This window comes from Mauremys mutica, chromosome 8, assembly GCF_020497125.1.
Source record: "Mauremys mutica isolate MM-2020 ecotype Southern chromosome 8, ASM2049712v1, whole genome shotgun sequence".
NCBI lineage: Eukaryota > Metazoa > Chordata > Testudines > Geoemydidae > Mauremys > Mauremys mutica.
Window position 1 is genome coordinate 43,373,376 of NC_059079.1, and position 72,089 is coordinate 43,445,464.

The window sequence follows — 72,089 nt, forward strand, 5'->3', positions numbered from 1 at the left end:
GTGTCTGGAAGTATATTTTAAAAAGGGCTGGAAGGGAATTAAATCCTGTTTCCCAGCCCCAAATGTAGAGACTAAGTTGAAGGTACTGAAGGGGAATTATTTACAAGGACGTGGCCATTAAGAAATAATATACATGATAAATAAGAAATTGTACATATGTAAATTGAAGCATTTATACTTACCACTATATGTAGCTCACGTCTCAGAACTGATGCTGAGACAGACAAAGCAATGTGGTTCTCCGTCCTCCAGATTATGAGTGGGTGACTGTAAACCAGCAAAAACTCAGTGTGTACTCCAGAGCTATTTGAAAACTGGAAATTAACACAGCGGAATATGGTAATATTTGAATGTAAATTAAAGCAGGAGGCACTTTCGGAGCAGCAAATTTAGGGGGGGAGGGGGCATGCTTAAGAAAATGAAAATATAAGCATTTCAGGCTTTTATAGAATCCTGAAGCAAGCTTGTACTTTTTCCAAAAGATTTCCCCCACTGTGCTAGAGCAAATTCATTGCATTAGCTGGCTGTAGTTCTCAGCCCCTTGTAAGTAAAATCATCATCTAATTCTAGGTGAAGTGATGAAGTGCTCGATGTTAAATATCCCATCACACACAATTTAAATCAAGAGCAGACAAGTTGGCACAAAAGGCACAATTTTGTGCTACCTTGAGGATTTTGTCTTTTCTGGCACTAAAACAGAGAACCCCTGCTACAAACATAGTACCTCTTAATTAGGCTGGAGGGAGGGTTCCCTTATAATAATTCTAGTCTCAGGATATTTGATAATGTAAAATAGAAACTCAGTTACTGCTTGGATCAACTTAATACACGTTTACATGTTTACTGTTGTAATAATGCCTTGGTTTTTAAAAATCTGTCTGATAATGCTATAATGGGGCACTCTGGCATGTCAAAAAGTCTTCTAATATTTTTGTTATAGACTATCCCTTGGTATTATAAAAGGGAAATATGGCAACTCACCAATTTGCTTTTGCTCCCATGAGATGATAAAAAGCTGCTGATGCCTCATGAAAACCTTGAAAAGATTTTGAAAGAATTCAGCTTGTCATATTTTCTCTAGTCTTATCTCTCTTTTTATTACTAACAACATTTGCATGAAAACAATCTTTGTTTGGTTGCACTTTGCTTCCCACTAGAAATGAGTCTTCTAATTGTAATGTTACAGTGGATGAGTGTGGAAATGTGTTTTGTGACTAGAAGGCATACTTTTAATAGTGTAAAAGGTATTGTAGCCTTTACTTCCTGCATTCTCTACTTTTTATTATAGGCATGCAGTTAGCCAGATGCTTTTCCTTATAAGACATTCTTTTTAATTGCTTATAAATTCACCAAGCTTTAACCATTCAGGCTGAAATTTTCCTGCTGGGTGTCTGACTCAGGCTGAATTTTTCTGGAAAATTTAAGCAAAAACAGTTCAACTATTTCCTAGAACAAAATATAGGGGGAAATGGTGTCTTTACCCACATTTAAAAAAAAAAAATCTTACAACCATTTCATTGAAAAACTGTAGTACCTCCATGTTTTATAGCTGGGGCTTGACATTTGTCAAGGGTATTGCTCTGATGTCAGGGATGTGCCTTTTGTCATCCTTGTGAGAATCTGCCTGAATTTGGCCTAGTTATGAGCCTCTGAAAAATCTGTTTGCACATGCTCAGTAGAGACTTGAGAGTTTTGCAGCTAAATTCTCAAGATGATTCCATCTGTGCAGGATATGATCTAGCATGAGACTGCAGGGGCTGAAGAGGGACTGATTTTCCCCTGCAATTTGTTCTTTGGCAGCAAGGAGATGCTGTGACACATCACAAGAACTGTGAGAGCAGGGAGACGTGTTCGTCTCTACTCGGTGTTCCTGCTGCTAACATGGGCAATGAGGAGGAGGAGGCAGCCTGACTCAAATGAAGAGGAATAGGGAGCTGGGCCCCGAGGTCTGGGGGAAGGGGTGATAGAGGAGGGGAGGCTGGGCTGAGGAGCCAATTGAGGGCAGTCTGGGACAAGGAGAGGCTGGAGGTCCAAGGGCAGAAGGAGCCACACTTTGGGGGTCAGGGAGACATTATAGAAGCAGAAGTCTGAATCCACTAGAATATGCTGTCCTCGGAACCTGGAATAGAACCCAGCATTCCTGAGTCTCAACGTTCTTCAGCTGTCAGGAAATAAGCTGTGAAATCCTCTGGCAATGTGTATGTTTCATCTTCCTCTAATGGCTGGCCCACGTAGAGCATAGTAACCTACTACTGCTCTCAGTTCTTAGCTCAGGTGACAGAAGTCTGCTGTTGATCTAAAGCAATGGTCCCCAACGCGGTGCCCGTGGGCACCATGGTGCCCGCCGGGGCATTTGTGTGCCCGCCTGGTGCCCAGCAAGGAAGAGAAGCCGCAGCCCCACGCCTGCCGCGGACAGAGAACTCAGGCTGTGGGCGCAGTGTTCTCTGTTCCCGACAGGTGTGGGGCCTGCCTAGTGCCCAGCAGGGGAGAGAAGCCGCGGCCCCACACCTGACGGGGACAGAGATCTCCGGGGCTGTGGGCGCCGGTGTTCTCAGTCCCAGGCAGGTGTGGGGCCGCGGCTTAAGCTGGAGAGAAGCTGCAGCCCCATGCCTGCCAGGGACAGAAAACTCTGGGGCTGCAGGCGCCGGTGCTCTCTGTCTCCGGCAGGTGCGGAGCCCGCCTAGTGCCCAGCAGGAGAGAGAAGCCGGGGCCCCGCACCTGCTGGAGACAGAGTACTCCGGGGCTGCGGTCACTGGTGTTCTGTCCTCATGGCTTCTCTCCGGATTAATATATTATGTAATATTAAATATGATGATTTTTGTATTATTTAATGTACAAATACAAAATAAGCCTTGAAAAATTGTTGGCGCCTACCACACTCTTCTGAAAACATGAATATGCTACTGGCCACAAAAAGGTTGGGGACCACTGATCTAAAGGTTCTAAACCTGCTGAAGAATCATGGGATAGTCAGCATGGTATGATGTGATGGAATTTGTGTTTTTCAGTTTGCTTTTATATAAACAAGAACTTTGCACCTTTAACATTGCTAATATAGTTAATTTTGTATGTAAAGTTGCACTTTAAAGTTAGGAAATGCCAGAATTAAGATTGCCTCTGCAACCTTAATTTGATCCACCTGTGCAGATGCATTATGATGTAGTATTTAATTACATAATCACATACAATTTTCTTTTTGTTCTACCGGGGTCCCTGTCTTTCAGTGCACAGAATAGATGATGCTGAATGAGCAACTACTCAGTATTTTGTTTGATCATTGTTCAGTGTGTGGTCTTATGCCTTATTTATTGCACACCATTCAAATCCTGCTTTGAATACAGAGTTCTTAATTTCATCGTGGGCTTTTCTGTGGTGTTCACCACTGTAGCATCTGTGTACTTCACAACCATAAATGTATCTTTACAGCACCCTTGTGAGGTAGAGGAGTAGTATCCCTATTTTACAGGTGGGGAACTGAGGCACAGCGAGACTCAAAAGTGTAGACTAATTTTAAGATCCATTTTGATATACTTATGGCTTGATTTTTTTTAGACAATATAGTATTATATAGTACTTCATATGTTCACAGCACAGCTCTTACTGAGTTGTAGGTCCAACTTCTCAACACTTTTCAGATCCCAGAAGTTGGGTACCCAGAAAATGAGGAAACATGAGGAATATGGCTGCCTGTGAAAAGTTTAGTTCATGTGACTTCTCTCTCTAATATCCTGGGACCAACATGCCAACAACAACACTGCAAACAAAGTTCCTGGGTGATTATAGACAAGGTGGGTGAGGTAATATCTTTTATTGGACCAACTTCTGTTGGTGAAAGAGACAAGTTTTCGAGCTCCACAGAGTTCTTCTTCAAGGTGGCAAAGCCAGGGATAGAATCCAATCCCCCAATGTGACATTCAGCTGCCTAAACAGCAAAATCATCCTTTCTCTTCCTACACCCCTTACAACTTCTGCAACAAATGAGGTAGGGGTGCTACAGACAACCTGGATTAATTCCCTGAGCATTGGAAAAAATAGCATGTGATTGCATAACTAGAGACTGTCATAATGCATATGCACAAGGCAGCTGAATGAAGGTTTTACAGGCAATTTAATTCTGGCATTTTCTAACGTCCGAGTACTTTGTAATATTCTTTCACTGCAACTCTCTCTATGTAATATAATGCTTAGATAGCTAATTTTTGGTTTCTGTAGATTGAGAGTTTATTTTTTTATTACATTTACTACGTTTATTTAATTTACACAGTCCTTAGCCTGTCTTCCATAGTAAATGTTTTTCTAAGGGTACGTTAGAGGGCTGCCTACTTATATAGTAATTAGGTTTTAAATTTGATCAGCTATCAAGTATGTAATCAAATGGACAGGAATCAGGATAGAATTGGGGAAATATAACTTTGGAATATCTTTCTTTTTGTGATCCATAGAACTTTATAATTAAGTTTAGCCCCTCACTTAGTTCTAGCTATCTCAAAACACTTTGTGAACTTATGAGCTAAGTAGGGGTAGTGTAGTTACTGTTAAGGCAATTTCAGCAGCTGTTAGGTTCACACACAGCCTTTGACATTAAAGCATGTTTTACAGAGAGCTGTATTAGCATTCTGGTGCTTTTGAAAAGTTCCCTGAGACCTTTAATTTCTGTGTAGACCATCACCAGCAATTGGCAAAAGGATCCTCATTTTGATGTCTCCTCTAAGGCCTGGTCGGGGCATCCCTCCACCAGCCCAAACCCAGCACCAACTCAGCCCCGACCTGGACCTGCTGTGGCTGGGGCTGCCCTCAGTGCTTTTAGTGTCAGAGAGGATGTTCCCAGATGTTGCTTCAAAATTTGCCATCGATGAGTTGATGCAGAGAAAAATACATAGATGCTCTGAATTACATTAAAAAATTCAGCAGCCTCACTAGAAGCTTGATGCTGCATCACTGACCACGAAGTTCAATGAATGAGAACTGCATGGGACAAAAAAAGCTTGAGGGTTTAACTCTTGGATCTGTCTGCACTCCTCTGTTCTTTCCTCTCCTGTTGGCACCATTATCGTAGCCCTGTCCTCTCATGTCAGCTATCGCAATTCCCGTATCTTCCAGCTTTTTAAGAAGCACATTTGTCATACAACTCCTGTAGTGTCATCAGTGTCAATACATTCTAGAAAATGCTCTCTGACAGTCACTATTGCAGGGACATTTTTCACTAGGTTCTGTTGTTACAAAACGCACCATTAAAGTCATTTGTTCTGTATGGCTGATGTCAGGTGTGCAGTCCAGAATCAGATCTGCCACAATCTTCTGTTTGACTTTTGTTGCCAATAACTGTATGATCTCATTTTGAATTGTTTTTCCAAGGTAGTGGTGTGTGTACATTTCTTGCGTGGTGACTCTTAGATGCTTCTGGAGTACAGCATAAAACTCGGCCATCAGCTCCACAATTTTAAGGAAGTTTCCATTGTTTGGCACATACAGCTGATCTGAAGTGCCACACAGTGCTAGGTTTTGGGTAGCAAGCATTCTCACAATGTCAATGAGCCTTCAGAACATTTTGCCAATAAAAAGACTCTGATGCAATCTTCTCTGGATGCTGATCATCTATGGTGGCCTTTAACCTTAGTCTCATGTCAAGCTCTTTCCACTTATGGAATGCTCTCTGGTGATTTGCTTCCTTCTCATGGCATGCCAGATTTCTAGCCGGATTTTTCCAGTCCGTTGTTCCTGCAGAGCTCAATGTGGCTGGAACATTAGACTAGAAGAGTTTGCAACAAAAACAATATGCAGCATTCTGGGTTTTTGAGTACATAAGCCATGGCCTCTCCACTTTGTCACCATTGGGGATTTCACACCAGTAATGTGTTGGATGGAAACTTCTATTTTCATTGTCTTTGGGGAACATGAAGTTTTTCACTTGCTGTGGCCCATGCAGTACAAGGAAGTCCCTCAGGCTACTGCTCAGGTGGGTCCACAGTCCTGGATCATCTAGACTTAAGGAACTAAACTCAGCAGCAGCTGTTTCTTGCGCCTCCATCACACTCTTCTCTGATCTACACTTTTCTTCAGGAATGTGCATGGTTACATCCATCTGAGATGGAGGTATGGATGCTGCAGTAGCTGCCAGGTCATCTGCACTCTGACTAACTGGAACATCGGGCATCTCCTCACCACTCATCCTCACTGGGGCTGGAAGGCTCACTGTGAACATTTGTGTCTGTATCTCAGGAGAGCTCCTTCCTGCTTAAATAGAAAAGCTTCCTTTGCTTGCTTGCTTTTTCTGAATGCTGCCCCAGAGGGGTGTTTTCTTCTTTCACTCATGAGTGCTGTTCTGTGCCAGCTCTAGTGGCTCTCAACACTCAGTTGAAGGGGACAAATAAGCAGGCTGGTAGCAGGGCCTGAGTGAGGGAAGATATCAGCGTCTTAAGGGCCTAACTGGCTCCTACTACTTCAGTTGACTGCCTGTTCTCAAGTGGGTTCAGGGAAGCAGCAGGAACCAGGAAGCTCTCAGAGAATCTGGTGTTAATCAGTCCAGGCTCTTGGGGGGTGCTAGAGAGGTACATAAGAGGCTCCTCCTCCTCTCTCTCCCTGAAGCAACTGCTGCTTTCTGTTGTTCCCTTTTCTCCTGCCTGCCTGTTATGTCTCTTGTGCCCTCCTTCCTCCTGCACAGCACTCCACTATCTCTGTGCATCTAGAGCAGAGAGAATACATATGCACCAACAGCAGACACAATTTTCTACACTCTGGGTCCTAGTGCTGCCCCGCCACAGTCTGGCACCTGAAGCAGCCGCCTCAGTTCTCATGGTAAGGCCAGCCCTGGACCTCTATCATTACAGTAGGACTGGCAAAAACAAAGAGCAATTTCTTATTTCACAACCAAAAAAAGGGCACAAGCACAACTCAGAATGTTTTTTGAAACGCTAGATTAAAATGTTAAAAAGTGTATTGTAGTCATCTTACAAATGTAGAAGTGATCTACTAGACTTGCGTCTGTAAATACAGATGTTTCTCAATTAATGGTAATACCCTGACCTTCCCAGTATGAAAGGAGACAAATGATTGCTAAACTTTCAAAAGTTTTTTTTTCTTTATATACAATACGTAAAACCCGTGGCCTTGGGATGAGCAAGTTTTTCCTCTGTCATTTCATTTAATGGGATTTCTTTCCCCTTTCTAACTTTTCTTTTATTATAATGGAAAGTAGCACATATCAATAAAGTAAGTAGAAAGTATAAAATATGTACAGTCAAGGACGGACATAAGAACGGCCATGCTGAGTCAGACTACTGGTCCATCTAGACCAGGGGCGGGCAAACTTTTTGGCCTGAGGGCCACATTGGGTTTCCAAAATTGTATGGAGGGCCGGGTAGGGGAGGCTGTGCCTCCCCAAACAGCCAGGCATGGCCTGGCCCCCTATGTGACTCCCCCTGCTTCTCGCCCCCTGACAGCCCCCTCAGGGACTCCTGCCCCATCCAACACCCCCTGTTCACTGACAGCCCCCCTGGAAGCCCTGTCCTCTGACTGCCTCCAGAACCCCAGCCCCTGACTGCCCTCCCACCGCCCCATCCAATCTCTCCTCATATTCCTGATTTCCCCCCCCCCCCCCGGACACCTGCCCCATCCAACCACCCCTTCTCCCTGTCCCCTGAGCACCCCTGGAACCCTTGCCCTTGACTGCCCCCTGCCACCCCATCCAACCCACCCCTCCTTCCTGACTGCCCCCCTCAGACTTCTATCCCCCTCTTCCCTGCCCTCTGGCTGCCCTGCCTCCTAGCCACAACCTCCCCCCCCCGAACTCTCCTGTCCCCTTACCGCGCTGCCTGGAGCACTGGTGGCTGGCGGCGCTATAGCCGTGCTGCTCAGAGCAGCAGGGTAGGCAGCTGCGCTGCCTGGCGGGAGCCAGCCACTCCATCGTGCAGCACAGAGCACTGGGTCAGGCCAGGCTCTGCAGCTGCACTGCCCCAGGATCTCGCAGCCCCGCCACCCAGAGCATTGCGCTGGTGGCACAGTGAGCTGAGGCTGTGGGGGAGGGGCTGGGGGTTAGCCTCCCAGGCCAGGAGCTCAGGGGCCAGGCAGGAGGGTCCTGCGGGCTGGATGTGGCCCACGGGCCATAGTTTGCCCACCTCTGATGTAGCCCATTATCCTGTCTTCCAGCAGTGGCCAGTGCCCGATGCTTCAGAGAGAATGATCGGAACAAGGCAATTATCAAGTGATCTGACCCAGTTTCTAGCAGTCAAAGACAGATGCGCACAGTAAATCCAGATTTTTCAAAAGTGGCCAGTGATATTTTGGGTGCCCAACCTGAGATACGTTTTAAGGGTACTGATTTTTCAGGGGGGCTGAGCAACGTTTTAAGTATCTCAAGTTGCATACCCAAAAAGTGAAACCCCTGGAATTACTAGTCATGTCTGAAAATCTGGGCTCCAGCAATTGATATCACAGATCTTAAAATTGAACGTTTCCCATTTACTGTTGTGTAGAACAATAGCTTGGTGGTATGCACTGCCTTGCAATGGAAAAGAGGCTTCTATCTTTAAAGTTAGTTTCATACTACCTGTTGCTGAGGGCAAAGATACAGTAAGGGGCAAAAATTTTAAGGTGAACAAAGACGGTGACTTCATAAAACTCAGATCTCACAGTAGAAGGCACAGAGTCTCTGCCGGTCTAAACCAATAACCTGATGAAATGCCCTGGTGGCCCCCCTGCCAGGTAACATCTTGTTGCCTCATCCACTTTGTACTGTAGTTTTCAAACCACAGTCCTTTCACACTCTTTCATAATGGAGAAGAATCTGTCAGTCTTAAATAATGGCTCTTCCTGCTAGTTAAGACTTAGTTTGCTGCAGCTTTATTTATTTAGAGCGTGTCTTTCTTGTGGAGAGGAAAAGCATAGAATTGCAAGATGAGTTGTGGAAATTAGTGCAGTGAGGATTGTTGACAATGAATAAAGATTTGGTCTACAGCTGCGGAGAGGAAATAAATAGCAAGTGGACCAAATAGAGGATGTAACCAACCAGCTGTATCTATCTTATTAAAGCACTTTATTTTGATTTTCTCTGCTTGATATTGTTGTAATATTCCTTATTTCATGTAACCAGTGTCTATAGTTGTTAAGAAGGATGGTGGTTCATGAAAGAACTGGCATAGAAGATGATCAGGCACCATCAGTGGTTTAAAAAACAAACAAACAAACCAACAAAAAACTTCCTTCCAGCTGCAGTTGCCTCTTTCTCCTGGATGAGGATCTGACCACAGTGATCCACCTGGGTGTTGCCTCCAGAGCGGATTTATTGTAACTTTCTTTGTTGTAGCCTGAAGGTGAATGCCATGCAGAGGCATCCGTTTGTGTGGAATTATAGTTCATTTGCCTTCTCAGTGGGATGAGTCATGGTGAGCACATCATCCCTGTGCTCTGATTCCTCCCCTGGCTCTCAGGCAGTTTGTATTTTCAGTTCAGGGGGTTCTTTGGTTGGTCCTGCCCCCAGTAATGGACCAGCCATGCCATCATCTTGCCCAGGCTTGTGCAAAACTATGTCCTCCTGCAAGTGATCCCACTCCTATCCATTTAGGAGAGCAGGGCATTACCTTGTTCATGGTGCATGCTATTCCCATAAGCCCTCAGGCTGTGGGTAGATGGATCACACACTTGAGCTGACTTTTTAAAAAAATTATGCCGCATCAGAAAAAAGGTACCTGCTACCAATAAAAGCCCCCCCCCCCCCAAAAACAAACAAACAAACAAAAAATCCCAGCAGTAAGTGGAGGTTAAATTTAAATTCAGAACAAGCTCATGATGTTACAAAGCCATGAAACCAAGAAAGATGAAGAACAGCAGCTAGTGTTAAATATTCTGAGTAACTAACATACATGCCAGGAAAACAGTGCAGCAGTAACTCATGGGCATATCTAATACACAGTGAGAAGTGACCTGGAAATAACTGGCAACAAACATTCTCCCTTCTGTAAAACATGGCAGGTCAGAAGTTATGTGGAATGGTAGCAATACACTAAATTATTAAGTTTTGGAAGAATTTGCGGCTAGGATCTGTAAATGAGAAAACTGTTGAGTTAGCCAGCCACCAAGATGTGGTCACGTGTTTGCACTTTATGTAAAATTTGACATCAGGGTCTTTTCTTTATTATGGCCTTGGCAACGGCAAACCAAATGCATTAGGGGATGGAGAGGGGAAAACAAATTTGTGAGGACAAGATGCATTAAGGGAAAGAAGGATATTTTATAATGAACAAAGGCTTTCAAGTGTATTAATAGTGAAATCCCACACCAGGCAGACAGCCCTGGTGACAGAAGTGCGATGAAATCCAATAGTACAAAGTGCAAGATCATGCACTGAGAATCTAATAATAAGCTGGGGGCTCATCAGTTGGAAGTGACAGAGGTGAGACCTGGTTGGGTCAATTACAGGATGACTGTGATCCACCAGTGTGATTCAGCTGTGAAAAATGCAAGTGCGATCTTAGGATGTATCTGGTGAGGCATTTCCAGTATAGATGGAAAAGTATTAATGCAAATGTACAAGGCACTGGGAAGACCTCGTTTGGACTCCTGTGTACAATTCTGGTCACCTGTGTCCCAGACAGATGAATTGAAATTCAAACTGGAACAGGTGCAGAGAAGAGCTACTAGGATGATCAGAAGAACAGAGATCTGTCTTCTGAGGGGAGACTGGAAGAGCTTGGCTTGTTTAGCCTAGCAAAAAGAAGGCTGAGAGGGGATATGATTGTTTTCTCTTAATACATTTGGGTGGGGGGGATGTCAATAAACACCAGGGAGGCTGAAGAGTTATTTAAGATACAGGACAATGCTGCCCCAAGAACAAATGGATATAAACTGACTATGACAAAATTCAGGAGATTCCACCACCTCCCTAGGTAACCCATTCCAGTGCTTCACCACTCTCTGAGTGAAAAAGTTTTTCCTAATATCCAACCTAAACCGCCCCCACTGCAACTTGAGACCATTACTCCTTGTTCTGTCATCAGGTACCACTGAGAACAGTCTAGATCCATCCTCTTTGGAACCTCCTTTCAGGTGGTTGAAAGCAGCTATCAAATCCCCCCTCATTCTTCTCTTCTGCAGACTAAACAATCCCAGTTCCCTCAGCCTCTCCTCATAAGTCGTGATATTTTTCAAGATATTTTTCTCTTGTCTTGTTCTCGTAAATAACAGAACAGTTTTGACTGAAATTTTCCAAAAACATTCAGCCTGAGGCAGCCATCTGACATGGAAAAAATTAACACAAATGTTAAAGTTTGGCACAGTGATAAGCAACTGAAAATAGGGTCTTATAATGGGGAAATGACAGGCAATCCTACAATAGGTGCGGCTGACAGCCTGGCCTACATACACAGTACATTACCTAATGTAGTACTAGATAGGTTTGTTGGGTTTTTTCAGTTCTCTTTGAAGCATCTGGAATTCCACTGCCAGAGGCAAGTGATGTGCCTAAAAGGACCATTCATTTTATCTGGTGTGGCAAGTGCTATATTCCTTTAGATGAGCTATTACTACAAATTATCTATTTACAATATAATAATCCCTCAGACATCTGCTCTTAGTGAAGGTTGTTACTAAATAGAATGAGATTCAGCATAAAATAATTGTATAGTTGCAATAATATATGTCATGAGTACGACTAGCCTTGGAAATTTCTGGTGAGACTATATCTCAGTGCTATAGATCGGTTGCCATATATAAAGATGGGAGAGTTTTTAGCAGCAAGCTTCATTCTAGGAGCCATTTGACTCTTCTAGGTTCATTTAATTTCTATAAAATAAAGGGCTAAAATCTGTTTTTTGCCCACTTGTGATGGGTGGGAAAGGTCATCTTCCCCCTTAGCATTAAATGGACAAGGGAAGCCAGAATTTAGTGCTAACTGTAGTTTTACTCTCTCTTTTAAATCTGCATTGATGTTCTTATTCAACAGGGCTCAGATTGGGCTGGTACTAGAGAAAAAAATTTAGATTTCTTATTAGGAGTCAGATTCTCTGTTGGTGTAAATTTGTGTAACTACATTGATTTAAATGGAATCACATCATGTCCAATATAAATGCTTACTTTGTACTCCAGCAGCTTAGTGAATTTCATAAAGAACAAAGGAAGTTGTTCTAAATTTTCACATGCCTCTGTAAATGGAGACCTCACCAGAGGTTTCTTATACATTTGTGGATCACATGGCACAGCCTCTGTCTCTACAAAAGCCATCCATTTCTTTTCATGGGGAGACCTGTAGGGCCTTTTCCTGCAAATCCTACTTTGCACATGCATAAGTGTTTGCAGGAAAGTGTAGGAGCAGGATTTTATATAGCACTATAAGAATTAATGTATGATTTGATTTCATCCTGCTAGCCACCCTTTTTGAATAGCAGAAAGAAATGACCCTCTGGGACTATGAGATTCTGTTTTCCCGTATGTATTACAAATTAGGCACTCTAGTTAAATATACATTTCTTTGTTTTAAGGTTTAGAAAGTAAAAAACAGGATCTTGTATTGTATCTATGTTAAGGAGATTAGAGGAATGTTGAGGGCCGGAAGCCTCAGTGTGAATTGTTTTAGTTATAAGATTTAGCAAGGCTTGATTTACGATGTATTATGCTGAATATACAATACTGCTGTCTGTATACCGTTGAAGGTTTCTGTAAGAGGTTGTTTGTGTGAATGAGGAATGCATGCATCAGGAAAAGATAAGGTGTGAAAGCCATCACAAATGTCCAGATGGACAAGAAGAAGTGAGAGACTTGGAAAGACCAGGAGACAATCAGAAAACATCCATTGTATCCCATGTTAAACATGTTAGCAGCATTGACGACCTCAGAGGTGAGGCAGGCACCCCCGAAGGCGAGACAACAAAAAGGAGATAACGGTGGGAAGTCGGACAATAACCATCAAATGATAACACCACTTAAAGACTAATGATTACAGGATGACATTGCAAAATGCATGGGCTCAAATGGGAATTTACAACTATAAAGCTGGGATGTTTTTGCCATGGAACTCTGGGTTCAGTCTTGCAAGGCCTTGGAGCATCGGATCGCGACCGACAGAACGCAGCTCAACACTCGTGCTCAATCTAACTGGCCATTAGATTGACTCGAGCTACAACTGACTGGTAACTATAAACATAACTGCAGGACTATATATATATAATTGTGTGTGTGTGACTGAAAAGCATATGCTAACTGTTGTATTTTCAATAAATGCTGCATATTTACCTACCTCTATAAAGATCCCGTGTGCTTTGTATAAGCATAACAAAAGGGCCTTGTACTGAAAGGGTTTGTACTGCTAAAATTCTGAAATGTCTGTAGTTAATATAGTGATGGAAGAGTAGTGAATAAATAAATACTACTCTTTTCAAAATCAAACTATCCCTATTGTTTTCAGTGAATGTTTTGTTGTCTAAAAGTTTAATTGCCTTTATTAGAACACAAAGGTTTTTAATTGTTTTAAGTATGATCAAATTTAAAATAATATATGTAAAATGGATATAAAAACCAAATATCCTTACCTGTCTTGTAATTTAAGGTGTTATTTATTAAACTGAAAGATTTAATGTGCTTTGCACTCTTAATTCTATTAGCTAACTTTGCACAATACATTGCACTTTGGCTTAATACAGTTGATTAATAAGTTTCACTTTCTTTTAATATTCAGTTTCACTTTCTGATTGTCATGCACTAGCACACTGCTAGGGTATTTGGGGTTGCAAATGTGAATATTTAAATTCAAACAAACTGTTTACACTGAAATTAAGAAAAGAAACATTTTAAATAATTTTGGGGCCTAAAGCATCTGAAAGAATCTCTTTAATCCTAAAATTATAAATGGTAGTAATGAATTGTTTTCCTATCTGTTTTTTGTAATTTGCAATATTTTTCACCAAAAGATTGTTTCTTGTTAGATACTGAACTCTCTTGGCCATTAGTATTCTTTTCTTTGTATGAAAGTATCACATCCTCTCTCTGACTGATTGTGCAGTCATAGCTGAGGTGAAGATCCAACTTTAAACATTGCAAGATAAATCATTTCCACATTCTTGCTTAAGAGGCTATTTTAGTGTAGAGTAGTGTAGGAAAGCACATTTTCTGTTGAGAGCTAATGCCACTGTCTCCTTGACCCAAGGTCTTAACAATTTTTGAGCAAGGTAGGTATGGTGATTAGTCTAGGAAATTGTTTTGTAAACAAAACAAAATTGTTCTGTAGAAATTTCTCTACCTTGCAGGGTTGTTGAGTGACAAAAGCTTTGACTAGGTGTAGTGTTTTATGCATGGTATTAACAAACTTGTGTTCTTGTCCTTTCTTATTTATAGAAATACTGGCTCAATATTCAGGCTTCACACAAAGGATCTGGCAAAAGGAAACCTGTTTTGTGCACAACTGCTTTACTACCACTGTAGCCACTAGGGCCTTATTCACTACGGAAAAAGGATATATTGTTAATCCTGTGTTGCAATCCTAGTGGAGACAAGGCCATTTTGGTTTTAAGATGTTATCTGGTTGAGGTAAGCCCTAGGGATTCACCTCTTATGACCACCAAAATATTTACCTGAGCCAGTGAACATGGGTTAAAACGTTAACAGTGTCCTCTAGGATCATAAAATGGGATTAGCTAAAATGAGTTAGTTTAGCATGGGCTAAAGCTATGTGTTTTCCCAGTTGAAGACACAGCATCATGGGCCTCATATGGTAGACTTGAGCCCTTTGGATATGTGCAGTACATCCCTTGCCTCTCCCTAGCTTGCCCCATAATGCTCCCAAATACTTCTCCACATTGTCACTATTCTACTCCAGAGCATATGAGGTTTGCTGAATGCCCCTGAGAGGCCTCTCCTTGGTCTTCTCACTCATGCAGCAGGGCCATGACAGTTCCACTGTATTTAGAGTCTTCTAGTGGGTCCACAGAGAAGTGACAGCATTTCCCCTTATTACTGTTTTTTATTTAAAAAAAAAGCATAAGGAGGCCTTGAACACCTGAAAATCCCCTTAAAAACACAAGGAATTAATGTATATTTTAAAAGAGAAAAATTATACATACCGTATGTACTCATTCGTAAGCCGAATATTTTTGGTAAAAAAGTGATGCATCAAAGAGCAGGGGTCGTCTTATAAACGAGTCTACACCAAAATTTGATGATTTTAAACTCTATGGCAGGGGTTGGCAATCTATGGCATGCGTGCCAAAGGCGGCACGTGAGCTGATTTACTGTGGCACACTGCTGCCCGCCTGGTGTCCCCATCGCTGTCCCTGCTCAGCCTGCTGCAGGCCTGGATGGACGGAACCCCGGGCTGGCAGTGGGCTGAGTGGGGCTGGCAGCCAAGAACCCGGCTGGCAGGGGCCGGCAGATGGAACCTTGGGCCAGCAGATGGAACCCCGGGCCGGCAGCGGGCTGAGCGGCTCCCACCTCCTATCTGCCCCCCACTCCCGGACTCCTGCCCCATCCAACCCCCCCTGTTCCCTGACAGCCCTCCCCGGGACCCCTGCCCCATCCACACTCCCCCGCTCCCTGTGCCCTGACTGCCCCCAGATCTCCACCGCCCCATCCAACCCCTCCTCTCATTCATGATGGCCCCCCTGGGACCCCTACCCCATCCAACCACCCCTTCTCCCTGTCCTCTGACTGGCCCCAGAACCCCTGACTGCCCCCTGCCACCTCATCCAACCCCTGACCCCGACTGCCCCCGGGATGAGGGGCGGCTCCAGGCCCCAGCACGCCAAGCGCGTGCTTGGGGCAGCATGCCGCTGGGGGCGCTCTGCCGGTCGCCGGGAGGGCGGCAGGCGGCACCGGCGGACCTCCCGCAGGCGTGCCTGCAGAGGGTCCGCTGCTCCCACGGCTTCGGTGGACCATCCGCAGGCACGCCTGTGGGAGGTCCACCGGAGCAGTGGGACCGGTGACCGGCAGAGCGCCCCCCGCGGCGTGCCGCCGTGCTTGGGGCGGCGAAATGGCTAGAGCCACCCCTGGCCGGGACCTCTGCTCCTATTCAACTCTGTTTCCCCCCTGACCACCACACCAAACTCCTCTGCCCTCTATCCAACCCCCCTGCTCCCTAACCCCTTACCGCGCTTCCTGGAGCACTGGTGGCTGGCGGTGCTACAGCTGCGCCGCCCGGCCAGAGTCGAGCCATATCACTGCCGCCACTGTGCGGCACAGAGACCGGGTCAGGCTGGGCTCTGCAGCTGTGCTGCCCCAGGAGCTCACAACCCCGCGGCCCAGAGCATTGCGCCGGTGGCGGAGTGAGCAAGCTGAGGCTGCAGGGGAGGGCCCAGGCGTTAGCCTCCCGGGCCAGGAGCTCGGGGGCCGGGCAGGACGGTCCCATGGGCCGGTTGTGGCCCACGGGCTGTAGTTTGCCCACCTCTGATCTATGATGAAAATTCCATTAGTAACAGTTCAGACAACATACTGATGGGTTTTGAAACTGTCTAGTTTAGCTGGTTGAAAAATGGGGAGAAAAATTCCACCAAAAATATTGATTTGTTTCTCTCTTTCTCATAGAAACTCGAAAATTTTCAGCCAACTTTATTTATAACCTAGTTTGAGTCAATTCCTGTATGTTTTATAATACAATTATATGTTATTCAGGAAAGATTAACCCAGTGAAGTCCTGCTGTTACTTGGCTCTACAGTTGGGATGACCACACAACAAGATAAAGTATCAAGTTTTATTCATTCTATGTTGGATGTTAGCTTGTTAATGTTAACTTGCCTTTTGTTGTTCAGTGGTGTATGTTATCACTGCTTTTAGGGCTTATTGACATTTCCCCCCCCTCTGAAGTAGCTATATTCCCACTAACCTTATTGTAGATGTATTGCAGCATATGCTAGTTGAGTAAACTTTTCTGATGCAAGACAAACATATCTGTGTAGCAAGAAGCGGGTTCTCTGGGATTCTGAACTCTTGGGAGAAGACTAAAAAGGATATTCAGGATAAAGAGATTCTTGTCTGATTATTGGCTTGCTTTTGGATGTATGTATCACTCATTTTAATAACTGTAAGTTAATTCTAAAGACTAAGGTTGCCATTTAGGCACAATCCTGGGACGTGGGGAGTGTGGAGCTACACTACTGTAGGGGAAGAATCAGAGGCATCCTGCCTCAGTGAAACAGAATGCCTCCCAGTGTGCAGCCAGAGTGCGCACACTGCTGCATCCCTTTATGGTGTGCAGTAGCTTCTCTCTCTCCTCCCCCATGAGGCTGCCTGGCTCTGCTGACCAGAATGCAGGGAGGATGAAAGGAGGTCTCTGCCTACTCTGTGCCCCATCTCACCTCTGGGAAAGTACTGGGGGAGCAGTCCCTTCAAATCCTGGAATGCAGGCCCTGCAGTTTTGCTTAGCCCTTGGAGTTATGCAGGGAGTGTTGAGAAGCATCTTATTCCCTCCCGCTCCGTGTTGTGCACCCATTTTTAAGAGTTAGGAAGAATTCAGCCCTAAGTGAATTCCACCTTCTTACCTCAAGCATCAGCTTTAAGGAATGCTGGTTAGAAACACCATCTTGCTGCTGGCTCCTTAAGGGACTGTCAGAGTTTCGGACATAAAGACAATTAAAATGAGGCAATGAACAAACGTAACGTACAAAGAGCACACCTACAGGAAAACCTGTTAATAAAGATAGGTAAGAAATAACATGGGGATGAGTGCGTATGCCACTTGGACTCAAGTATTCCTAAGTAAAAGAGTTACAATTGAACTGGAGGGCTGGAAAATTAGTTCCATATGTTGGAAGAAGCTGCTGTACCTCTAAGTATAATGGAGCCTAGTTACTGTTGTTATAGTTATTTTAGTACTGTTAATAGTAATAATATATGCAGCAATGACAATGATTAGCAAGCCCAGCAACATTTATCAGCTGTGGGAACTGAAGGACAAACAAACTGTGGAATAACCATAAAGTATTGTTCGTGAATCCTTATCTCTTACTTCCTTCAAGCTGTCTGTCAATCAGTTACCTGTACAACCTGATCTTTGATGCCTACAGTTATGAGATTTATTTTCAAAGCAACACCCTGGGCACACAGCCACATAAGATTCCACCAGTGTTAATAAAGATAAATACCCACGCATTGGTTTAAAAAAATTCCCCATTAACTTTCCAGAATCATCAAAGTGAACCAAATTCCTTATGTGGCTGTTGGACTAGTATGCTGTACAGCAGCAGAAAACATGAGGGCATTGTGATACATTGCCCTAAAGTAAAAGCAGGTATTGCACATATCATATGCACAATATAATTGAGTATTACTTCGGGCGGAGGATCTGTAGCAAAATCACCCAAGGCTTTTTTTTCTTTTTGCATGAATTGCAGTTCAATGTTAGGTGAGGAAAAAATAATGAATTATTACTTGGAAATATGTTCAGTGACAACTGCATATTTAATTGTTTCATGTTTCTATTCCTCCTTTCTTTCCCTGAATGGCAATTCTTTACAAAACATCTATTAATACTAAATGAAACAAATTCAGAATATCAGATACTGGCCTTGATGAGCACAGAGCACTAAATGCCGTGACTGATATGTACATAACTGGAAAATGTTTTTCAATTTTATATGACAATATAACAGTCTGATTGCATTTGACAAGAAATGAAGGTTTACAAATTCTACAAACTAATAAGTAAAGATCTGACATTACTTGTATTACCTATTTATTTCTAAATCAGAAAAGCTACTTTTTATAGTTGATAGACAAAGCAAGACTGTCTAATACTTAAAATATTTGTTTGTGTACTAAGGTACTTATTAATTAGATTTTTTTGAAAAGCACGTGATCAAATACAATGCACTACAGTACTTTTCTAATGAATTATATTAGTGAAAACAAAATTTATGTGGTTGGCTCATGCCCTTAAAAGATTTAAGCTTTGATTTCTACAAGTGATTCATAGCAATTAAATATTTTTTCACACTGGACATACAGTACTATTGACTCACATCAGACAAATATAGCCAAATTCAGTGTTAGTGAAAATTAGGTTATTAAACTGAAAGTAAATGTGTAAGCCAAAGGTGTGCTTTTTGTTTTGTTTTTTGTATGAAGAGATCACTGAGGATAGTATAGTGCAGTGGCTCCTAATCTGTGAGCTGTGGCGCATTTACTGCCAAGTAATATGATGCTGTAACCTTATTGTTTCTTTAGGTATCCAGATGCTTCTTTGCACAGGGGTCTGGTACTATTTTTGCCAGTATTTCAGTTAAACATGCTGAAAGTAATTCTAAGTGAAATGATGGTAAAAACAGGTCCAGTTGCAGGAGGAGTTTACATTAAGGCTTTCAACGTTGCTGGACAGGGTCTCAAATGGACAGGAGTCAGTACCAGTGGGGATATTTTTGTAAATATTCTCAGTGGAGAGAAGACTTAATAGGGGAACAACAAAACTAACTATTCACAAAGTGCTGTTGAATGCACAAAGAAAAACTGAAAAAATAGAGAATGACTTTTTCCTAACACTTTATGCTAGAGTAATTTTAGGTGTTAACTTGCAACTCGAGTAGGTACCGAATTTTCAGAGACAAGTGTGATATTTAAAAAAGTGGACGGTGTTGTTTACCCAGTGCTTAAAAAAAGGGTATTTCTTTGAACTAAACTGGAAACATTAAAATCTGACTTAGGATACGTCTACACTGCAGACAGACATCTGCGGCTGGACAAGCCAGCTAACTCGGGCTTGTGGGGCCTGGCCTGAGGGGCTGTTTAACTGTGATATAGATGTTTGGGCAAGCTCTGGGCCCCTCCCACCTCATAGGGTCCTTTTAATTGCAGTGCAGACCTAGAACTCAGCAGTCTTTAGCAGCAGTGGTTACTTAGCCCTCAGGAGCACAGATGGTTCTAGTAATAATTAGTGGTAGCAAAATATAAAATGTTTTCTGTCAAACTTCTATCTTACTATGACACAAGGTTTTGGTCTATTTAAAGATTGTGTGGGATTTACAAAAGGCAAACCTCCTCCAAAATAGGAAGTAACCTTTTGTATTTATTTCAAAGAACAAAATATAGACACTTTGCTAATTGGAATATTATGATAGGTATTTTGCATCTTTAAGAACCCCTGAGACTGCTTGTCCACGTCCTTATTCAGTTTAAAAAAAATTCTGTGCAGTATTAGCTACAGTTTCCTGGCAGAATTTTATTACAGATTCAGGTGGCATGCAAATCTAGAAGTTGAGATTTTTCCCTCGGCCTTCTCCCTGTTTAACTTTTTGCCTCCTTACCATGCTTTTGCTATCTGCTCCACCCCATCTGCCTCTTTCTTTCCCTGAAACCTTCCCTGTTAATAGCCTCAGCTCTGCTTAGATTCTTTTGCTGGTCCAACAGATCACTCATGTGATGACTTTTAGTGTGTGTACAGTGTAAGGGACATCTTTTCTCCTGTTTTTACCTGTAGGTCTAGGCATCTCATTCCATTTATTTTGGGAGAGTGCAGGCTTTTCTCTTTGCTGGCTTTAGTCATTAAGAGCTATGTATCGTTTTTAAACATTGCAGATAAGCTCTGAGACTTTTGTAATTAGACATCTTAATAAATAAAATAATAAATAACCACTAGCATTGCTAAACCTTACTGCCAGCTGCTGACACAGCTGTCTCATTTTGCCTGCAACATAGAAATCTTATATTCTGTAAAGCTTTCACTATTGGAGGTGACTTGGATTACATTGCATGCCAAAGGGGGAAACGTTATGGAGCATAGCATCTCTTCACTGCTGGTAGGTTTTTAAAGCAAAATCAACTGTAGTGGACTACAGCAGCTGGCATTGGTGACTATTAATATTTTATTAGAGGTAAGAAACGTTAGAGGAGGATCTGGGGAGGAGATGGTAATTGGTGAGGGGAATATCTTCTCTGAAGTGATCTGGAGACATAGTTGAATGACTAAAGTAGATATTTGTTTAATAGGTCATGGAGCCAGTGTGACCCCCACCTTAATTAAGGGAAAAATGCAGATAGTTTACCAGAAATGAAATAAATGTGCTTGGATGGACTGAAGGTGAAGAGGGGCATTCAGCTTCTCAGAGTTATTTTGCCTGGCTCTTGATTGTTGGGCTGCCCCAGAACGTATCATTCAATGGAGGTAAGTGATATCAGAAATGGGACAAGTGGAGCTGGCTTCTTATTTCGGTAGGCAGTTTTGAAACATTTTGAAAACACACCCTCTCCAGCGCTGCAAATTGCGGCGCTGCAAAGCGCCAGTGTGGTCAAAGCCCCAGCGCTGGGAGTGCGGCTCCCAGCGCTGTACGTTATTCCCCACAGGGAGGTGGAGTACGGACAGCGCTGGGAGAGCTCTCTCCCAGCGCTGGCACTTTGACTACACTTAGCGCTTCAAAGTGCTGCCGCGGCAGCGCTTTGAAGTGCAAGTGTAGCCATAGCCTATAGACTAATACATCTCAGTACTGATGGATCAGCTCCATTGGAATTGTGATATCACAGAGTTCTGGTCTGTCAGCACATTTGGGAGCTGAATGGAATGATTGTTTAAAATAAAGGTTACAGTGAAATTAGTTGTGTGTTGAATGCTCCTATGCACCTTACTATTGGGGAAATCAACATGTAGTTTGAACCTCTAGCTGCAGTTCACCACTGAAGTCCAAATACTGTATAGACATTTGTTTAGATTTTGATTTAGATGTATTTAAGGACTGAGGGCTTGTGTACACACTGGGTTAACTTGGGTGTGATTTTAAACTAATTTAATTACACCAGTGAAAATGGCTGTGTTGCTATTCGTATTTCAGCTTTAATGAGTTTGTCAGGTAGAAAGAGGGTTTTAAGCCAAACTGAAAAAAAGCAATTCAAACAGAAATAAGGGTGCCCACACGGGGGTTTCCACTGGTTTAACTGACACGGTTTAATTAAATCAGTGCAGGTTTGTGTCTAGACAAGGCCTTAGGATAAGGTTACAAACAGGATGTTGGAAAATGGCTGCTGAGTATAAGAAAATTAGCCCCTTTTTAATTTCAGGATTTTTCTGAAGAACCTTTTTCTGAGGGCTTATTTGCTTTTCCCATTGTGACAACAGACTTTACAATGCAAACCTTGTTTAAGCTTCAGTGTTGCTTTTGTTTAACTAGCTCTGCTGAAAAGCCAAACAATAGTTACAGCAAAAGTGTAAACTATTCACTCAGGCTGGACCGATTCTGATCTAATTTACACCACTGTAAATCAGGAGTAATATTATGGGTTTCGGTGGAATTTCTCTTGATTTACACAGCAGTATGTAAGATCAGACTCTGGACTCTTCCATGCCTCTGGGAAGTGTTAAGTGAAGAGATTTAGTGAACAAGCACTCCTATTCGAATACAAAAAAGAACCCCCCCACACACTCTGAAGAGTTTAGTGAGAACACTCTCCTTGAAGTAACAGGGAGTTTTTCCTGATTGGGACATTCTCCCTCCACTTTTTTCCATGTATAGTCTCTATTTGTGTCAGGTGTGTTTTCCAAGAGATTGGAAACAATTCAGTCACATTCTTTCTTTCGCAATTCTGTATGGATTGCAAGAGAGAACACAAACCCTTTTATCTCTACAAGCTTCTGCATCAACCACATAGGAGTTTGTGCATTAGAGATTACCTCTGAAAGTTACCTCTGGTGATTCAGCAGATAATTCTGCAATGACCAGTCTCATTAGCGATCAGCAACGTTGAAGAAAAAATAGGCTTGTGTCTTCCACTTTGCTGCCTGCTGTTGCATCATTTGAATTGCTTCAGGAATGATTAGGTGTACTTACTAATGAAGCAACATTACTAGAGCCACCTTTGTGTCATTTTTCACTTATCTTCATTCAGAAGCATACCTGCAAGAGAGGTTAAAAATTGGTCCATTCTTTGAAGTTAATCATCTGCAGAATTTTGCAGATTTTGAATGAGAATCTCAAGGGAATTTCCCAAAGTGTTCAACAGATAACAGTTGTCCCTACAGTAAGACACAAATGTGTTTAATAATTTAATACAAAATCAAATATATATTAGGTGAAAGATGTCCCCAGAAATGTCTTGGGGAAAAGGGAGAAATTCCCCCCTCCCAAGAGGAATATAGGGGCTTGTCTACATTTAAAACTCTACAGAGCTGCAGCTACAGCATTTCAGTGAAGACGCTACCGATGCTGACAGGAGGGGTTCCCTTGGTAGCTAGGTTAATAGGAAAGTTCTCTTGTCTATACTGGGGGTTAGTTCAGTTTAATGGTGTTGCTCAAGGGTGTGGATTTTTCACACTCCTGAGCGATGTCGTCAGACCAACCTAATTTTCTAGTGTAGACCAGGCCTGAATAGTAATATATTGCTAACGTGAGTCTTATTAGCTCCAGTCATTTCTTCAAAGTGCTTTCCCCTGCCAGCCAGCTTGACTTCTGATTGAAACTTGTGCCAGCTACTTTTCATCCAGGTCCTCACTTTATTTGGACACACTGTCATCAGGGAGACTGCGCCATCCCCATTTGTTAAAGAGCCATATGGCTTGGTGATACAGTGTTACATATTGGTGATGCCGAATGCATTATCATCACATAACCTCTCACTGTGCTAAATAAACAAAGGTGAAAAGATTGAGCCCCAAGGGACATAATAAGTGACAGTCTTCATGGAAGATCCAGGGAAATTCCTGCAATAGAGTTTATTATTTAGTGGAATTGTAGTTCTTTGTTTCAGATTATCATCATCATCCCTATAGTCACACACATTACATCTGATGCAATTCTTACTATGTCAGACTAATTTAGATCATAGGGTCATCAGTTCAAGGATTTCTTGAGGTTTTTTGGGTCATCTGATTGCTTCAGTGATTTCCTCCGTATGAGCAATGACCTAATGGTATCTGTAGGACAAACGAATCATTAGATCCAAATAAGGTAAAAATGTAGTTTGTTTTTCTAATACAACTATCACAGTAATCATTACTCATTTTTACTATTAACATGTTACAACAGCAGAATAAAAAAACAAAACTTGCAACTTTTAGGGGGCGTGGTGATGGTTTGTGAGGATTCCAGGCTTTGTAAGTAAACTGAAATAATTAATGAAATGTTACAAGTTTTATAAAAAAGAATAGATTGCTACAAATTCTGCCCCTTTTTACCAGTATTTATAATTATTTCTGGAAAACATGTAGGGAATTATATCCATAATTATTTGCTAAAATATATGGATGATAGGGTATTTTGTAGGAGGAATTGGGTGAACAGCTGAGTAAGTATCAGAGCCTTACACTTTCCTGCTCATTGGTAGGAGAGAGGAAACCAAGCCACAAGCCTTGGCTACACTTGTGAGTTGGAGTGCATTAAATCAGCCCTGGGCACCCTAACTCTTGAGGTGTCCACACTGGAGTGCCCGGACTCTGTGGCTGGAGTGCTCCTGGTAATCCACCTTCACGAGAAGCATAAAGCTTGCTGCACCCCGACAAACAGCAAAAGGCATCCTCTTCCATCCTCTTTGGTCAAAAGGATGATGGATGCTATGCAAGGCCACAGCAAAGGGGGAGTACAAGGTGTGTAAATTTGGGGAGTCCTTTAGATCTACCCTGAGGGCCAGGAGGGAAAAAAGAGGAGGTCTTAGGCATTTGAAGACTGAACCCAGAATGTGGTCTTAAAACTCAATTTGTGTTCTGTCTGTGCATGTTTGGATTTGATTGAATGTTAGAAAATGGTCTGCATTGCTTTCACCTTCAGAAAATGTTTGTAGATGCCAGTATTCAAGAATCTCCTCTAATAGTGTTTTTTTATCTTTGTCATGTTGCTATCAGTTATTACATATCTAAAATACCTGGAGAGACAAGGTGAGTGAGGTAATACCTTTTACTGGATCAACTTTTGTTGGTGAGAGAGACAGGAAGAAGAGGTGTGTGTGTGTGTGTAAGCTCAAAAACTTGTCTCTCTCAGCAACTGAAGTTAGTCCAATAAAAGATATTACCTCACTTACCTGGTCTCTCTAATAACCTGGGATTGACGTGGCTATGACAACACTGCATATAAATAATCTGGAATCATTTAACCATTTTAGCTGCTAAAACGTTAATGTAAACATCTGTGTTTCATATAATAATATGAATAATTTTGTCGGCTGTCTTTCTGCTTTCTCCATTGTTTACCTATAACAGCATGCTTAACTTTATAAGATATAGAAAATGCTTGCATTATACCATTATTTACTGAGTTGCACTGATTACCCTTTAGCTGTAGGTTTAAATGATTGTTTATTGATAGCAGTACCCACTATGTACTAGGTGATTTCCAAACACTAAAAAGATTGTATCAGCTCCAAGGAGCTTACAATCTACGGATGTTATAACTATAGCTCCATTATTATAGGAAGGGCTGGTAGTACCATCTACTATTAAGGTTGCCCAACACTTCCCATTATAAGATCCTGTTTTCAGTTAATTATAATTTGTCAAACTACAATCACTTAGGTTGAAATTCTCCATGCTAGGCGTTTACTTCAGGTTGACTATTTCTGGAAAAGCTCAGGCAAAATGGTTTAGCCATTTTCGAGACTAAATCTAGGGAAATATGCACTGTTTTGCCTACATTAAAAAATCCGGACCTTTTATCTAAGAAGCTCTAGCACCTCCATGCTTTCGATAGAGACTTGACTTTTAGCAGGCCTTTTTTCTTTTACCATCCCTGTGAAAATCTGCCCAAATATGGCCAAGTTAGAAGCCTTTGAAAAAATCAGTTTGCATATGTTCAGAAGGGACTTATTAGATTCTAACAGCTGAATTCCCCAAAGATTCCATCTGCACTGACATGCTGCAGTCTAGGACTGAGCAGGACTTCTAGGACTGAGCAGGACTTTCCCTACAGCTGAAGTACTGGATTGCTGCAGGCCATGCTAGGTATAGGTTTGGGCAACCATCTGAGCTAAGAGCAGGGAGACTGTCTCTCCTGTGCTCTCAGTGACCTCTTTGCTGGGCCCAGGCATCAGTGGAGGAAGCTACCTGATTTGAATGTGGAGGGAATAAGTATGAGAGCTGTGAGGAGAGTAGATTGGGACAGGAAGCTTTGGGGATGGTGGAAACTGAGACTGGAGGCTGGCGGAGAGAGAGACCAGGATTGAGAGCTGGAGCGAGACAGTCTGGTTGTGGAAGAGGACTTGGACTTGGAAGTAGGGAGGGACTGGCCACGAGTATGATTATTTATTGATATTGGTAATGATTCTGGGAAATGTGCAGGTCATAGTGGATGGCTTTACTGCAATGAGTTTCCCTAACTGTGGTGGGGCAATAGATGGAACACATATCCCTATCTTGGCACCGGACCACCTTGCCAACCAGTACATAAACCGCAAGGGGTACTTCTCAATGGTGCTGCAAGCACTGGTGGATCACAAGGAACGTTTCACTGACATCATCATGGGATGGCCGGGAAAGGTGCATGATGCTCGCATCTTTAGGAACTCCAGGCTGTTTGAGCAGCTGCAAGAAGGGACTTACTTCCCAGACCAGATAATTACTGTTGGGGATGTTGAAATGCCAATAGTTATCCTTGGAGACCCAGCCTACCCCTTGCTCCCATGGTTCATGAAGCCATACACAGGCAGCCTGGACAGTAGTAAGGAGCAGTTCAACTATAGGCTGAGCAAGTGCAGAATGGCGGTAGAATGTGCCTTTGGATGTTTAAAAGCTCGCTGTCACTATTTGCTGAATAGGTTAGACCTCAGCGCAACCAATATTCCCATTGTTATTACTGCTTGCTGTGTACTCCATAATCTCTGTGCGAGTAAGGGAGAGATGTTTATGGCAGGGTGGGAGGTTGAGGCAAATCGCCTGGCTGCCAATTTTGAACAGCCAGACAGTAGGGCAATTAGAAGAGCACAACTAGGCGTGCTGTGCATCAGAGAGGCTTTGAAAACCAGTTTCATGACTGCCCAGGCTACAGTGTGACAGTTGTGTGTGTTTCTCCTTGATGCAAACCTGCCCCCTTTGTTGATTTTAATTCCCTGTAAGCCAACCACCCTCCCCCCTTTGATCACAGCTGGTAAAGGAAATAAAGTCGCTATTGTTTTGAAACCATGCATTCTTTCTTTATTAATTTGAAAAAAAAAGGGGAGATAACTGATAAGGTAGCTCGGGTAGGGTAGGGTGGACTGAGGGAGGAGGGAAGGATGAGGCCACATTGCTTATTGTAGCCACATTACAAATAAAAACTGTTTGAATGACAGCCTTCTGTTGCTTGGGCCATCCTCTGGAGTGAAGCGGCTGGGTGCCCGGAGCCTCCCCCACCTCCGGCATTCTTGGGCATCTGGGTGAGGAGGATATGGAACCTGGGGAGGAGGGCAGGCAGTAGTACAGTGGATGCAGTGGTGGTCTGTGCTCTTGTTGGCTTTCCTGCAGCTCCACCAGATGCCTTAGCATGTGCATTTGCTCCCCCATTAACCTCAGCATTACATCCTGCTGCTTCTCATCGCGCTCACTTAATGCTTCCCTGGACTCTGCCACCGAATGCCTCCATGCATTCAGCTGTGCCCTATCAGTGGGGGAGGACTGCATGAGCTTCGAAAACATGTCATCGCAGGTGCGTTTTTTTCGCCTTCTAATCTGCGATAACCTCAGGGATGGAGATAAGGTGATCATAGAAAAATCTACACCTGCAGCGGGGAAAAAAGGGAGAGTAAAATTTAAGATGATACATTTCTGAAAACAAAAGGGAGACTCTTTCACAGTGAGTGAAGCAATTCACAGCAGACAGCACATGTGTTTTAGGTACAAGGTCGCACTTTACCTTTTATATTGAACGCCTGCCGGTATGGTGACACATCACACACGGCTGGGCAACAGAATTCAGTTTCCAGGCAGCCATGGTAAGCCAAAGGGTACGCGGGTTTGGCTTCTAACGCCTTCATGACATGTGGGAATGTTTTCAAACTGCAGCGCCCTCCTTTCCCATAGCAAGCAATGCCAATTGGGTTTTCCATTTAGAAGGAGGGGCTGCGGTTTCGGGTGGATGTGCAGCATACACCTTCTCCCACCCCTCCGCGTGGCTATTTGGGATGATCCCTTCACCCCTCCCTGTACAGTGTGGTTATTCTCTGGGATGATCCCTTTTAGCCAAGCGCAAACAGCCCAGCATGAACGGGGTCCTTTTACTGTTCCCTTACAAAAATTCCCCTATTTCAACCAGGTGACCATGAATGATATCACTCTCCTGAGGCTCACACACAAAGATGTAGACCGAATGTTGCTTGAATGCGACCAAAACCTAGGACCATTCACTGGCATGCTTTGTGCTGCAACGATTCAAGACTACTTGCTACTGGCTTGGCATGGTAAAGTGTCCTACCGTGGAGGATGAAATAAGGCAGCCCCCCCCAGAAACCTTCTGTAAAGGCTTTCAGAGTACCTCCAGGAGAGCTTCATGGAGATGTCCCTGGAGGATTCCCACTCCATCCCCAGACACGTTAACAGACTTTTCCAGTAGCTGTTCTGGCCACGAATATATCCCAAGTCTTCGGGGCAAATCAAACATTAAACACTATTGCTTTTAAACCCTGTAGTGTAGTTACAAATGTGCACTCACCAGAGGTGCCTTCTCTGCCTTCAGGGTCGGGGATCCCGCCCTTGGGAGGGCATTGGCTCCAGGGTGATGAAAAGGTCCTGGCCTCCAGGGAGAACGGATTCACCACTTGCCTGCTGTGCATTCTCCTCCTCCTCCTCTTCCTCATCCACAAAATGTTCCTCCGTGTTGCGTGAGACTCCCTCCTTGCAGGTGTCCATGGACAGTGGTGGGGTAGTGGTAGTGTCCCCCCCCTAGAATGCCACGCAGCTGATCACAGAAGCAGCATGTATGGGGCTCTGACCCAGAGCGACCGTTTGCTTCCTTTGTCTTTTGGTAGGCTTGCCTCAGCTCCTTGACTTTAATGCAGCACTGCTGTGTGTCCCTGTTGTAGCATCATGCCCTGTGCAATTTTGGCATATATATTAGTATTTCTTCTTTTTGATTGGCATTCTGCCTGCACAGATTCTTCTCCCTATACAGCAACCTGATCCAGTGTCTCCCATTCACTCCATGCTGGAGCTCATTTGCGATTCTGGGGGCACTGCAAGGTCACCTGTGCTGCTGAGCTCACCACACTGACCAAACAGGAAATGAAATTCAAAAGTTCCTGGGGCTTTTCCTGTGTACCTGGCTAGTGCATCTGAGTTGAAAGTGCTGTCCAGAGCGGTCGCTTTGGAGCACTCTGAGATAGCTCCCGGAGGCCAATAACATCGATTTGCGTCCGCACTACCCCAAGTTTCACCCAGCAAGATTGATTTTAGCGCTATTCCCCTCACTGAGGAGGAGTACAGAAGTCGATTTTAAGAGCCCTTTAGTTCGACGGAACGGGATTGCTTGTGTAGACGCATTCATTATAAAATCGACCTAACGCGGCTAAAATCGACCTAACCCTGTAGTGTTGACGAAGGCTATGATCTGCAGGATTTGGACCAAAGTTTTTTATGGTATGTCCAACAAATTTCTTCTTCTAATTTTGACACATGTGGTGTTCTGTCTTCCTGAACAGCAGCCTAACATCTGTGAAACTGGTGACATTTGGGATGTGAATTTAATATTCACAGAAGCATCTGCAGTCCTTAACTGATCAAAATCATAAATATCATTATTATTTTGGTGCAGTGACTGTGTTTTGCTTTCCTGCATGCTGCTTCAGTAAGTTTGTATGCAATGCTAGCTTTTTCCCCTCTGCATTTTAATTATGTTTGCTGTATTAGCATTGTCTTCAATTCACTATAACTATCTGCCTTTTGTGGGGAAAAGTCAGTCAGCCCTACTCATTATTTAAAACTGCTACTTTATGTCAGCTCCCTAAATTGTAATTCTTTCTCTGTAGGGTTTCAGGAATAGCATATATCCTAAGGTATTCCATTAGTTTGCATGTTAGCTCATTGTATGACTAGATTAATGCAAAGAATACAGCTGCTGTGGAAAGCTCAACTTCTCTGAAGATCTCTGTGGATGTTACTGTGGGGCCACAGGTCTGATTGTTAGTACAGAATGTGACTCAAACTTTAGTTATTTCACTCAAGAATCCTTCACACATATGCTATTGCTGAAGTGTTCTTCCCAGAGACATCACCTCTCAGGCTTTATTTGAATGTAAAGTAACTGTAAGTCTATTTGGAGCTAGAATGCTACTTGAAATGAAACATAAGGGGTTTTCTATGCTTCATTTTGAACTTCAGTTGTTGTCAAGAATACTTTTCAAGGTAGTGCACATAGCTGCAGGTTAGCATGTTAACATCTAAAATTGACCAATTTATATTTTCCATATGAGATTGAATTGACTATATCGAACATCTCCCAGAAGTCCTTCATCCTTAATTAATTTCTCAATCATATGCCATTGGCATATTAAACTCATTTGAAAAATACTCTGTAAAGGTCCACACAGGTAAGAATTACTTTGATCCTTCTGACTATTGTAAGTTACTGATCATTCTGGTGCCACATTTGCAGTGCTTGCTTTGTTTTTAGGTCCCAAAGGTCTACAGAGTTCTTTGAGATTGATCTCAGTATCAGTATAGTTCTACTGAGTGCCAGGGACTCACCATAAAAGCATTTTAACATCGATACAAAAACAATCATATACACTTGTTTACCCTTTTCCAAATGCTGAGCGCCCATATTCAAATAGAGATATGGTTTGGAAATCAAATATGTTGTAGCTTTTATTTAAATAACCAATAGAACTGGATAAAACTTAAAGGCAGGCAGGCAATCCTTAATGAACTTGAATCTTATTCACTAGCATCCAGCACTGTGGGGGGAACCTGCAAGTTATGTTAGGTTTGAAATGCTCGGATAGAAGCTGCTGTAAAAGGGCAAAGTGGTAGTATTTCTATTCACCTTTTAATATCCCTTGATATTTTGTTTTGAATGACATTTGTCTTTACATCTTAGTTGCAGACAGGTCTAATGACTCTTCTTTAGATGAAGTGGCCAGAAGTGGTAGGGTCCAGTTTAAGGGACCATGTTCAGCTTTAGTCCTCTTCCTGGGATCTAGCTCAGGAAGGTTGACATGACCAAAGTTTCCCAAGGGCTGAATGGGTGTGTTTATGTGAGGGGTGTTTGGTCCTGGATGACTGCTTCGATGGTCATGGGTGGTTGGGAGGGATTGCGTAGTATTCCATATGACCACTGATCATATAGCCCAGTGTACGATTAGTTGCTGCAACATACTTATGTGCTTAAACTAGCAGTATTCTCTCATGTGTTGGTCAGTTTCACAAGGACAGAAGGAGACCATCTGAGAATGCTTACTTAGAAGATCACAAGTATTTGAACACCAAGAGGCTGGAGTTATTTTAATATTTTCAGGGAGTCTGTTACAAAGCAATTTATACAGCTGTATTCTGGGTCTGAGATCTGAATAACATACAAAACACATGCAAAGTCATGACTCTAAGAAACAATCCCAAAGTACCTTAATCCTTATATCGACAACTGCACTATTGGGTTACACAGTTTTAATCCCAGAGGAGTTGTCTCTTGACATTAAACTGTCCAAATAGTATTTATATCTGCTGCTGCCCTGCAAGATCACTTAACCCTGCACAGCAGTTTAAAAGTAGTTAATGACAGACCCTGCATGACTTGCCCCTTATGAATGATCACATAAGTTCGACCTGTGCTGTCATGGTTTATGGAGGAAGGCAGTTTGTCCATAGCCTGCTTCAGCCACAGCAGGTAATTTGAAATGAAATGAGACAGTTTCTACAAGAGGATTGATTTGGGAATCTTGCCTGTTCTTCCCTTTGACCCTTGACAAGTTGACACTACAAAGATTGTGACTTTAAAAAATGATTGGGTGCAAATACATTTAGGTAGATGATTTACTGTGTGTTAAAGCAAGGACAGTGCATTTAGAGTGAAGCTGTGAGGGAAGGTAATTGTAAACTTTAACAACTCATGTTTTATGTTTCCGTATCTTATTAATTATCTGACTAGGTGAACCTACTGATAACAGTGGATCAAGTACTTCATCTAACAGAGTCCATATAAGAGACCATGGTTACCAAAATTCAGGTACTGGTTTTTAAAAAGTCAATTAAAAATACTTAACCTTTGCATTCCAATCAAAGTAAGTCTAAAGATAACTAATATGAATCTTTATTTGAATATATAACCTTTCCATCCTACAGATGTCCTATTTTTGTTCCTCTTTTGTAAATACAATTATGCAAACATAAATATTGAAAAAGTAAGGTCTAACATATGATAGGTTAAGTCACAGGGAAATACCACAACAATCAAATGATGCCAGAAAAACAGAGAAAATCAGTTATGTATCAATAAATATTTTCTTCTGGCCCCAGAAAACACACACATCCTTTTCAGTTAAAACATTCATGTAATATCTTGTAAAGTCCACACATTTTCCTTATTTAGAGTTCATTCTTTTGACATACATTACTGAATTATTTCCAAAGCCAGGATGTGATCTCTTTAAGTGTCATTCTAAAACAAATAACTGCAAATAGGTTGTTTCCTAAAAATTATCCCATGATGTTTCAGTATAGTAGTTAGTAAGCTGACGTGCAGATAGCTTTGAAGGAAATTATTACCCAAAATTTAATGATAATTTTAAATTTTTACATATAATTAAAACACAGTCCTAGATAGCATAAATATAGCTTGGTTTAGTCACTTAGACATAATTGTAAATGTCAGTACCTTGAAAATCCTCATTCTAACTATTGTATTTGAAGCATAATTTTGAAGATGCTAGTAAAACACAACAACAATTCCTTATTGGTTTCAGTTTAAATTATTTACTATCCTTTTGACTCATATCTTCATTGAACTATGTTAAAAGTATTTTGCTGAAATGTTTCTTTATGTTGTCCATTGGGTTTAATAGACGTGCCATTTAATAAGCTCTACCTGTAAGGATAGACTGTTTGACCTTTGTGACCTGCCACTGGTAGACATAGTATAAGATTGCTTTGTGAAATAAAGCTGTCGGTAACATCAACAAAATAAAAAATGATCGTATTCCAATACTCTCTGCTGAGTACTATGACAGCACTGAAATATGGAATAAAATTGAAAGTAGATTAGTTTTGGGTCCTAAGTCATGTTTTGACAAGATATAAGAGAGGCGAACATATCTTTGAACTTTTAGTTTTAAAGTTTTTTAATGAAAATATTTATCATTTTGTAAGGTTCCTTCTTTTTTTTGTCACAACTGGGCTGTATAACCTTAAAACAATCCATTCTCTTATTGTGAGGGGTATAAATACTGTACTATCTTTTATATTAAACATCTTAAAGGATACATGCACAGTAAGGAGTTGCTTGACACTTGTAAGTAACGGACTGTCATGTTAATAAAATAGCTTATTGGGGAGGTTGAAAAATCAGTCATTAATAAGCCACATATTTTTAAAGTATGTAAAGCATGTAAATACTGTAGACAAGAAGGCTGCTTTTGCCATATTTTCTGTTCACTTTTTGAAGTGTTTTGGATCTGAAGCAATAGTGAAAATAGCTGCCTTCAGATTCAGTCTTTTCTGTGATTGTTTTTAACTTCAAATACATTGAAAAGTTATATTATTTTAATCATCTCTGATTAATGAATTCATCAGATCAAGAGCATATGAAGAGGTAACACTGATGTGATTGCGAATGAAAATTATGAAATTCATTGCCAATCTTTTCTTTGAACTTGGCACAACAGATACCGCCCTTCCTTTTCTTTATTTTACTATGTAAGTTAAAATGATGTAGCTTTCTTGCCTGTATTAAAATACATAATGAATAGAAAGTTATTGACATTAAATTAAGCAGACCTCTTTATCCAAGGCTAACTTCAATGGCATTTTTCTTTCCTCAGATATTTTTTTTAGTAACTAATTTTTTATTTTAAAGTTAAACTAAATTATTGATAGAACAGTTCCCCCCCCATAAGTGTTACAAAAGAAGGTGACAAATACCAAAGGTAAGAGAATACAGCAGAGCTGGGACGAGATAATGAGTTGCAGTAGATATACAAATTGTTTTCATAAAATTTATTTTTTAAAATCAGTTCATCCCATTGGGCTCATCATTCCTCTAACAGTTCAATTGTTAATCTAATACAGATGCATGAAAGTCACTCTTCCAGAAAACATTTAGGTACAAATTGAGCAGCAAATTTTATAAGATATCTGGGAATTCAAATCTCAAACAACCTAGAAGAACTCTATGATTTAAATGTCAAACCACTACTTCAGCAAGTGAACAAAGACCTGGAGTGCTCAGGGAAGTATGCAATTTCTTGGTTGGGAAGAATAGCCACAGAAGTTGATCCAATAAAAGATATTACCTCACCCACAATCAAAATGCAATATTCTGCCAAGGATATCTTTTTTGTTTCTAAATCTTTCTGGGATTATCCCAGATAAAACCCTAGCAGGCATACAGAGGATGGTCTTAGAATTTAGGTGGAATAAGAAAAGACCAAGACTGAGAGCAAATACTTTGTACAGACCCATTAAACAGGGTGGACTAGCTGTTCCAAATATTCTGTGGAACTACCAAACCCAGCCAGCTCAAAGCAGTAGTGGATTGGGGGCACTCTAACCCAGCCAAACACTGGGTCTTTATTGAACAAGTACACTGTAAACATCACTGGGCTACCATAAATTTAAAAAAAAAATCAGACCTTTTAAAATTTACACACATCCTTTAGCAAAGGCTACTCTATAGGTTTGGAATAGAACTAGAAATAGAACTTTTTTCCCCTCGCCAATGACACCTATTGCAAATAAGCCAGACCTTAACCCAAATCGTGAACCAGAGAGCTTCAAAGATTGTGAGAGCCATGCAATACACATGGTTGACCAGCTATTCAAGTAAAGAATTTTTTTAACTTATTTAGAGATCAAAAATAACTTTAACTAGCACACTCTCCACAGCTACCAGTACTTGCATTTTGGGCATTATATTTCTCAACTTTCTAGAAAACTTGATTTATATAGAAAACTAATTTGAATAGAAGTGATACCATCTGATCAATTGGGAAACAAAAAATTATGACTAATTGATATCAATCTTTGCAATTTTCCTGCTCCCCCCCACCCTCCCCCCCCCAAAGTCCATATGTGACATGCTGGGAAAAGGACCCAGACAGACAAATTAGCCTGGAGGAATGGAGTTTGATCTGGAAAAGAGGACCAGAAACATCAGTGTGTAGCAGTAAAATAAAATTTCTTAAAGATGCTGCTTCAATGGTACCTCATATCAGACAGGTTCAATATATATATTATACACACTGATTGAATGGGGATAAATGTTGGATAAATTGTGGTAATGGGAGATTTTATGCATATATGGGGGACTTGTCCACTCATTAGAGATTATTGGGATATAATCCGTAACCAAATACCATATATTGTTGGATATTTTATTATGTCAAATGATCCTTTGGTAATCCTGCTGGGGCTTCTTAGAGGAAATGGTCATATAGGAGGAATTGAACAATTAATCTCTCATCTGCTAGGTCATTGGTAGGCTATAGATGGTAAAAGTAAAATAACCCCACCATAGAGGAATGGTTGAAAAAGATTGGAGGTTATGGAAAAATTAATACACCAGTTATGTACCCAGCAAAATAGACAGAGGGCAGATAGATGCTTAGATATTTGGTTACCTTTTATTCAACACTCACATAAAGTACATTCACCTGGAAAAAACAAACAAACAAAAAACCCGCCCCAGTACAGTTGTCCAATTTTCTTGAATATTGACATTTTGATAGAGTATCAGGTTTGTTCAACATGTGTATTTAGAGATTTCCCTCAATTTAATAAAATCCCTAGACATGACATATTATAGGCATTGTAATGATGCTCACTCTGTAATATGGTAATACCCTGTTAAATAAAAGGTATGATTATATTCCTGTATTATGTCTCTTTAAACAAAAGCTAACTGTTGTAATGATTCTTTTACAGGCAGTCCTCAGACTTACGACACAATTGGTTCCTGAAAATTGCATCGTAAGTCGAAACGTCATAACTCGGAACTGCAATCCACTCCATTGTGGGACCAAGCATTGTAAAGTCAAAACCAATTGTTGTAAGTTGAATCAGGGTGTCAGTCCAGAAGTGTTGTAAGTGCCATTCGTCATAAGTCAAACATCGTAAAGTCGAGGAGTGCCTGTATTTCAGATATGTACACGGCAAGGATTTGTTAGCTTGTTAAACTTAGTAAATAAATAAATAGTTTTAAAAAGTGGAAGCCTAATACAGATGCATGTGGCTCCATTTCTTTCAATACTTTTATTCTGGTCAACCACATTTCCAGAGTTCGTGTTTGTTTTTGCAACCATAGTGCAGTCTGGTGACTGCAGTGATGAGAATTCTAAGCAGGTATTGGTCTTTGTTTAATTTTAGCAAATAAGGGACATATTCATAATGCTGTAGGAAATGGATGCATGTTCTATGTTTATCTCATAAAGAAAATCATTAGTTTCATGTGAAAGTGGACTTCAGTTGTACCCATAGTCATCAGCGACATTTACTTATGGGAATGGAGGGCACCTTTAGTCTTAAGTATAATTCTCTCCTGTGCTATCTGATACTGCAGGACCAAGACATAAGGTCTAGGGATTTTCTTCTAGCCCTGCACACACGTTGAGATGTCAGGACACAAAGGGGAAGTTATAGTGTCTTACTCAACAGGCCAGATTTACTTCTATTTAACAATAGCTTCTGTGGCTGTAAACAAGCATGCCATGGCCCTGTCAGCAAAAAGTTTGTCCTAAGGGAGGTTTTGGTGGCTCAAGACATTGTGTTTTGCTGAAGGAGGAAAAATAGCTGAATTATTTTAAAGCTGGGGGCCAATGTGGCCCAAAAGGTGAGGCACTGGTGAAATAATATGTTGATCCAGCCAATCCACTTGGCAGACTCTTCCATGGCTCCTCTGGAGGCCCAAGAAATATCTATGGAATAGCCCACCCAAGAGAGAGCAATGATGAAAACTTCACCTGCCCTCTCACTATGAATGCCCTCTGAAACATGGCACAGGTCTTTGGCACAAGCAGGTACAATTTACTTCCCTGTGCCATCTGGAGTGAATCTAGCCCAATGTGTCCACAGCAATACATGCCTATGCAAGCATATGGTTATTGAACAGAGTATCCCGCCTCAGAATTTACCTGATATGACAAAATCCTTTGCAAGAGAAATGTTTTATTTTCCAGGGTTAAGCCCAGACTCTTTATAGCAGGTGAGATTCAGTTCCTCCAGAAATGCCAGTCATTTACCCCATTGCTCAAAATAATGCAATCCCCCGACCCAATGTTTGTGCTGTTGATTGTAACACCGTTACATAATTTAGTCTAATAGACAGTAGTAACCTTGGCCTTGTTAAATAATCTCCTCAAACATGACTGTGAATAACTATGGTCATTACTTGCTGCTATTTGTCATTATTTGTGCTGTTCTGACACACAGATACGAGTGGTTGTTTAACTGCAGGCCAATTTGTTTCCTCCACAGCTGTGATGAGGGGTTGAAAACTTGATAGATCTAGGTGTGAGAGAGGGTTGTATTGTTTTTGTGTTATCTTCCTGTCCCCCTTCCCCTGACTCTACAGAAGCCCCTCCTACTGGAGCTGTGGAGGGAGAGGGGAGCTGGGGCAGCAGCATGAAGAGTCACTTTCTGTTGCTCATCTGGTGGTTCCCTTCCCAGGTACATCCCACCTGCATTACTGCAATACAGATATGACACCCAGGAGAGCTAGGAAGAGCTGGATCTTTATTTGCTGGTCCTCATTCACCTAGCAAAACATTATGGCTAGTGTTCATTCTGCTAAGATATGCTTGTTTTACTGTGGCCTCCTCCCTGCTTGTTTGGTTTGTGGTTCTGGTGGGATTTATTTTGTAACCTAAATAGCAATCTCTTTGGGGTAGGGACAGTCTTAAGAAGAGTTTGCATAATGTTTAGTGAAAAGGGGTTGTCAAGGCTGATTCCCCACTCTAGCACTTCGAGTGCAGAAGGTGGGGCCCCGCAAGGATTCTAACAATTAATACTGGCCACTCCAGGCTTGTATTAAACTCCTAAGGTTTCAGCTTTTCTCTGACCTTGGATTGGTAGATGCTGCCACAACCCAAGTGCAAAAACCCCTTTGAGAATCCAGGAAGGCACACTTGGGAATTCCTTCCTGTGGGGTACTCTCAAGCCCTTTCACCTCCCCTCTGAGGAAGACCCGAGAAAGAAAAACAAAGGAAATCAGCTGTTGCCACCAACTAATTAAACAACATGTGCACAAACCTCTTAGGACACAAAAATCCAATCCTGTTCTTAAAAAGGGTAAATTTTATTAAAACAACAACAACAAAAAAAGAAAATACATCTGGAAACTCAGGCTATTGCTAGATTTGAAAAGAACAAATACAAGGATTAAACATCAAGAAGAGTTCTTGAGGTCCAGCTTGAAGGTTACAAGCAAAACAAAAGCACTTGGAGTTAGCACAGAGGAGTCCACAAGCCATAAAGAAATAAAAAAGAGATAAACCTAATTGCATCTTCCTAGACATTCCCTGATCTACTTACATATCTGGGGTTTCAAATGAGTAGTTTCTAGGTATGATTCAGATGATTTTTCATACCTGGCCCCAAGCTTCTTACAGCATAGTTCCAGCCCTGTCTCTGCTTCTTCCCAAGAACAACAGACAGACAAACAAAGGGGAAGTTTTTTTCAAATTTTAAAAAGTTCTAGTCTTCCCATTGGCTCTTTTGGTCAGGTGCCCACTCCCTTCCTTTTACCTATGCATCGCAGGGAGACTTTTAAACCCTTTACAGGTAAAGCAAGTAGAGAACAGCTACTAAGAGGGATTTTATATCTAACTGGCTGGGTCCATAAAAGGGAGCTACCCCCGACCCTTTCATTTACCACAGGGGCCATGATGCTTGACTGGGACCACTGGATATTGCCATATTACAAACAAATAATAATATCGGTAATATCAGATGACAGAGGTCAGAATCCATTGACTCCAGCAGCTACTGTTACAAGGCTAGTGACTGGAAATTCTGCGAGATGAAACTCATGGAGTTTTCAGAGCCTTGTGTCCCCCTCTCATTGGTTTTTCTGTCCCCCCTGATTTCTAACAAACAAGGGAGGTTTCACACACTATGGGAGAGATTTTCTAAAAGTGCTTAAGATATTTAGATGCACATACCCCATTGAAAGTTAATAGGACTTCTGTTCCTAAATCTTTTAGGTGCCTTTGAAAATCTCCTCCTTCACCATCTACTTTAATTCAATGTTTTTTAACATCAAATTTCAGGATGCCAGATGAGGGAGAGGGCCCCAGATTTTCCAGAAGAGATGAGAATAACTGTGACTCACAAGTGGAGAAGGGTTGGAAGAGTAAGCTGTGTGAAACCCGATCTTGAGCAAAGTTGTTAAGACAGAATGAAGAGAAGAGATGGGTGGGGTTAGGAACAAGAAAAGGAATGGACAACTGCATGGCTCAAGGGATTTTTGAATAGGCTATAAGCCTTTCACCTCTAGGTTGTTGGTAGTGATTGAAAGTTACCAGATGATGATTGTTTTGGAGGCATGTTTGAAATGAATGTTGGCGTCAATCCAGTTCTCGGTCAGTACAAATCCCAGAAACCAGGCCAGTTGTCCTAGACTTAGCAGAAAGGCTAGAGACTTAATAGACGTGGCAAATGTACCATTCATTCACATCTTGACACTGAGCTTCTCGTTCAGGGGATAGGTATGTTGGTAGGAAGGTATGGAGAAGCTTGAACTGTCGCTGCATGTACTTTATCTTTTCTAAGAATAAAATGAGCTCAGTATCATATCACCTTATATCAGCGCTAAAGTCATATGCATGCACAACATGGAACAGCCATGCAAAACAGATAGATGAACTCTGAACTATTTCATGGGCCATCCACTGCTTACAGGCAGTTACATTATTTCTATAGGATGGGAGTGAGTCCTAACGAGCAATGAGCAAACGCATCCTGCCTAATTTCAAACTCATGTGTATATTGTGAATTTGAAAGTTCAGCTCAGTCTTGAGTGTTTGATTCATATTTCACTTAGGAGAGGCTGATAAAAATAGCATAGATTAGAGTGCGTGGCTGGGAGATGCAATATATGTCAGCCACTCAGTTGTGCTGGCTTAGCTTTTTGGATGTTCTTCCATCCTTAATACATAGTACAGACTTTCTGTTAGCTAGGAAGACATTATTTTTAAAAAGGGAACCTCCTCTGAAAAAAGCGCTTGAAAAACAAACACACCCTCTCCTCCTGAACTTAACATGGTTTTCTGAATGCAAAAATAGTTTGATGGGTTTCTATGAGAGTGACTTCCCCAAAATATGCCAGCCCCTAGTCCCAACACATTTATATTGTTAGGAATAATTCTTTTTTCTTTTTTCTATTAAAAATCATTTCCCCAGGAAGGTCTGGTATATCTTCTTGTAAGAACTGAAACAAGGGAACGTATAGCCTTGTTCATATCCATTTTGCCAGCAAGCCACTGATGTAAAACCCCCCTGCCTTTCAGCCATAATTGCACTCATTATGTTCTGGCTTTCAGAAATGGTAGTGTAGTGCTTTTGTTACTCTGGAGGTAGTCTACCACTATCCCATGTCTAGGTCAGATATTGGTGAACTCTGATTTCTCAGCACTCAGAAGACTTTATAGCTCTATCTATTTACTTAATTCAAAATCTTTCCTTTACATCATGTGAACTAAAATAATTGATATATAGTATAGACAAGTAACATAAAAGCATCATTGACTTATTGAAATGTTATTATTATTAATAATAATTTATCTTTGGTAGCATCCAGAGCCCACAATCAGGAGTGGGACCCATCATCATGCTTACAAAATAAAACTAATTTCCAATACGGATTATTTTAATGGGGAAAAATATTGCTGCCTTTTCTGTGGTGCTGTTTATATAGAAGACCAAAAGGTGGCAGCACTCTCTCCATTGTCATTGTCCTAACTGTTTATATCCACTTTTGTACATGTACATTTTAAAAAAAAGAGAGATAAAATGAAGAACATATCATTAGTAACAATGATTTTTTTAAAGGAAATAGATAAAATGGAGAACATATTATTAGTCACACTGAATTTTATTCCACTTAACATAACACAAGGACTATAGTGGTGTTTTTAATTAGCTATGCTGTGAATTGTGCAAATGAAAAGACAAGAATCGTTTCAGATTCTGTGTGTATTATGCACAGAATCTAGACACACAAATGTAATGATTAGCTGAATGAGTGAATGTCTGGCAGTATAAAATAAAATAGAATATTTTTTCCCTAGATGTAAGATGGGTTGCTTATTATAGAAGTTTAAATCGGCTACTTTAACCCAGAATTTTACTTTGGACAGATAAACACTGTAACTTCTGTTAACCAGAGACAGAGATGAGTCTGAGATTTTTCATTGGCTGTCTGCCATTCTCTGGAGGGCTGTTGATTAATAACTTGAAGGGAAAAAAGAAACTATTTTATAGTGATGGTTCGTCTTCGGTTATTTTGAAATGATTTTTGTGTGAGGATATGACACATTTGAGAAAATGTTCTATATTTTGAATGGTCCGGATCACTTTAGAGGATGGCCTTTTTAATAACTGTTATTGCTACATATCACTTTTACGACCACAGTAAAATCAACTGAAATACAACTTACTTATGTAGTATAGGGTTTATTTGATTCTATATCTTTATCTGTATATTTTTCCTTTCTGGGAAAATCTTTGTGTTTCTGTCTGAATGCTGAGGATCTGTTCCTTTCCCCTCCATATTAGCCCTCTTCTTCTCCTCTATTCTTGAGGTCCTCTATATTATGAACACCATCTTTCTGGAGGAAGAAGCTTAGACATGATTCAATTCAAAGCCCCGCCCCTCCATCACCAGTTCTTAATTTTCCATTGGCAATGTATAATACAGCAAATCTACTGCAGAGTGTATGTAACTCCATCCTAGCTAACTCCACAGTTTGCTCCAGTGTTTAATTTGCAACTCAGATGGACTGTGCTAGTGTTAAGAGAAGTTTGTTAGGAAGTTGGAAAGTAACTGCTCTTGTGGGTTCCTAATAAAAAGTCTTCACAGCTCTCTTGTTTTCTAAGAGTTAGGAGAAAGGGATTATACTTGGCGATGAGAACCATAGGACATTCGTCAGCAGCGAGAAGGAAGCTGTCCCATCCGGACTGAATGACTGATTTTTCACTGTGGTTTGAGCCCCAATTGACTTGGAGAGGGAGACGATGATGAATGAACCTGGGTATCCTCAATGGCAGTGCAGAGCACCACTGCTGAGCTGCCAGGTTGCTCACTTATAAAGTACTATATATTATTTATTAATTTAGGTTACATCAATGTATGAGAAGTAGCTTATACTATAATACATCTGACCTACAGACACTGTAGTATAGGTCAGTGGTTCTCAACCAGGGGTCTGGGGCCCGCTGGGGGGCCCGCGAGCAGGTTTCAGGGGGTCCGCCAGGCAGGGCCAGCATTAGACTCACTGGGGCCCATGGCAGAAAGCCGAAGCCCCTGAAGCCGAGAGCCGTGAGCCCTGCCACCCAGGGCTGAAGCCGAAGCCTGAGCAATGTAGCTTCGCAGGGGCCCCTGTAGCATGGGGCCCCAGGCAATTACCCTGCTTGCTACCTGCTAATGCTGGCCCTGGTTTTTACATGCAAAAAACAGTGGAGTTTTTAAGCATGGTGAAGGGGGCTCAGACCGAAAAAGGTTGAGAACCCCGGCATAGGTCACTTCTAGAAGTCACTCTCTTATGGCTTTTCTCCTCCCCCTGCCTTAATTGAAAGATAGTGTTTGGAGGCGATGACAAAAGGCATCTATCTGGCCAGTACTAGATATGCTTGCACAGCTCTGTGTATGCTCCCATAATGTACAAAGCAGCAATTGTGTGTCAGCTCTAAAACGAAGTTTACGATGTTTTTGAAGACTCTGTTAGTGCCTGTCAATGTTAATCTAGAAATGGCAATTGCAGTACAGCATGTTGAGAAGTTAGTTTATAGATCTGGTGGAGCTTGCCAAGAGGACTGTATCCCAGAAGTGGTGATATCCTGGATGAGAGGAATCAAAAGCGAGGGAGGGTTTTTTGATTGATTAAAGAGCTGCAATATTGCACTGTGTCATCACTATGAAAGTGGCCATGGAACTGCTGCCTAATGTCACTATTAAGCCAACAGGGAAGTATATCTTTTTAAAATACAAATACATATGGAATAGTTAATCTGGTGACACATGTCTCTATAGACTTGCTAAATCTCACTATTCTCACAGCGATTTCTTCAGGATGAATTTTAAAAGGATTTTAAGTATCTCATTTAATGATGAAGAGTTTCCAATGTGTTTCAATGAAACACTTATTCCTAATTTATTTTTTTAACCGCATGCTTTTTTTCAAATTATTACAGTTCTGTTTGCCACTTTTGTATTATTTAGCAGTAAGTGAAAACCCAAGAAATGTGTTGGAATCCTCAATCTGAGCATGTACGGTATCTGTCTAGGCCCATATATGGCCTCCTCATCAGAGTATATGAACACCTGATGATAATGAATGGACCCTGTGAGGTTAGAGAAGTATTATCCTCATTTCACAGAAGAGAAACTGAGGTGCAGGGCAGATTGTCACATATGTAAGATCATACAGGGAGTCTGTGGCTGAGCCTGGAATTGTACGTAGGTGTCCTGAGTCTAAGTCCAGTGCCCAGTAGACCATCCTTACTCCCCGTACAGTGCAGACATGAAGGATCAGTTTTTGAAAGGAACTCCAAATATGCATGCACAAAATTTGCATGCAAGCCTTTGGATATTTCCACTTGCAAGTTATGCGAATAAGAAAAGATTTGTATGGAAACAGGTACTGGTATACAGACAGCCCAAGCTGTGCGAGCAGGTGAAGAACTATTGCATGCAAACAAGTGTATGCACAAAAATATGTGTTGCATTTTTAAAGTATCTTTGGAATTTGTTTCCGAGAATTTAATCTTTTGAAAGGAATGTGTCAGGTGATGCATAGAACTGGTGTGGAGACTCAGTAGGACCATGTTACCCTTTACTGACTCTACAGAAACATCTGTAGTATCAGATGCCACTATTTCATGCTGAAATGCAACTAAGTGTTGCAAGAGCTGTTTGTTCCTGCAATTGTTCATCTTGTCCATACTTAACCCTGACTTTTATAGAATGGTGCAGTGTGGCCACACCTAATATTCCATTGTAACTCTTTCAAGTGTGATGAATGTTCTTCTGAAACGAGCAAGTTATTGCAGTATCTTACCAGGCTATTTGCAAATATTCTGCTATTCAGATCCTATTAAAACTCCTGATTTCTTGCAAGAATTGTTTCCATTGTTGGGCTGTCCTTTGTGTGATGTATGCATACAGGGAACTCAGTTGCAGAGTGCACCAGGGAGATAAAATGGCCACAGTGTTCTGTGGGATGGAGCTAGAAGGACCACTTGCAATAGTGCAGCTGCAATGCTTGTTGTTACTGTGCACACATGGTGGTGTTGCACTATTTTGTGTTGAGTGAGGGCAAGTGGAGGCATTGTGAAGATTTGTAACAAGATGGGCTTACAGTGGTGCTGGTGATGTTTGTGCACTGTTGAGAGCTTTTTTGTGCATACGTGAAATATTCACAAGCTTTTAAGGTGCTGACAACTGCTTATATCTCTGGTGTAGATGGACCTCCGAAGAAATGGTTCTTTCACTTATGGGAATGAAAATGTTCATGTCATCCCTCTTCTGTAAATTCTAATCCTGTGTCCCTAGACACTGAAGTGATTACCTGCTTTTACCTCAACCTATCCTTTCCCCAGGACTCCTTCCTATGATCTGCCCCTCCTGCGGGTATTCTGTGAAGCCATTGTAACCAACCTCCAACTTTGTTTGTGGCCTCTGTACTGCAATCACACAGATGTCCCCTGACCTGGGATTCCTTCCTCATATGCCTTTTCTCCAGTGTCCGAAGCTACTCTCAGGAGGGAGACCCACTAGTTCTATTTGGGAGTTGGAGAGACCACAAGCTATTCCCTCCTAAACCTCTCTGTGTTTTGAGTAGGAGCATATATACAGCCAGTCCCTTTTCCGCTAGTGTCCATGGTTCTTCTGGCCCAGCACCCCTCTGTCCTGAATAGAACACAGTATTGTCACCCCCAAAATGTTCAAAACTCAGCCACCCCAAAAAATCATGATGTTGACTTAAAGATCATGAGATTTAAAAAGAAACATTTTGGGTTCTTTTAATTTTCCCTCTGGTTTTTGAGTCTTCTGCGTACACTTGGGCCTTGTTTTCAAGATTTTCTCCACAATCATGAGAGCTAGAAACTTACTTTAGTTTTAAAATAAAAACTGAGGGCTTGTCTACACATGGAATTATTCTGGAATCTTTGAAAATGGATTAAACTAAACAGGAACAAGTCCTTCTTATTTCAGAATAAGAGTATCCACACATGGAGTTACTCTGGAATAGTTCTTGTGATTTATATTCACACCCTGCCTTAATCAGAATTAATTTTCAGATGTAGACAAGCCCTGAGTTTCTCCTATAATTACATGACTCCAAGAGTGGGGACTTTAAGTAAAACATCATAGATCACAAGATTCACAATAATATTGTGAGAACTGGCCACACTGGAAGGGCACAGCTGGATTTGTAACCTGCCTTAAAGGGCCATTACAGCCAGTGACAGTAAGCAGGAGTTTGAAAATATGAAAAATATCAACTACTTGAATTGCTAAAGATTTTCTAAAGTCATACCCCCAACTCTGACACAGAAACAAAACATAATTCTTCTGTCTGCCCCTTGAGCCAGGTAGAGCTGAAATGCCACATTACAATTTTAACCCATTACCACTTTTTGCTTCAGCAGGCTTTGTCTGAGTCACTAACAGTCCCAAACTGCTTGCAAACTCAGAGGCAATGGCCACCAGGTAACCTAGCAAATTATCTTTGCCCCCACAAAAACATAGTGGTTAGCAGAGGGAAATGATAAACACTTGACACAGGTTTGACATTCTATCCAGTAGAATAGACTAGGGCTACAGCAGATGGACAGGGGTACATGCACTCCATTACAAATATATTATCTCAAGAAAAGCAGGCAAGCTTGAACTGCTTAAAAGTATGTTTCATATCATTATATTTTTTAGCCTCTCGTGGTAGGATGTGGGGTTGTAAGATGGGAGCAGATGCTTTGAATATATTGCCTGAAACAAGAAATGGGATGTTTGCTTCAAAGTAATATTTTATTAGAAAGTTCCTTCACCCATGTATGTATGTATCCTGTCTATAAAATATCTAAAGAAACCCATGGAAAGACACAGTTACATATTCAGTTCTGTAGGTTTACAAAAGCTACAGAAAGAGTAGAGTGTCTATACATTTTCATGGTATTTTCCAAAAGTGTGGGTGTTCTAACTTTTAAATAATATTTTTCTGATTCAGTATTTTGTACTGGAATTATTTTTCTGCCTTACTTATACAGAATTGTACATATATCTGAAAGTATTTTATTAAGCAAATTTACAGATAAAATTTTTTGCCTTTGGAAAGGAAAAAACCCAACCCTTTGCTAGTATCTGAGAGATGGGAGTGGTAGATAATTGGGAAGAACAGGCTGCTCACTTCCTTCTTCCCTGTATCAGCAGGCTAAATTACAATTCACCTTCTGTGCTTGGGGCCCAATCCTGCTCTTATTGAAGTCAGTGGCAAAACTCCCAACAACTTCAACAAGAACAGGATTGGGCCCTAGGATGCATCAGGGCATTGTTATTCTCTTTGGCAGAATAAAATGAGATTGTGTGTAAGTTATACATTTTGTAAATGATGTGACTTCACTAGAGACAAGAGAAACCTGTAGGAATTTCCTTCCCAAATGTATGGAATTTTGTTCTCCTTGGGTATAGAGAATTAGCCTTTCTATAGAATTTTTGCATTTGAACGTTCCTTTTCATGTCCAGTCTAGCCCTACTCTGATATTTTGACAGCAAATATTCTAAGACGCAAAGAGACCATTCAACAGTATCTATTGCCACTGGACCAAGTTGTATAGAAAACCCACTGTACCACACACTGCACTGTGGGAGTTACACTTCATAGCAGACTTAGTATATCCCACCTTTCTCCTAAACCATTGTTATGGGCTGTCCTTTCTAATCACTGGGCCATCAGGGTGTCACAGACATACTCAGTTGCTCTGAATACACAGTAGTGGGTTAGTTGGAACAAGGAGCTTTCTTCCTCAGTCCATCTCCCTTTTTTCCCCCCATTCTTTTGCTTTTGATTTTTAGGGGTTCCCTCCCCCCTCACTCAATTATAAGATAGCTGCCCTCTGACACAGTTAATTCATAGTTATTCCTGGCAGCATAGACAGGACCTAACTAACTGTGTAGCCTATCCATGCTACAGCTTTGGTTATAAAAATCCTCTATTATGCTTTCATATCCATATGCAGTTGCAGGGTTTCTTGAGCTAGGGTGAGCAGCAATATGGCTGGGCATTTGTGAATAGCCTCTGCTCAATCATGTGTGCTGATAGTGTCAAACAGGAAAGCCACTCCAGTTTTTTTCTGTGATGAGGATACAGCGTATTTGTCTCAAGAGACCTTTCTTTTGCTAGTTAGGGTCATGCTAATTTGACATCTTGCTCAGGTTAGCTTGCCTGCTGAAAATGGTTTTAAGAAGTGTTACTCAGCACACCAGACGCACAAAAGATGCAGAATGTTTAGGCTACATTCCAGTTCACCTGTACTGTGGGTGTGCAGTCTGGCAACAGCTCCATGCCCTAGTTAGGCTCCTAACTTGCAGAGCAATGCTGCACACTGAGGGGAAGGGGCTGCTCACTGGGGCCATCTAGCCCTGCCCCCTTTCCTCAGAGGCAAAGTCCCTCCCAGGCTCTACCTTCCTTGTGACATATGACAGCGGGGGGTGCACTGGGGTGATGGTGAGGAGGTGGTGCCTCCTTTGATATCCTTGGCCTCCCTGGCTGACTGACAAGTTGGAAAATGGCGACAAAGGCCAGTGGTTTTCTCTCCCCCTTTCCACCCAGCAGCAGAGCTGGCTGAACGCAGTTGTCGACTAGGAGGGTGGCCTGTCAGCACCAAACATCCACCCTACCCTGGGAAAAGGAAAAGTGGGTTGCCAGCACAGGCTTCCATTGTTTACCAGCCTTTCAAGTGCTGTTCTTGGGAGACGCATACTGAGACCTGCCCCTGATGCCCTCTCCATTCTCTGGGCAAGGCATTCTGTGGGAGCTACTGCTGCCCCTAAAATAGCATTCTGGGCTACTGGGCGAGGTAGAAAGAGGTTGGGATTGCATGAGCACTCTGCCCTGTCCTGGTTATAGAATGACTGATCAGTCCCTCTTCCCTTCCTGCACTCTCTGGCCATCCTTAAGATCAGTTAGGACAGCGCAGGCCTCCTCTGCTTCAAGTAGGGTACCGCATGCCCCTTATCCCCTGAAATGTAATCGGTGAATTCTCACTAAGTATAATAGCTTGAATAGCTTGGTGATACTGTGTGAGGGACAAATGAAGTGTCTGCTGCACTGAACAGAATACTGTAGAATCCCTGACAGTGCTACCCAAGCTGGGAATTATAATTGAGGTCCTGTAGTAGCAAGTTTCTGGATCTTGTCATGCCAGGGAAATAGACTGATTCTATAGGCCCAAAGGGAGCAAAACCTGGGGGAAGATGTTCCAGATGGCTGAACATGGTTCATTTGGCTCACTTTGTTGGAATTACACTGAGCAAATGACTGAACACTAATAATAGGCTTCAGTGGCAGCTTTGTGGCTGCTGGAACAAAGGAGCTGAAGAGAGTATAAGGTAGGACAAGACAATCGAAACCAGGACTACTTAACCACTTAGAGCCTCCAGGAGTAATCATGCAGTTTGCTGCATCTGGGGTATATTGCTTCCACATTTGTCAAAGGCTTGTGATTTAAATAAGTAAATATAGTTTATTTGTTTGTGGGATGCTTTTTAAAGAATGAAATGGAGATGATGCATATGCAGAATTCAAGTAATCGCTGGATCAGTAAGGTGCATTCTTTACCTCATGTCACTGGAATTAGAGATGGATCAGGAGTTTTAAAATGCACTGCAGCTCCTATAGGTCCCTATTCTACAACCCTTACTCACACCGAGCAGCATTTATCTGCATGAATAGCCTAATTGTACTTATTTGCAGGGGTAATTGCTGCTCAGTTTATGTAAGGGTAGCAAAATTGATCCTTAATTTACACAGTTAGAACATATGTGAGAGATTTTCACTTTGCTGCATGTAAATAAAAATTCTTCAAAGAACTGGGTAGGCAAATTTGACTGTTCCTGTTTTTGGCAGCTTCTGTTTGCTTCTATAGTACTAGAGTAAAGAGTTCCTAAGATAACATTTCTATGATATATATGTTTATTTGTGTAGCTTGTTTAATAAGAATATATGTATTTCTCCTTTGGTAAGAAGCAAACTTTAGTCTCTGTTCTTTGCTGTGTTTTGAAACTACTTCAGGTCTTAGAGACTGTTTAAAAGGAGAAATGGAAGACTCAAGCACAGATTTATTTTATATTTTTTCAGTAATTAGGTTAGAGTTCCACTCAATATTAAAGAAATGCCAAAGCTACAAGCACACACTGGGTCACATCAGTGGTCCAATTTGGCTTCCAACAGTGGCCAGGGCCAGATGCTTCAGAGGGAATAAACAGAACAGGGCAATTATGCATTGATCTATCCACTGTTGTCCAGTCCCAGCTTCTGGCAGTCAGAAATTTAGGGACACCCAAAGCATTGGGTTTTGTCCCTGACCATTTTGTCTAGTAGCCATTGATGGACCTATCCTCCATGAACTTATCTAATTCTTTTTTGAGCCCAGTTATATTTTTGGCCTTTGTCACATCCCCTGACAATGAGTTCCACAGATTGACTGTGTGTTGTGTGAAGAAATACTTCCTTATGTTAGTTTTAAACCTGCTGCCTATTAATTTCATTGGGTGACCCCTGGTTCTTGTGTTTATGTGAAGGGGTAATAACACTTCCCTATTCACTTTCTCCACACCATTCAAGATTTTACAGACCTCTATCATATCCCCCTCTAGTCGTCTCTTTTCTAAGATGAAAAGACACCTTTTTAATCTCCCTTCATATGGAAGCAGTACTATACCCCTAATCATTTTTGTTGCCCTTCTCTGTACCTTTTTCAATTGTAATATATCATTTTTGAGATGGGGTGATCATAACTGCACACAGTATTTAAGGTGTGGGCGTACCATGGATTTATATAGTGACATTATGATTTTTTCTGTCTTCTTATCTATCCCTTTCCTAATGGTTTCTAACATTCTGTTAGCTTTTTTGATAGCTGCTGCACATTGAGCAGATGTTTTCAGACATTTTTCATGACTACAAGATCTTTTTTTCTTGAGTGATAACAGCTAATTTAGACCCCATCATTTTGTATGTATAGTTGGGATTATGTTTTCCAATGTGGATTACTTTGGATTTATCAAATTTCATCTGTCATTTTGTTGCCCAGTCACACAGTTTTGTGAGATCGCTTAGTAACTCTTTGCAGTGAGCTTTGGACTTAATTATTATGAGTAATTTTGTAACATCTGTAGATTTTGCCATCTCATTGTTCACCCCCTTTTCCAGATCATTTATACATATGTTGAACAGCACGGGTCCCAGTCAGATCATTGGGGGACCCTGCTATTTACCTCTCTCCCCTGTGAAAACTGACCATTTCTTTCTACCCTTTGCTCCTGGAACCTTAATGAAACCTCCATAAGCATTGTGATAGTCTTTATCACATACTTCTTCTCAAATAATAATGTAATTTCATACCATTTTTGTCTCTTTATTTTCCATAGTATGTGTAACATCTTCCAGCTATGTCTAATCAGTAGATCTGGTGAACATAATTTCCACTCCCTCTTTGCTCTGGATATTTATGAATACACCAAATAGTGAAAGGCACATTTCTGTTTCTGGGATTCATATATATATATATATTTTCTTTGTAATATTTTGCACATTTTTCCTGAAGGAGCCCTAAATACTTCAAAAACTTTCAGGACCACTGCAATGTGGTTGCCTGCATGAGGCGCCCATGGCAGCCAGCTAGTACTCAGTTTATCTATCTTACAAAGGATGGAATTGACCTTGCCAAAATTTGAACATTTGATGCCAGGGAGTCTGTGCATTTCAAACCTGATACTTATAGCTACTTCCCTTGTCTATAGAGCACATTTGAAAGAGGACAAACAGCTTTGAATTTTGAAGAGTTCTGTAGAGAGAGAATTTTTTAAAAAGCTCCCAGGAGGGAAAAAAGACCTGCATTTAGTTTTGAACAACAATCCTTTCCAAAGCAGCCAAGTGTATGGGCAAACCACATGGCTGTACTCGGAACAAGCAGCTGAGATGATAAATGATGAGGGGGTCCTGTGATGGGGTGTATCAGGCCTTTTGGGTCCCCCTGCTGGAGGCCCTGTGGTCCTACCACACCCTGCCTCAGGAAAAAAAAGCAGTGAAGGTGGGTCCTCCAGGCCTACCTAGAAAAGATGCAGGGAAGCAGCCAATCAGAGCCCAGCAGACCTGGTCCAATTGGCTACAGCAGGGGTGGGCAACTTTTTGGCCAGAGGGCCACATCTGGGTGGGGAATTTGCATGCAGGGCCAGGGCAGGGGGTTGGGATGCGTGAGGGAGTGTGGGGTGTGGGAGCAGCTGTGGTGTGCAGGAAGGGGCTCAGGGCAAGGGGTTGGGGTGCAGGAGGGGTGTGGGGTGCAGCAGGGGACTGAGGGCAGGGGGTTGGATGCAGGAGGGGTGCAGGGTGTGGCAGGAGGGCTCAGAGCAGGGAGTTGGGGTGCAGGAGGGGTTTGGGCTCCGGCCTGGCGCTGCTTACATGGAGTGGCTCTGGGGTGGCAACGGTGCACACCAGTTCCAGGGAAGGATCCCTGCCTCTCTTCCCTGGCACCAGGCAGCACCGCCGCTCCCAGAAGCAGCTGGCGCCACATCTCTGAAGCCCCCCTGCGGGAGGGGGGGCAGAGGGCTCAGCGCGTTGCACTTGCCTGTGGGTACTTCCCCCCGAAGCTCCCATTGGCAGCGGTTCCCCATTCCCGGCCAATGGAAGCTGTGGGGGGCGGTGCCTGGAGACGAGGGCAGCACGTGGAGCCCTCTGCCCCCCAGGGGCCGCAGGGACGCGGTGCTGGCTGCTTCTGGGGAGCGGTGCGGGTCTCGCAGCGCCGCAGGGATGGCAATCCGGCAGGCCGGATACAAAGCTCTGAGGGGCCAGATCCAGCCCACAGGCCATAGTTTGCCCACCCCTGGGCTACAGGGTCTGAGCAGGGCAGTTGCTGACTAGGACCAGAAGGATGAAGAAGGACTGAAAGGCTGTGAGACTCCACAGGTAAAGAGACTGGGGAGAAACTAGGGTTGCCAACTTTCTGTTTGCACAAAACCAAACACCCTTGCTCTGCCCGGCCCCTTCCCTTCGCTGTGGTGCCGCTCCCGCTCACTCCATCCCTCCTCCCTCTGTTGCTCACTCTCCCCCACCCTTGCTCATTTTCACCAGACTGGCGCAGGGTTTGGGGTGCAAGAGGGGGTGAGGGTACTGGAGGGAGATGTGGGCTCTGGGGTGGGGCCACACATGAGGAGTTTGGGTGCAGGAGGGGACTCCGGGTTGGGGGTTGGTGCCAAGGGGTTTGGAGTGTGGGAGGGGGCTCCAGGCTGGGGCAGGGAGTACAGGCTCTGGGCTGGGGGTGCGGGCTCCAGAGTGGGGCCAGAAACGAGGAGTTCAGGATGCAGGAGGGGGAACTGGGCTGGAGAAGGGGTTGAGATGCAGGAGGGAGTGGGCCTTGGGATGAGGCCAGGGATGAGGGGTTTGGGGTCCAGGAGGGGGCTTCGGGCTGGGGCCAAAGCATTCAGAGTGCAGGAGGGGGCTCAGGGTTGGGGTAGGGGGTTAGGTGTGGGAAGGGGTGCAGGTTGGGGGTGTGGTCTTTGGGGTGGGGCCAGACATGAGGGGTTGGAGGTGTAGGACGGGGCTGGGGGTTGGGGCCAGGTGGTTTGGAGTGTGGGAGGGAGCTTTAGACTGGGGCATGGGGTAGGGGTACAGGAGGGGGTGCAGGCTCCAGCTGTGGGTGTGGGCTCTGGGGTGGGGCTCAGGATGAGGAGTTTGGGATGGGTCAGGGGTTTGGGGTGTGGGAGGGGGTGAGGGGTGCAGGCTCTAGGCGGGGCTTACCTCAGGTGGCTCCCAGAAAGCTGCCGGCATTTCCCTCTGTCTCCAGGTGGAGGCGTGGCCTGGTGGCTCCGTGCACTATCTCCCTGCAGGCGTTGCCTCTGCAGCTCCCGTTGGCTGCAGTTCCTGGCCAATGGGAGCTGAGGGGGGAGCAGCATGCTGAGCCTCCCTGGGCATCCCTAAGCCTAAGAGCCAGAGGGAGATGCCATCAGCTTTCTGGGGGGCCAAGTGGAGCTGGGCAGGCACCCAGCCTGCCCCACTGCGGGCAGCCAGCTGGACTTTTAAAGGTCCGGTCAGCACTTCTTACTGAAGCAGCCAGGGTCCCTTTTCAACCAGGCGTTCTGGTCGAAAACCGGACACCTGGCAACCCTAGGAGAAACACTGCTCAAGCAGAGATGGGACCGTGAAACTTTCCAGGTGCAGAGGCCTGGGAGAGAACCCTGACTAAAAAGGGGGCAGAGACAGTTATAAGCTCTCCAGGCAAAGAGGCCTGAGAAAGAAAAGACCCTGCTCAGAGAAGGAACAGAGACTCCAAGACGGTGATGGGCAGAGTGGAAAACAGCCCAGGGAATGCAGCAGTAGCAACAAGCAAAGAAAGCAGCATGTGGCTGCTACTTGGAGGGTCCCTGCGTTGGGACTCGGAGTAGTGGGTGAGTCTGGTTCCCCCCATGGGCCACTGGTGAATTGGCCAAAGCCCTGAGAAGGGGACATGTTTTGTTTTGAAGCCTGAGAAAGGAGCTAGAGTTTAAACAGGCCCAGAGATTGCGCTGAAGATCCTGGAGAAGGCCAACTGTTTGTTGGACTGCGTTACCCCAGAAGGGGTTTCTTCATACATTTAGTCTATATGTGGTTTAGCTGGATGGCTGAGCCACTGAAGATCCCGCCTGATGAGGGCAACAGCCGACAAGGGGTAGCGCAAGCAGGGAGCATGCAGGTTCACACCCAGCTGACAGGAGGCGCTCATGAGAGGTGAGGCATACCGTCACAGGTCCTTAGGAGGAATATACAACTGTAATAGTGTCTCTAGCATATTTAATTAGGTGAAAGCTTTTCATGGCAGGGACTGTCTTTCACTCTGTGGAAATATCCATTGGCAACTTACACCATCCCTATGTGTCACCTCTGAAAGGGGCCTCCTATGTTTACAGAGGTATGAGATGGAATGATATAGACAGCGAAGCATATTTTCCACAGATAAAACAGGCTTGTCATTATCATCAGGGGCGGCTCTAGGTTTTTGGCCGCCCCAAGCAGTCATGCCCGGGAGGCGCCCCCGAGCCGCGGGAGCAGCGGACCTCCCGCGGGCATGACTGCAGAGGGTCCACTGGTCGTGCGGCTCGGCTGGACCTCCCGCAGCTGCGGGCGGTTCGCAGGTCCGGCGGCTCCGGTTGAGCTGCCGCAGGCATGCCTGCGGGAGGTCCAGCCGAGCCGCGGGACCAGCGAACCGTCCGCAGTCATGCCTGCGGGAGGGCCCCTGGAGCCGCCGGCCGAGCGTCCCCTCCGCAGTCATGCCTGCGGCAGGTCCGCTGCTCCCGGGGCTCCGGTGGACCTCCCGCAGGCATGACTGCGGCAGGTCCGCCGGCCCAGCCTGCCGCCCCCCCGGGAAAGGGCCGCCCCAGGCAGGGGCTTGCCCCGCTGGGCTCTGGAGCCGGCCCTGATTATCATCATTATGCTCAAGACTTACTACTAAAGCAATAGGGCAGTTTGCACAAGGCCTGCATACGTTCACATCAACTCTTAAAGATAAACTAGAAAGAAAAACAAGGTATTGTGCTTTTTTATGACCAGTAGAGATAACTTCAAAGGTTTCTAGTTTAAAATGTTCATAGATTAGAAATATCTGGTCCTGAATTTTCTGTGAGAGCTGAGTGGAGGCTAGTGAAATAAGGACATCACCTCAGCTGCAATTTTTGCATACCTAAACTGAGATGGGAGGGATGCTTAGACTGTTATAATATGGATATATACCTATCTCATAGAGCTGGAAGGGACCTTGAAAGGTCATCAAGTCCAGTTCCCTTCCTTCACAGCAGGGCCCTGAGTCTTAAATGGCCCCCTCAAGGATTGAACTCACAACCCTGGGTTTAGTAGGCTAATGCTCAAACCACTGAGGTATCCCTATTCCCTTAAGTTGTTTGGTTCTTTTTGCTAAGACCTGCTTAATGACAAACAGAATAAAATGCACTTTGTGAAAGTTTCACTGTCCCCTTCCCTTTAGCAATGTGCAAAGGAATGTTGTAGGTCAGCTTTTAGTCTATTGTGAGTCACCATCCCATCTGAGCCTTCCAGCCTGCCAAATGCCATCCAGCAGAAAGAGAGGAGCCCAAGTTTGATAGTCCTGATTTTTCTAAGGTAAAAAATAGAACCCACCCTCCTCTCCCAATTTTCTTGTATAAAGTTTGTTTCATCCCGATGGAGAAACAAATAAACAAACAAACAAACAAAAAAAAAACCCCACTTGGATCGCTAGTGTTGTAATTTCCCTGCAGCCAATGGAGTTACACCCCCTGAGAATTTGGCCTATTTCTTTTCCTTTGCAGTTCACCTGTTAAGAAATAAACATTCAATTTTCATTTGAATGTGCTTAGTATTAAAGAATAAGGTACAAGAAATGCACAAAAATAGGGAAGTGTAGGCCTGTTTCTAAATAAAATATTTTCCAAAGTTTTCCTTGAGGCATCAGCAGCTCTTTGACATGGAGTCTGATAAAAATATGGAAAGTAACTGCAATGATACCAGCTCCCATTGCCTTGACTTGAGGGGTTTATTCATTTAATAAAATATAGTGTATATATTGTATCCTAAATTGGAATGAATTATTTTCATTGTAAATGTCTGAATATTTGAATAGACTGGGATACAGAGAGACAAATGGTGTCCATGACAGAGGGTAACCAGTCAGTTTGAAAAAAGAAGTTGTGCTCTTGAAAGCTGTTAGATTTTCAATAGTTGAACAGCTTCATTCTCACAGCAGATACAGTGTAGTAACAGCAGTGGTGGCTTCGCCATGGGCTTTATTGATATGTTTTTAAATACAGCTGTGCATAATGCCCACATAAAACCCAGAACCCAGCCTGAATCAGGATTGTTTCAGGTTCTGTTATGTTTGTTGCCTAATCTGGATTGATTCTACCCATTGCACAGAATCTCTTCTTCCACAGGCAGCTCCAAGGCTCCACTTTACCTGTTGATATGTTTAGAGATGGACTGCTGACTTGGCTTGCCTCTCCTGAGGCTGGGTGACCTCTTTTGCTCTGTCTCAGACATGAAAATTCCAGTGACCCTTGAAGAACGGTGTTCCTTCTCCTAAAACAGTGGTGTACCAGTTGTGATGTGAACGTTTGTTCACTGGGAACTGGATTGAAACCACCAACTCATTTCCACAGAGGTCACCAAAAATCCATCAGATGGTAATGACTGTCAGTCACTACTGATGTGGGCTGGATATGAGCCAGTGATCTAGAAGTGAAAAGGCATTGTCACCTATTACCAATTCCCCTGAGCCATCGAGTCTCCTTGCTTTTCACTCATCTTTCTGCTCCTACAGCTCTCATAAGTTAATCTTTCTTCTTCTCTGTCTAATGTGATAATCTTTCTTCTCCTACCCATCTGCTTTTGACTTTCCTGACAATAGGGCTGACAAACACCTTTAGCATTTTTCCTTCTGTTGCTGTAAAGTATTAGTCAGTAGTGCAGTGTGCAGCAGAGGTTTAAATAAAAATGGGGGCAGGGAACTCCTTATATTAACCTTTCACACCTAATAGTCCAGTAACTGTTATGTTTTTAAAACTCTGAGATCTTCTGATAATGAGAGTGCTGCCTAGCAGGCTGCAGCCTAGAAACTGTACAGGGACAAAAAAACGATTCATCTGATACAGGATCCCCAGAAGGGAACCTGAATCTGGCCAGTGGGACTACAGCTAATAGTATCCTGCTCTATTCTAACTACCCCAGTTTCGTTTTAATGAAATAAAAACAGCCAAATATAGAGTCAAGTCCTTTGGGGAGTTGTTCTTTCTGGCCTCTAGTTCCCTGCCTTTTTATTTTTTGGGTAGATCTATGGATAAGATCAAGTTTTGGGCCAAACATGGGACCTAGTCTGCAAAGTCAAATCTGCCATGTTGTGGGAGATCATAATGTTCCCCAAAGGTGTCATAACGTGTCTTGGTCTTGTCTGTGTAGATGGCACTAGTCTGGGGCTCTGTGTGTGCAGGTGGGTAGCATGTGACTGAGCCATGTAATGAAAATTCAGACTAGGACCTAGGACTGGACCTGGGTGAATATCGCAAACCCTATTAGAATTCATTCTTCTGACAAGGTACAGATCCCTTTTACTTGTGTTTTGTATACATTTGTTCAAGTAGATATTTGCAAATATGTATTCACATGAATATTTACCGTGGAAAGGAGTTTGGATGGCCATTTTGAAATTGCTTTGTGGCTGGAGAAGTTTTCCAGTTAGGGAAAAGAAGCAGAACCATGGGACCAAGTTAACTGGTTTATAGTAACAAATTATGAATAGCATCTATTCAAAGCAGTAGTTGCAGTAAATAGATTGAGAGTGATCTATCTGTCTGAAATACGTTCTCATAATTTATCTGTTGTATAAAAATTTTGCTAGAGTTTGGCTAGTTCAACATTGGTCAGTTTAATGTTGCCCTTTATTGTGTGGTGTTCCTATGAATTGATCCTCTAGGGAAACCTCTTCTTCTACCCTATGCCGCTTCTCCAACTGCAAAATTAGAGAGACTAGGGCCTGTTGTTTCTCTTTAACATTTTTTTTAAGTTAGCCAGGAGGTGTGATTTCTTCTGTAATCCAGTGCTTGTAGGCGTATGATCCTGCCAATAGAACAATGCAAGAGATATGAAACAGAGACATGCCAGGAATCATTTTGTCTATAGACAAAGTAAGAATAATTGGAAGGCCATATTTCAATGTCATAATTTGTTTTCTTCACCTCGCTTGTAAATTAATCTTGAAATAGATCACATGCTTTCTATTCTTCCAAAAGAAAACAGGAAATTTTAGGAATTGCAACTAGAGCAAATAGAACAAATCTTCTCTTACTGCATAAGTAGACTGTAGTTGGGAATCCCCTATAATTTATATATGAAGTCTTAATATTACTGTAAATTAGCTGGTGTAAAAATCTAGTATTGTTCTGCTGCTTCCTTCCATGTATTTTATTACATGCTGTATCTTTTCAGAAACAGTTTGCACTTATCTTAGAGCTTTAAATACTGCCCCAGAGAATAAACATTTCATTTCAGTAAACAACCCCCAGCAGTAGATTTTTACCGCAAGTAGTTTGTTTTCAATAACACGTGCTGGTTCTTGGAGTCAGATTCCTAATGGAACCATAAAACCTATGTCTATTCCCACATCTGACTTCCCCTCTTTGTCAACTTTGTAACAGATGTGTCGTATTTTCTGTAGTTACAGGTCAGCTTCTGTAAATAAAATATGTTTAACTATCATTGGTTCTGGAACTGTAAACTGACATTTATAGTTCCAGGGCAATTTTTTCTGGCACCAATGCATGCTCATTAACTTACATGCCACTAAATTTAAGTTGTAGAAGTTCTGAGTAAAGATTGCTTTTAGTGTAGTCAGCATTGCAATAGTGTTTGGTATTGTTATAGTTAATCAACAGTTAGCATTTCCATTATGAGCTTTTTTATTTTTTTTCAGGAACCAACCCACATTTTTTGTAAAAGGCTGATTTAAAATATTTGCTTTCTCATCAAACATCTGACATACCCTTACTATACAGGACTATTGACATGTACGGCAGATGCTAGTCATGTTTAATTCATATGTGCAAGGCATACAGATATCATGATGATGTGAACAGTATAAGAATCTGAATAGAATATGCTTTGTTATGTGCAGCACATCACCTATGATATAGACTGTACCCATGGCATATTAGAGGAAGGTGATGTAGGAGCAGTAGGGGCCAGAATCAAAGTCCATTCAAGTCAATGGAAAGATTCAGTTCAATGTACTTTGGATTTGGCTGTAGATGTGGGGTCATTAGAGTGCTGTGCAACACTTAGGGTCTTCAGAAAGAATTCTGGTTGACTGAGAAGTCAGTTAAGATACTTGAGATTTGGGGATCAGATTTTTTTAATAGTGCCTCTCTTACTGAAACTACATTATGAGTATGTCTACATAACAAAGAAACACCTGTGGCTGGCCTGCGGGGCTTGGTTTGCAGGGTTCTTTCATTGCTGTGTAGACTTCTAGATTTGAGCTGGAACCTGGGCTCTGGGACCCATCCACCTCACAGGGTCCTACAGACCAGCCTCCAGCCTGAGCTCAGAAATCTACACAGCAATGAAACAGCCCCACAGCTTGGGCCCCGTGAAGCTGAGTCGACTGGCATGGGCCAGCCACGGGTTTTTCTTTGCTATATACCCTTATAGGTTCTGGAACTAGAGGCGTGGGGGTGCTGCTCTACCCGTGGTTTGAAGTGGTTTCCATTATATACTTGGTTTACAGTTGGTTCAATGGCTCTCAGCACCCCCACTATAAAAATTGTTCCAGTGCCCCTGCATACCCTATGTGGGCCCAAGTAATTTCAGGTTTTGCACCCAAAATTAATTGTGCGTGTCATTTAAGCCATTTAGACATTTAAGTACCTGACTCTTAGAGCTGGTTGAAAAATAGGAACTTTTATTTTTTTAAACAAAAATGTCCTCTTCTTTTGTCTAACTCTGCTGATTTTGCCTGGATAATAGAAATATATATGACTAAATGATCTAAATTGCACCCACAATTAGTTGTGAATGCAAAATTGTGCCTACTGTTGTTTATACCTGCAAAATTGAGGGTGCATAAAGGAATTCCTAGTTTAGGCTAAGCTGAAGATCAGGCATTTACACCAGTGTAACAGAGAACAGAATTTGGTCCCCAGTATTTTATATTTCAGTATTTAGTTTCTTTTTATATACTTTTATTGTTCTGCCACAACTTCTATTTCTGTTACTAAGTACTTGTTACTTGTTATTGTACATAGCTAGTAGGTTGTATTCTAATCAGATTAGAATACAACCTACTAGCTGTTTCATTACAGTAGTGCAAATCACAGCAGAATGTAGCTGCATGTGCATTAATTGGTATATGAGCTAGGGCTGCCAGGTGTCTGGTTTTCTACCGGAACACCTGATCGAAAAGGGACCCTGGTGGCTCTGGTCAGCAATGCTGACCAGGCTGTTAAAAGGCCGATTGGTGACACAAGCAGGCTCCCTACCTGGCTCCCTGCGGCTCCTGGGAGCAGCCGGCATGTCCCTCCAGCTCCTAATTGTAAAACAAGGTGAAAATGAGCAAGTGAGCAAGGATGGGGGAGAGCTAGCAAGGGGAGGGCAGAAGGAGTGAGTGGGGCGGGGACATCAGAGAAGGGGAGGGGCCTCAGGGCAGGGGGCGGGGCCAGGGTGTTCAGTTTTCTGCAGTTAGAAAGTTGGCAATCCTAATATGATGCTGAAAGGGCATATGGGAATTTTCAAATACCTGTTCAATGATAGGTCTCAGAGTAGTAGCCCTGTTAGTCTGTATCCGCAAAAAGAATAGTAGGAGTACTTGTGACACCTTAGAGACTAACAAATTTATTGTAGCATAAGCTTTCGTGGGCTATAGCTTGTCAAGTGCTGGAAATGGGCCATTTTCATTACCACTACAAACAGTTATTTTTCTCTCCTGCTGACAACAGCTCACCTTAACTGATCACTCTCCTTATAATGTGTATGGTAACACCCATTGTTTCATGTTCCCTGTGTGTGTGTATATATACATATATATCTTCCTTCTGTATTTTCCACTACATGCATCCGATGAAGTGGGCTGTAGCCCACAAAAGCTTATGCTACAATAAATTTGTTAGTCTCTAAGGTGCCACAAGTACTCCTGTTCTGTTCAGTGATGATTTCCACATTGTATTCTAATGCTTCTCCAGGCGGTGAAGTTACTCTTCTGTTGTGAGGGTCAATTCTATGACATGTGATTTGGGTGTCAAGCTAAGTAAAATATTTAGTGTTGCTGATATGCCTGCATCCTGACATGTCTACATGTCTACCTGATCTGTGGGTGGAAAAATTAGGGGCAGTCTATGAACACTTTGGGCCTATAAAGATAGTTTCTTAAAGAGAGAGAGAATAGATACGGGCACAATAGGCCTGGTCCTACAGTCCCCGTTCATGCCAAAATCCCATTGAATCAAATGGAGTTATATATAGGGACTGAGTATTAGGCCCTATGAAAGGGAAAAAACGCTATATATTCATATAAGGTATTCTCAAAACAAATCAAACACCTCCAACCTGCAGTTGTGTTAAAGGACATGATTCTCAGAAAACATGTTGGCTAGTCATTAATTTCTTCTCTCAAAAATTTTAGCAACAGTGTTTTTATGAAGGGGGAAAATCATTAATTTTACATGGGTGCCTACTGCTTGTAGATGAGGATTAGGTGAATATTGATTTATGCATGTAAATCTGCATAGACTTCAGAAATCCTTTTTTGCTAATGATAAGGACTGATTATACAGTTCACAGACTCTGTTTTGTATCTCTTTATAAAAGAATACTGGTGTCTGCACCAACAACACAAAACAAATTAAAAACTCTCCAAACCAACCAACCAATCAAAAAACCCTCCACAAACAAACAAACAAGCAAGCAAGTTAAAGCAAGCAAACAAACAAACACAAAATCTCAATGTAACTTTCACCCTATACAACTTTTATCCTTAAGGGAAAAATATAGCAACAAAACAAGAAAAACTCTAAAAGTAATTTGCCTGGAAAAGAATTAATAACACTGTTAGTTCACTTGAACAGTTATTGCTCAAAATAATCCTAATGCATAGAATTTCCCAGTACACATCACTAAGCATTAATAGTTTATTTTAAATCTAAGAGTATTTCAAAGGCAGCACATTGTACAGACATTACAATGGTAGGTAGTAGATGTTAACACTGATTAGTATAGTCAATAGTTATCTCCCTGATTTTATGTTTTTATGTTAATTAATATTGCAGAACCCTCCTAATCTAAGGTGTTAATGTTTCTCAAGAGGAACAAAGGGCCCATTTTTAAAAGATTGTAGATTATGTTTGAAATCCTCCACCTCCCTTCTATAGTTACAGAGGGGCCTAAATACAGAGGGACCTGCATGGTTAGGCAATGCCAGGAAATGAAAAGACTGAGCTAGAGGGCTTCACGGTTCCCTATGTGCTTCAGAGCTCTTCAGCAGTGCTCTCGGTGAGCACATAGGGCTTGTGGTCAGAACAGGAGTGGCAGTGGTGTGACTAGTGGGTCCATGAACTGGACAGATCCTCTGGATGCGAATCTTGTGTGTGGGGAGTGGGGTATGCCAAGCCATAACAACCAATTCAGCTAGGGGGCTGGAGCAGTCACTGAGGCCTGTCTATGAAGGTACCCTGTGTTCTGCCTCCCAATTAAAAAGGAGGACTCTGTCCCCTATCAACAGGTATCACTGACCCCCCTACAAAGTTAATTCGTGTGAGCATTGTACAGGGGATGTGTAGTTCACCTGATGTGTACCAGGTTTTTAGCAGTATATGCTATGAGGAATCTCATACGTTTTATAGCCTTTTAAAATCCTGTGCTGCCTTGTGAAAACAGCTACTTCTGTAAAAATGGGAACAAACTACATTGTTAAAAGGATGCAGTTCCTTCCAATGAGCAGATCTCATTCCTCTCCCTGCCCCTCCTCTCCCCTCCCCACACACAGAGGCAAAGCATAGTGTCAGTCTAGATTATTTTAATTACAGATAAAGGTAAACAAGAAACAAACAACATGGAAAAGATAAGAACAGGCCTTTCCTTCAGTAAGAGCTTCCATCTCAAATCCCCTCACAGCCCTGCTACCTGGTTGACCAGCAGGCAGACTTCTTATGTCTAATGTTGCACTTACACAGAAACAGAATCACCGCTGCATGCCCAGTACCAATTCATATACATGAGAGAAAATATTCATGAATGTGTTTGCTAACAATAGGAAACATAGGCTGACTTTGATCGGGACAAACCTAGTTCATGCTTGTAGTCGTTACCACAGTTCATGCAGTGGTCCATAGCCCACTGCTTGTCTGAAGAGTCACTGTTGGTAGTGTGTGGATAGCTGGGTGTTTTCATGGTGTTGGTTTTCCTTTTGTTCTTGAATGGCAGTGGGGAATGTCCACAGACATGCTTACTATGGTCCAGACCAGTGGCTTTCAGCCTTTGCAGACTACTGTACCCCTTTCAAGAGTGATTTGTCTTGCGTATCCCCAAGTTTCACCTCACTAAGGGTATGTCTACACTATCCACCGGATCGGCAGGTAGTAATTGATCTATTGGGGATCGATTTATTGTGTCTAGTGTAGATGTGATAAAATCGATCACCAATCGCTCTGCCGTCAACTCCGGAACTCCACCGCGCGAGAGAGGTGGAAGTGGAGTTGATAGGGGAGCGGCAGCGGTCAACTCGTCGCCGTCCTCACGGCCAGGTAAATTGACCTAAGATACGCCGACTTCAGCTACGCTATTTGCGTAGCTGAAGTTGCGTATCTTAGGTCGACTCCCCGCCCAGTGTAGACCTAGCCTCAAAAACTACTTGCTTATAAACTCAGACATAAAAGTGTCCCAGCACACTGTTACTGAAAAATTGCTTACTTTCTCATTTATACCATATAATTATAAAATAAATAAATTGGAACATAAATATTGTACTTATATTTCAGTGTATAGTAAATAGAGCAGTATAAACAAGTCATTGTATGTATGAAATTTTAGTTGGTACTGATTTTGCTAGTGCTTTTTCTGAAGCCTGTTGTAAAACTAGGCAAATATCTAGATGAGGTGATGTACCCTCTGGAAGACCTCTATGTACCCCTGGTTGAGAACCACTGGCCCAGACTATGAAATAGTTTGTGAACCTCTGTGTTGCTAATCTCAGCAATTTTACCAAATCATCATCTGCTTTTGATATTATGGATCTTTTCCAGGTGCACATGAAGGAAAGCACCTGTAGGGGGAATGTCTTGTACTTTGTACTATCTTTAAGAGGAACAGTAAGTCTTATTAGTTTCATACAAATAATTCCTTTCTATCTTTTTCTAAATTAACACATTTTGTGAGAAGAAATGTTATTAGTTATATTTGACTAGTATTAGGACTCTTGAACTATTGATGCATTAATACTCTTCCTTTGCTGGATTAAGGAAAAAGACCCCTTTTTAATTCCAGCTATGATCATATAATTTTCTGTGAGATACAAAGGCTGATGAGAAATGGATTTAGAATGTGGGATTTGATTTTATGACTTTGATATTCCGCTTAAAAGAAACTTCTTTTAAAAGAACTTTTAAATTGTGTTTTTTGTATACGTTTTGACTGGACTAGTGTTGTAATGTTAAAGCAATTGGACACAGCTTTATTGGTTAGGATCATTGTCTTGAGGATGCTGTACCACATGATTGTGTGGGATAGAGAAAAATATAATTTATTAGCTGTTTGTAGTAATTGAAATTAACTAAATAGGGATGAAATTGTCACATGGAAAATGAGAAAGAGAAAATCTAGCTCCCAAACCAGACCTAGAGATGATAATAATAAAACTCATCTGGTGGAGCTTCATCCAGAGGGCAGAAAGTTGGTGTTGCCACAGACTGCTTTGAAACCAGAATTAATTTGCCTCTTGTACCCTGTGATGGAGTGGCTGAAATATTGGTATTTTAGAAGTAAATTAATAAGTGATCTCTGGTTATTGTCAGTAGTTCTGTTCCTTTCAATTGTATTCTGTAGTTTATAGTGGAGGACACAGGAGATTTTTGTGAAGAATAAAAATCTGCAAGATTAGGGTCTTCCTAACTGATATTGCGGTAATCTCTAGAGTCTAAGGGCATGGCTACACTTGCAGATGTAGAGCGCTGTGAGTTAAACCTGCCTTCATAGAGCGCAGTAGGGAAAGTGCTGCAGTCTGTCCACACTGACAGCTTCAAGCGCACTGGTGTGGCTACATTTGCGGCACTTGCAGCGGCACTGGGAGTGGTGCATTGTGGGCAGCTATCCCAGCATGCACGTAACTGCAACGTGCTTTTCAAATGGGGGTGGGGTGGAGTGTGACAGGGAGTGTGGTGTGTGTATGTGGGGGAAGAGGGAGTGGATTTTTGGGGTGCTGAGAGTGTGTCAGCATGCTGTCTTGTAAGTTCAGGCCTCTCTCCCCCCGCACCTCTCTCTCACTCACTCAAAGCACACAGTAAATGTTTGCTTTTTCTCAGAGCTGATAAGCAGCTGGCTTCCCTGAAACAGAGCTTTGAAAGGGCATTTCCGCATTCCTGCAGCCAATTTCACAACAATGACATGAGTGGCCACTTGACTTGAGGGGATTATGGGACGCTTCCGGAGGCTGATCACAGCGCAATAATGCAACACCTTGTTCACACTGGCACTGCGGCGCTCCAGCTGGGGTGCAGCAAACATTATTCCACTTGCCAAGGTGGAGTACCAGCAGTGCTATAGCTGCGGAGTCAGAGCTCCCTACGTGCCTTGCAAGTGTGGTTGGGGAGTGAGCTAGGGTGCCCGGAGCTGCTTTATTGCACTGTAACTTGCAAGTGTAGCCAAGGCCTAAATTTCCATGGGCCTTCGAACATGCTCTAGTATCTTCAGTATTAAAAATCCTGTCCCTTGACTTCAGCTGTCTCTTCAATTACTTCCTCATCTCCTCCTTTCCTGTTCAAACCTTAGCCAGTCTTCCTGGCCAAATCTTCTCAATCTGTTGATGCCTTTGGCACAGCTGACATTCTTTCTTCTAGTCTTTCTTTTGTCCTTTGACTTCCAGGACGCTGTACTCTCCTACTTTTCTTCTTACTTCTCCTACTGCTCCTCCATTTTTTTTCTTTGGTGGCTCCTCTTCTGCCCTATCTACCAGTATTCTTCAAGATAATTCTTACCATCGCCCCCCTTTTTATGCTACGTTCACTTTGGGCAAAATTCTCTGCATGTAAAGCTTCAAATGATACCTCTGTGCTGCTGACCTCCAAATCTCTGTGAACTATCCCTTCATCTTCAGCTGCCTTTCCAATGTCTCAGACTGGATATTCTGTCACTAACTCAAACCAAACACCATCACTGTTAACATCACTAGTCTCCCTATCATCTATTGGAACTTCAGTATTCATCTTGACTCCTCTCTCTGTTACCAAATCCTTTTGGTGGTTCTTCTGCATTTCAGAAACTCCTATTCCTTCCCATCCCCAATTATACAATGCTTGTCTTTGCCTTGGTAACATGCCATTGTGACTAATATAACCTCCTCTCCTCTCCAGCCTTCTTGCTTCTTCCTTTACTCCATTCAAATCTATACACAATGCTGCTCCTATAATGCTCTACCTATGCCTCTTCTCATGCTTTGGATACGCTATTTCCCACCTCTTGATTTCCCTGTACTGGCTTCCTTTACTGTCCTCATCAGTTACATGCTTATTGCGTTTACCTTCAGGCTATGAGCAAATCTACTCTTGCTTACATTTCTGCTCTCGTTTCTTCCTAATTCCCTTTTGTTTTCACCAATCTTCTCATGTAATTATTCCATTGTTGTTTCCTTTCCTCCATTCTCAATTCTTGTTTTTGATTGCACCTTCTTCCATTCCGACCTTTATGCCTGCCTTGTGGGAGGTTGGACCAAAGGATCCATGCAGTAGTCTATGAAATAAATGTCTTATTACCAACAAGGGATGTCTTCTACATTGTTTTAAGTTATGGATGGGCTGTACATTTTGTAAACCAGATACGTTACATTTCAGATCTGAACCCAGATATTATAGTTGGGAAATGGAGGATAAACCTGGAGAATCTATGTGAATGATAATGTAAACTCCCAACTGTTTAAATATTATTCTGGTTATATAAAAGAACAGATGAATAGCACTGAGACTATTTTATCAGCTTGCTGGAAGTCATTAGTGCTGGGACCTGTTCTCCATTATTTAGAATGCATTTCATGTTGATTTCTCCAGGTTTACAGGGTTTTATACACTTTGTTTAGAACTAAGAACCTTTTCAGTCATTCCTTTCCATCCTTGATAATGCCAGTTCTCTGGAATGCATGTTAAAAAAATTGAAACTACTTTGGATCTAAGTGCCTCTGTGGTATATTGACCATGTCTGGTTGCTGGTTAAAATTTAAAATAAGTTTATTTTGCACTTTACTTCTATGTTAGAACCTTCCTTGCTATTATTTGGTACCATTGTTTGCTGTTGCCTGGGCCCCCCTCTAGTGTTTACATTGATCTGCTAACACATGTGTGAACTGTAAACGCTTTGTCCACACTTGTTTGTGAGGAGTTGTAGCCATGTTTGTCCAGGATATTAGAGAGACAAAGAGGATGAGGTAATATTTTTACTGGACCAACTCCTGTTGGTGAAAGAGCTACACCAAGTTCTTCTTCAAGTCCACACTAGTATTTTGCTACATGTTCTACTACTACACTTTGGCACAGGAAAAAGGTGAGAAAGCGCATAACTATTTCTAGCTGATTCACTTACTGTCATTTATAAGGCTTTCCATCACTCTGGCAATGTTAGGGCCTTAAAACGATTACAGGTTTTTATGTTCGTGGGGGAATTGACTGAGAATGGGAACAGTTAACTAACAATAGAATAATTAACAATGTTACTATGCAGACAGGTTGCTACATTTCTGCCTCCGAGAATAAGATCAATTAACTATGAATAGCAACATTAACAAAATGTGTTTTTAAACAAAAGCTATTTTCTTTAACTTAAAAACAAACAATTTTCAGTAACATGATACTAATATTTATTTAAGTGTTTTTTTCAGTTCTCAAGAAGTTACATTTTACTAGGCAAGCATGCTGCGACATTTCTGCCTTGAGGACAAAGCCTTCCTCCTGCATAACAAAAAGACCAACCCTCCTCCATACCCCTCAAGTCACAGTATCAAGAGATAGGTACAGAATCTCTCTGGCTTGTTGGCCAGCCTCGCCCCCTGACGGTGATCAACGTCTCCCCTGCAGGCACGCATGCATGTGGAACCCCCTTTCCCCCCTGCAGTGATTTGCATTTCTGAAGCTGCTCCAGGCACGCAGGAACAGATGCACTGCCTGGACTGCCAGGAAAGATGCGTGTGTCTCTTCAGATTTCTTTTGCATTTTTCTGTGCGGGGGTGGTGTGGGCACAAAAATATGCAGGCCATATGAATTCTGCACCCCCGCATGGGTGCAGATTTCTGTCAGGAATAATGTTCTTTTACCATGTGTATATTATCTCATGGTTAAAAAACCCACCCTTTTCCTAGTGAGGGTTAGGAACTACTTTTTAAAAAATCAAAGATGGGATTCTTTCATAATTGCTTGATTCTCAGAGCTGGAGCTTTAAGAAAAGAGACAATATATCATGAGAATTGCCATGAACTTGTGCACATTGGCAACCCTGTTAAAGCTTCATGATTTTTCTCACCAATCATATTTCCTAATTAAACCCTGATTTTTGGGCTATGTTGATAGCCCTCATTTCAGACCAGCTATTTTCATGTTAAGCAATATGAAGCAACAAGGGTGGCAGCTTGGATCAAGTGACAATTACTAGAAAGACGTGGGAGTGCATCCATTGAAAAAAAGATTTACTCCTGTGTGACCAATGCAGCAAACCACTCTTACCAAGCTGGCCAGCCACCACCAAAGCTAGGAGATCCCCTAGTTCACCCAGCTCTAGCTTAAACATCCATCCAACATATTTTGATCCAATGAGTCATATAAAGTGCAATTATCCACCTGGTATGTATCCATGATAATTGGGGAATAACTGACTCACTGATGAGTGTGCCAATGGCTAAGAGTCAACAGTTTTAGTGCAATATTTAGTACAATGTTCAGCAAATGAATTCAAAATATCCTAGCACATCATTTTAACAGATAATCAGGAAAACCCAATATTGTCTGTTCACTGTTGATGAAACATATGGCTAAAAGGTTGGATTTTTCTCACCTTCTCATTTCTGCAATGTTTAGTAGATAATGTTTTATTGACACTTACGCTTATTCCATTTTTTCTGGCTTACGTTCACTTTTATGTATTTGTACTGGAACTATCTGTGCAAATTGCACAGCTGCCAAATCCTATTCTTATCCATTTGCTTTTTTAAAAAACAATTTTTATCTTGCTTAAGAAATAAGACTGAAATATTCAGTTAAATAACATTATTCACATCAACACATTTTTTAAAGAGAAGTGTTAGATGCATACAACCCATATATACTTCAGCTGCTATTGTGCGATTTTTCACAAAGATAGGAGGCTAGATTATTCTTGATCTCTATTTGGGTACATAGGAAGTTTCTCCACCTGTGAAACTCGACTCATAATACCTACCCCAATTGAAGTGAGGATTAATTCATTAACTTTTTAAAATGATTTGAGAAGTTGAGATGAAAGATGCTAAACAAGTGTAAAGTATTTATAAGTTGGGACTTATCAAATTCACTGTTCATTTTGGTCAATTTCACGGTCATAGGATTTTAAAAATCTGAAGTTTCATGATTTCAGCTATTTAAATCTCAGATTTCATGGCATTGTAATTGTAGGAGTCTTGACCCAAAAAGGAGTTGTGGAAGGGGTCACAATGTTATTGTAGGAGGGGTTGTGATACTGCTACCCTTACTTATGCACTGTTGCTGGCGGGGCGCTGTCTTCAGAGCTGGGCACTTGGGCAACAGCCGCCACTCTCCTGCCATCCAGCTCTGAAGGCAGCGCAGAAGTAAGGGTGGCAATACCGCAACACCATTAAAATAACCTTGTGACCCCCCTGCAACTCCCTTTTGGCTCAGGACCCCCCAATGTAAAAAACGCTGGTCTTCTCCGTGAAATCTGTATAGTATAGGGTAAAAGCACACAAGGCCAGGTTTCATGGGGGGAGACCAGATTTCACAATCCATGCCGCGTTTTTCATGGCTGTGAATTTGGTAATTATAAGCTCTATCCATGAATCCTAGTCTGATGATTAGCAATTGGCTCTTACTTAATATAAAAGTCAGCAAAAAATAGGAATTTATAGTCAATGTTCATTTTCATTCAGTTAGATCTGTTACACATGTGCTGCTTTTTCTGTATTTATAGTGGCTTTGAAAATGATGTGGCTAAGAAATGACACTGTAATAGTTCTAAACAGTACCCTGTGATTATGTCAGCCTAAAGATATCATGTGTGTACTTAAAGTCAGAGAATTTAAGAATTCTTCAGGGCATGGAAAAGACAGACAATCCACCAGCAGCATACCCATAAGAAACATTGGCATGACTTAATATGGGAGAGGAAAGGGAATTCTTGTGGATATTTAATCCCACATGCCAGTGATTTCTTAACTGCATTTAAAAACAAGAATGCCTATAGGTTTCAAACTGTGGGGACAATCCTGCATTGGCTCAAACAAGGCAGAAATATGTGGATGCTGGAGAGGAAGATACACATCTGTGCACCTGGCACCACTGTTCTTCATCACTGTCATCTGGCTCAGGTGAGTGTTTTTGGTTACTCTTGTGGTGGAGAGGGAATAAACTAGATAAGACCACAAAATGGTCCCTGTGCACTCATGCTTGGGGACAAGATTTGTCATAAGGAGATCTGCCTATGGTAAAAAGATTCCTACAAGAAGTAGAAACATGGAAGAATTGCTTAGAAGGAGTATAGAAGTATAGCACAATCATGTAGGGACAAAATCAAAAAGTTTAAGACACTGAATAAGTTACACCTTGAAAAGAATATAAAAGACAATAGGAAGAGGTTCTTGAAATACATTAGGAGTAAGAGAAAGATGAAGGGAAATGTAGGTCCTTTTTATAGACTAGAGGTGCACAGGAGAAGTTCCAGAAGACTGGAAGAAAGCTATAGTGCCAATTTTTAAAAGGGAAAACAGGATAACCTGGATGATTATACGTCTTTCGGCCTGATGTCGAACCTGGGCAAGATAACGGAAAGGCTGATATGGAACTTGATTAATAAATAATTAAAGGAAAGTAATATAATTAGTGCAAATGAACGTGGATTTATGGAAAATATATCCTGTTAAACTAACTTGATATCTGTTTTTAATGAGAGTACAAGTTTGTTTGATAAAGGTAATAGTGTTGATGTAATATACTTAGACTTCTGTATGGCATATGACTTGATACCAGACAACATTTTGATTTAAAAAAACCTAGAATGATGTAAAATTAACAAAGCACACAGTAAATGGATTACAAATTGGCTAACTGATAGGTCTCAAAATGTAACTGTAAATGAGGAATCATCATTAGGTTGCTGTGTTTCCAGTGGGATCCTGCAGGGGTCAGTTCTTGGTCTTATGCTATTTAAAATTTTTATCAATGATATGGAAGAAAAAATAAAATCATCACTGATAAAGTTTGCAGGTGACACAAAAATTTGGGGAGTGATAAATAATGACAAAGATAGGCCACTGATTCTGAGTGACCTAGGTCGCTTGGTAATAGGTAATAATTGGAGATATACCAATCTCCTAGAACTAGAAGGGACCTTGAAAAGTCATCTAGTCCAGCCCCCTGCCTTCACTAGCAGGACCAATTTTTTTTTTCCCCAGATCCCTAAGTGGCCTCCTCAAGGATTGAACTCACAACCCTGGGTTTAGCAGACCAATGCTCAAACCACTGAGCTATCCCTCCCCTTGTATAAACTGGGCACAAGCTTGTGTAAACTGGGCACAAGCAAACAATAAGCATTTTAATACTGCTAAATGTGAATGTATATTCTAGAACAAAGAATGCAGGCCATACTTACAGGATGTGGGACTCTATCCTGGGAAGCAGTGACTCTGAGATTTGGTGGTTGTGGT

The 72,089-nt window shown here is 42.1% G+C and overlaps 1 long non-coding RNA gene across 1 annotated transcript; it reads left to right on the plus strand.

Moving 5' to 3' along the window:
* Positions 1-14,333: 14,333 nt before the first annotated feature.
* On the plus strand, positions 14,334-36,097 carry LOC123376427. Its single transcript, XR_006581783.1, has 5 exons — positions 14,334-14,511; positions 16,588-16,657; positions 20,894-21,068; positions 31,930-32,007; positions 35,919-36,097. It is a non-coding gene; the product is annotated as an uncharacterized LOC123376427 (long non-coding RNA).
* The last annotated feature ends 35,992 nt before the right edge of the window (positions 36,098-72,089 follow it).